Raw genomic sequence first — 72,089 nt, 5'->3', positions numbered from 1 at the left:
CTCATCCCCTTCAGCAAATCAGTTTCTTTATTTCTCTTTGTGAATTTTAAAAATAAAAAGCAGGCCTTTCTTCCCCTCCCCACTATTAATTTTGTAGATAAGTAGAGCTGAGTTGGAGCAGGCTGCAGTTGACTGGGCACTGAGCCAGCCTTTATCGAGCACTTTGTTTGAAAAGAGAAACCAAACTTGTAGCTCAGTTGCAGTTATGTAGCAGAACAGATTTAATTCAGTTCTGTTCATCCCACTCCAAGTCTGGCCCCTTCAGTATTTGTTCAGTACGTGTTTCCTAAAAGAGATGCCAGTGATGCTGCTTTGACTGTTATACAATTGAAGTAGTGTAGAGTTGGTGGAGGATAGGAACTGAGGAGGAAGGGCTGCTATGGAAAAAAGAATTAAATATATTTACACAAGGCAACGTTTTCAATTCCTCTCCTGATTTGACTTTTTCCCTTCCCAGGCTAGTGACCAATGCATTAATGGCATCCTTCTGGATCTAGTGGGGCGGAAGGCACTTTGCCACCGATGACTTCAGGCTGGCAAACTGGCCCATACAGGAAAGCCTGAGTGCAGTTGGAAGAGGAGCTGAATGACTTACCTGTTTGAAAGTTCCATATTGGCAACATGTCATTAAAAGGATGTTTTTTTTTACTATTTTGAATGGTCCTGATAAAGCAAATAACCAAAAATTATTTCCATTGGTCAATGAGTCAATACACAAGTGCAAACATTGGATAGAGCTAATCCCCAACATAATTAAAGGGAACTAAGAAAATGTTTCATTGCCCAGGAGGATGGTTTGAATTTGGAATTCTCTGCCACAAACTGTTGTTGAAACAGACCCCATTAAAAACTTTCAAAAGGAAAGTATCTAATTGCTTGACAAGAGGGATATAAGGAGTGAGCTGGAGAATGGAAATAGACCGGATGGCTCTTACAGAAATCACCAGTATAGTCTTAACGGGCTCTGTTTCTGCGCTATAGCATTCTAGGATTCCACCAGACCACAACAAATCAACATTGCTTTAATGTGATAATTTGAAACTGACTGCAGGAGGATTTTTGCAGTGCAGAGTTTACAAGTTGACAATTTAATACCACTTAGTAACTTTTCTTAATGTGTAACATGGCTACCGAAAATGATGATGAAAACATTTCTGATTTTAAACAAGACCCCAGCCTGCTCTTCTTCTTTTGAAAAATAAAGATGTATTTTCTCCTCTTTATTAAACATCCTATTGCATGCAACAATCTCAGAAAATAACACGGATTTCCTCCAAAGATTTTCTGTTCTGGCTGCCAGGAGCTCTGGCAGAGCAACAACTTAGGAGGAGGGTAAGAGAGCTCAGTACAGTAGTGGATAGACATTACTGGGAAGAGGGAGGACACAATGAACATACAAAAATTTGCACCTATAGAGAGGCTTCTGAAGATGCTTCACACATGGCCACTCAAAGTACAGAGAATTACTACATTGGTAAATGCAGTAGCCATTTCCCATACAAACAAGAAGCTGCAAAGAATGCCATAAAGTACCAATTCAACTGTTCTCAGCAGTTAAAAGAAAGATGTTGGCCCAATCCCTACTCTACCTTGAAAATTGCTATGGGGTCTTTAGGTTGCACATGAACAACCACATGAGGCTACAGAGCCATGTCTCCTCCATGGCTAACAATTTCTCAGGCAGCATTGTCGAAGACCATATGCAGTGCAGAATTGAATGCTATGCTGTGAATTGTAACAGTGGAGAGATTGGCTCAATGGGCCAAGTGGCCTTTTTCATAGGCTGTTTGAATTTAACTGATAGCACAAGGGTGCTTGAACACTGTTGCCAAATCAAAATGAAAACAAGTTGGTAGAGGATCAAGGATGAAATCAGAGGTGGGAACTGGCAGCATGTGAAGTAAGACAGAAGGGGACTGCTAACAAATAGGACCAGGATAGTGAGCAGACTGAAAAGCTTCAAATGAAAATTGAACAATTATATTATTTCATATTATCGCATTACTATAATTAATTGAGCTATTATGCAAAAATAACTTTAAATTTAATTGATATTTGAATGTGGGAATGACTTTAATTCAGAGAAGATTTGATTTGTACATGAACTTGTTCAATGAGTGGTGTGGCTAGTAATAGATGGTGTGTAACTGGTGAAATTAGCACTGTAAAGTCTAAGATGTTTGATTATTTAGCTGTTTAAAGACTTCAGTAATCCCATACCAATCTCCCCTACAGGGGAAAAAAGAGTGACAGAAAAGCTGGTGCCGTTATTATGTCTGTCATCAATGCCGTGAATGTATTTCTGTTTGCTATTTGTATTTATCTAATAAATTAAAGCATATTTAAAAATGTAAATGTAACAATATTCACAATCTTCCCATATTTTGTTGTGATGGCTGGGGCACAATGGTTGCTATAATTGGGGATGTATTGAGAAACAGAAGCGATATCATTAAGAGTATAGCAGCTTTCTTTTAGCATCAGAAACTCTGTGAGGCCACTGCTGCTGAAGCATTCACTGGCCTCCCTTTCCAATTTCCTACATTTGTTGACGGCAATATTTATATTAAATCATAAAGTAATAAAATAAGCTGAATCAGCAAAAACTGTACAGAGCTCCAGGTGTGATACCATTCTTCTGACATACGATCTGTATGATTTAGGAGTTTATTCATCCCCTCCCTGACTATTCTTTTTAAAAAAAGAGGGTGTTTCTACAACAATAGTGTAAAAAGATAATTATTTTTGAGATTTATAAGCTGGTGGGGAAAAATATTGGAAAATTGCACCATGTAGAACATAATGAGCAAAGACAGCAAAACCCTTCTCAACTTCACGGTTCAGGGAACACAATGATAGCACTTTTCAAACATGAGCAATGACCTGGAGTAGACATTAGAGTGAGAGACAAAGATAGTTTATATTACATTCTAACTCCACAGTAGGAATGCTTTCACTACAGCTCAGATTTCTGCAATTAAAATGTTTAACATTAGCAATTGTTCAAATAATAATGTTTACTGTAAATTTTTGAATCGTTTTCGATCTCCTCCTGGCATTATTGTCTATTCACAGTTAGAACCGTATGTTTTCGGTCAACTGGAATTACTACCTTGCAAAGAGAAAATACCTGTTGATACAGCAAGTGTTAATTGCTATTGATCAAACTGTTGGAAAGTAAATCATTTCCTGCAAGTGCTGCCTGAGGCATCAGTGCCACTAGGTGGTGTACAAGGAGCAACCTCAGGGTTTATAAACAGAAACCCCAGGCTATGTTCTGGCAACATTCGTCCCATATACTGAAAATTACCTCCACAACTGGCAAACCATCCTCCGAGTATAAAGATCAGCTTCTCGGAGGAAAATTCCAATGACTGTGATTTAATGTAATTATCCATTATCTCACTAAAGGCTCTGTGTTAGAGGAGGAGTTTTGTACTAGCAAGTCAGAAATTCTTGTGGGTAAGCAGTCATGTGAATTTACTGCTGTTCAAGCCAGTGACATAAAATGTTGGTGGCCACAAAGGGATCCCAATGACCCATGGATTTTGCTTAATTCTCCTGTGTCCTGAACTGGCCAGGTTTTGTCCCTCAATAAAATTGACCATGTTTCAAAGTATGCCCTAAAATTATAAGTTTTGAACTCCAGTTCAGGCTAACGTACTGGTCCATATTTGTCAATGAATTTTATTGGAAGCATTGAGTGTTATCATAGGGAGGCATACATATGTCTCTGCATATGTTCCTAAATGGGAACTTAAAAGTTTAGGATGCACACATTGAAAAGGAACAAGTTCAATAATCTTCTCATCACACATTGATGTCTTTATGCCATCCATCGGTAAATAGATTTTAAAAATCCGATACAAAGTAAAGTTAAAAATCACACAACACCAGGTTATAGTCCAACAGGTTTAATTGGAAGCACACTAGCTTTCGGAGTGACACTCCTTCATCAGGTGGTAGTGGAGGGCTCAATCCTACAAAGTAGGTACTCATAAAACAGAACCTGAAAAAATATGAAGCCGCTGAAGGTAAATCTTGATCCATTTCATACTAATTTAAAAGAAGCTATTTAGCAACAGGTTAACATGTTAAAACATCTGCTTATTCTTAATATCATTTATCTGCACACCAGTTTATAACATGCTACACCATCACAAATAACTTCAACAAAACAATAGTTTTTAGAATATAAAACTAATTTATTTGTTTATGTGATTATTATAACAGCACTCTCTTGTGGCCAATTTTATACATGCATATACCAGAATAAACTGGCTTTTGCTCTCAGATCACTATTCCCGCGTCGAACAGTTTTTCATCTGTTCTACAAATATATTCATTCAGCAACAGAGTAGGACTGCAAATGTTACTAGTCAGATAAATTTGCATTGGTTAAACATCCAGCAAATCAGTAGAGGAATTTAAAGTTTTTTTTTGCTGAGAAATAATTTCACACACCTGGTCTTTATGAAAAAGCTGTTTCTTCATGACTTTTGAATATGGACTGACTTTTTAAGATGGCTGTATCGTTGGGAGACTGGGAGAGTACAATAAGAGTCTTTTAGTGCATTTGTGGAGCAGGTTGAGATGTTTCTCACTGCTAGTAATATCCTGGGTATTCCTGATAATCAGTTGGTGGAAGGAAAGGATGACAATTCTGACGGTAGCAGACCAGAATTTTACATGATTAGTTTATTCCTGCTAAATGAAAAAGCACTTTTAGGCATTTGGAGTAAATTTGAGCTGCAAAAGATTGGACATTTTAATATGTATTCAATTCAGAACACTGAATTAGTTACACAATGAAGATGTTGGAGAGTTTATTGTGGATTTATAAAAGCTGTTCATATATTGTAATTTTGGAGGATTGCAAGAGAATACATTATAGCACAGATTTGTGTGACATTGCCAAAGTTAGTCTTTAACAAAGCTTCCAACAACATTCTCCATGGATGAGATGGAACATGGTGTCAGAGAAGTCAGAATTAACAACTGCCAATCATCTGCTTAAGTAAATAAGCTACAGCTGGATTACATCCTACCCAGAATAAGGCACAAACTGTAAGAAATGGGCTACACCCTCAGAATATTTCTGAGCTCAGTATTTTTTGAGTTGGGTGAATTAAAACAGTAAATTCATAACAAGTTTGACAACTTTATTGCATTCATTGAATGGAGTCAAGAAGGGTGTTCCATGGATTTGGACAAAGGAGTGTGACAAAGCATTCAGGTTGTGTAAAACTAAGCTGGTAGATGGTACAATGCTTGTAATTACAACAAGCCTGACAAAATTAAGATAGCATGAGGTGCCTCTCCATTTGGAGTAGGTACTGTGATCTCTCATATGTTAGATAATGGTGAGGAGAGATTCAATGTATATGCTTCATACACCCTCAGTACTAGGGCATGAATTTATGCTCAGTTAGTGAAAAATTGCCTTTGATTTTTGGAGGAAGAAGATTTCATAAATACTTGTATGGCAGTTGTTTCACAATCAGGACAGATTGTAACCCATTTTGTATCCAGTATGCTCTCGCCCCATTGCAGACATGGGTTCTGATTTTGTCTGCGATAAGTATGGCATGAAGTTCATGTGATCAGAATGCTGAGACAATATGTAGGTTGCCATTCTTATCTGGTATGGAACCCGACAGAGAGGATGTATTATTCTTTCCTCAATCCACACTGAGGGATGAGTTTGATAATTGTAGGAAGCAATTTCTGGCCAGTGTCAGATAAGAACATAGAAGACGAGGTGAAACCGTGAAGGGTACGTCAAGCTCTGTAGAGAAGAAGCCACCATTGGTATATTTGCAACTATGGAAGTTGCCAGCCACGGTGAGGCAGAGGCTTTACAATGGTTTTGCAGAATTTGAAGGCAAAAGCTATTTATTGTGATAGATGATTGTTCCATGTGTGCTGAGGTGTTTCCAATGAATTGAACAATAGTCACCCCAACGTGAGAGATTTTGCAGTTTGATTGATGCTTATAGGTTTGCAGAGGAAATTGTGTCTGACAATGGACCTTAGTTTTATTCAGAAGAGTTTTCAAATTTCATGAGAATGAACAGAGCAAAGTACACTAGAGTTTCAACATATCGTCCTATTTTGATTGGAATAGGAGAGTGAAATAACTGCACAGAAGCCAATATCCCATCACCAAGTCACCCTTTATTTACATGTGGACAGTCCTTGACCTTGATCCAGCTTCCTCAGAGCTGGCTTTCAGAGTGAACAGAACCGTTGACATTCCTGTTCTTATCTGTCAGCCAGGGCTCCCTAATGTGACAAGATTAACAGCCCCAATCAGGGAATTCATACTGCATGAGGTCCACCTGGCTGATCTCGTTACAATCACTACAGCGGGGACACAATGCAAACTGGTAAATGTGCTTCTGTTAAACAAATGCTAAATGCAGACTACTGGAAGAAATATCAGATGCCATTGAATCAGAAACTGGTGCTTTTTTTGCTTAGTTTTTGTAATGCTCCTCCTACCACTTTTAGTAGAAGGCCAGCTGAATTGCTTATTTGAAGCCATGTAGTGGAAGTGCCGGTGATGGACTAGGCTAGGTAAAGTTGAAAATCACACAAGATTACAGCTTTTTTGAATCCAGCTTACAAATGAAACCACATTTAGTAAAGTCAGCAGAAGAAAAACAATCCAAGCAGAAATAGAGTCATCAAAAGGGTAGAGTGAGGGAAAGAAGGCTGAAGTTGAATGAAAAGGTTAATGTGAAAGAACTTCATTAGAAGTGGTTGAAGTGCCTACCAGGGTGAGTTGAAACAATGAACAGTCCTCATACATATTTAGTCAAGATGTTTAGTCATGGAAAGCTTAGATGTCCTTGTGTAAATCATATTTTACCTTCAGATATTCATAGTAAAGAAAAGAGTTGGAAAAGAAACAAATGACTCTGATGGATTGAATGGTCGGAATATTGGAAGATTAACAAAGTTTACTCCAAAACAGGTGGTGGCTGAAACTAGTTCAGATCAGAGTCCAATGGACATGTCTATGAAGGGGAAGATTCAACTGAAAGTGAAAGAAAAATCAATCCTTTTCTGTCTCAGGCCAAAACAGCCAAAATTCTTTCCAAAGTTCCAAACATTTGAGTCAAGAAAAGAGATATTGTCTCAGGAATAGGAAATCTGTGGTTAAATCAGATGTGCAATTAAATCAAAAAGAGTTGTTTGGAATTTTGAACATTGTGTAACATTTATTAAGGAAAGAGGAGTCTAATAGCGCCCATTGTGACTATTGGAATATATGTATATACCAGAACAAACTGGTTTTAGCTTGGCACTAACTCTTCATGTGCTGTAGTGTGTTTTAATCTGTCCTGCAAAGATATTTCCATTACTTTGACTGATGTACATTAGTTTGGCAAACTGTGTATGAGATATTCATGCCCAACCCATTTTTTACTTACTGATGTCATTTATATTCCAAGGTTCATTGCTTTTTTAAACTTAAAACTGACAATATAAAACTTTCCCCGTTGCTCATTGATGGTGTGGTGAGGAGTATGGCCATCATACCTTAGAAATTACATTTCCATAGGCATGTGTTAGGTTTTTCACTTCTTTCGATGCTGTATCTCACTTGTTCTCTTATTGTGTGATCAACCAGCAGATGGATGTTTAGTTTACTTTGGGTCAGCATCAGTGTCTCCTGTAGTCAAGTAACAGGTAGCAGTAGCTCTGACTATGATTCAGATTGGAAGCCACATGATGCAGATTTAAACCAGTGTCTGTTCACACTCTCAGTATTAGGGCAGTAAATGTTCAGCTCCAGTGCACTTTCTGAGCTAGTGAAAAGTTTCAGCCAAGGTGGCAATATTGGTCCTTGCCAATAATCTGCTTTCCTAAGCTCAGCAGCATGGTGGCACAGTGGTTAGCACTGCTGCCTCACAGCGCCAGAGACCCGGGTTCAATTCTCTGCCTCAGGTGACTCTCTGTGTGGAGTTTGCACATTCTCCCCGTGTCTGCGTGGGTTTCCTCTGGGTGCTCCGGTTTCCTCCCACACTCCAAAGATGTGCAGGTCAGGTGAATTGGCCATGCTAAATTGCCCGTAGTGTTAGGTAATAGGTAGATGTAAAGGTATGGGTGGGTTGCGATTCGGCGGGGCGGTGTGGACTTGTTGGGCCGAAGGGCCTGTTTCCACATTGTAAGTAATCTAATCTAAAAAAAAAATGGCCTCACCACAGAAATAAGTTAATCTACAAAGACTTCCTTGAACCAATAGCTTGCCACCAATCATAGCAATAAATGTTGGTTGGATGAGTTGTTTTTAGAACAATATTTGGGAAAAGAATGCTAAGCAGAATGACTCTGCATCATTCTCTGTCTGAGAGACTCTTATATAGTTATGTTCCCAATTATCTCTTTGCATCATCAGCGAATCCACTGAAAAGTGGGCAGGTTATTTGGGGAAACTCTCCCTTTGTTTCTCCGGGGAATCACTTTGTCTTTTTTTAATATTTCCTGAGCACTCATTGGAAATGTGGGATAGAGAGAGAAACATTTTGGGGTTGGGATGGGGACAGTGGTTGGATGTCATGCTTTAAGAAATAGGGATTATAGCATCTCAATAAATAATTGTTTAATTTGGGACCGGGTGTAGAATACAATTAGTGTGCAGTTGTGTAACACTGCACAGCATGTGTCCTGAGAGATTCAGAGCAAATATACCAGTCCCTCAAAAAGCTAACAAAATATTGACTTGCTAACTAAGTTAAAAACTCTACCTTGCTACTGGTGTGCACTGCCTATTTCCACTAGTTTGAGATAATTTTTTTCCATCAAACTGTAGTTACTCAGTGTCAATGCAATGCCCTGTCATTCTCTGTACAATCAGCATCTTTAGAAATGAAGGCCCAGGTCTTAAGGTCACTTTCTCTTCTTCACAGTAAAAAGGTGAAGGATCTATTTTTTTTTAACATTGGCAGGTTTCAAATGCACTCAGTTAATCTTTCTCTGACCTGAGGCAAAGTCACCCTTGGGTCAGTGCTCAGGTGTCTGTCCCCAATGCCCCATCTACCTAAATCAAGGGTTCAACCCACTCTTATTTCCCAATGCCCACAGGGGCTTGTGGGAATGCAACTGAGGGAGTGTTCTAACTGAGGACAAATGGCTATTATTTTGACTGCTCAACTAAATCATACTTCAGCTCTGACACAAAACCCTCTCTGAGGAGTGTTTACTTATTGCACCTTCAAATCAAAGTGCTATATGTACAGATATTTATTGTGCTTAGTGAAGGTGGGTCTATTACTCAGAGAGGCACTGTAATGTATCCTTTTAACTCTTATGAGGATTATGTCTAAAATATTGTTAACATTTGATATTCCAGAGTTCAAATTTTGTCCCATTTCTTAAGCTGAGACAAAGATGCAATTTCATCTGACCCATTCTCTATCCTCAGTAGCTGTCAGAGTATCATTTAAAGAAATGTCCAGTTGGAAGTGTTATAGGGCACCGTATGCTGTGGAGATTTCCATCTCTGGGGACCAATAAAAAGAAATTATAGATAATTGCTACAATTGGAGATAAAGATCCACGCACCACTGGTTTCAGTGAACATTCGTAGGCTCTTTTTCAGTCAGGTTCATCATATCTACTCTCAGGAATCTGTTAAAAGAACTTATGTGAACTTTGTGACACAAGAATGTATGAATTCTTACTAACACCCGGCTGCAGCATTTAATCTTTTTGCAGTGGCTTTTTCTAACTTAGCTTAACTTTCATTCTGATACAAAATATATTCCTATTTGACTCTAGAAAGTGTTACTGAACTCCTGTGGGACTGATTGGTGTCCTCTAGAATGGCAAATCTTTATCTCTGTGATTGGTGATTAATCCAATGTTCAGAATGATGGGCTAGAAATAAAGCAATGGCCTGTGGATATAAACCCTAAGGCTGTGTCTCCTGCACCACCTAGTGGCGCTACTGCCTTAGGAAACACTCCCAGTCTTCTTTTTCTGAAAATATCGACAGCAATGAGCACTTTCCAAAGCTCAAGAGCAAAAATGTTTCCCATTTCACAATTAAAATAAATGCATGGACAAAACTACTTGTATCTTATTTGAGTGTGATGATCCAATTGTATGGAAAATGGAGTTTTCAGTTGCTTGGTAATGTCTCTGTCTACAGTGAGTGTCTGCAGGCCAGCGCTTCTCATCTACCTGCAGAAAGGGTGATGTTAGCAGCTTGTCTCCCCTTGTGCTGTCCATCTGCAATATTCCATCAGATAACTAAGACTTCCATAATGCAGCAGCAAGATTTCGGCCATTGCTCTTTTTGATATAATTAATAACTTGGATGTGGCATCACTGTAAATATTGAAGATGATACAGCAAATAATGAGGAATAGAGATAGACTTCAGGAGGAGACAGACTTGGTAAAATGAGCAGACATGAAGCAGATTACATTAGCGCAGAGATCTCTGAGTCCATATGTACTTCTCCCTTTTGAACCAGCTCCCTCCACCATCCAGCATGAAAATTAGGTAGATAGGCACTTCCACAACTGAGATGGGATCGAGGAGTCAGAAACATCTTTCAACTCCAGAGATCCATCCCAATGACAGATCTCTGGCCTTGTGCATCTTGTTGGTATCTGACTGGGATAATGCTCTTAAACCGAGGTTAATAAACATCCCTCATTCTGAACCCCAGTACACTGCCCAGTCTATGCGATAGATCAGAATGGATGTAGTATCACGTGTGGTATAATCTGTCTGATTTTTAAAATATCATTTATTTTAAGCTTGGTTTAGAGGTATGTGGGGTTTATATGAGTCTGAAGTTAATAATTCAACCTGTGTTTCTGTAGCCATGGTGATTTATTTTAATCTGGTTTGTGAGAGCTGCGTGTACAGCACTAATTGTTTTTTGTCTTTCTTAGGATATTTTATGACTTAGTAAATTAAGGCATTACATTTTAATAACTATTTGAAATGTATAGATTCAAGGATTTTTAAGTTTTGGGAAAACTCACATAGCTTAGAGGCAGAGAATTTTAAGAAAAGTTTTAGATTAGATTCCCTACAGTCTTGAAACAGACCCTTCAGCCCAACTAGTCCACTCTGACCCTCCGAAGAGCAACCCACCCTCTGACTGATGCATCTAACACGATGGGCAATTTAGCATGGCCAATTCACCTGGCCTGCAGGAGGAAAACAGAGCACCTGGAGGAAACCCACGCAGACACGGGGAGAATGGGCAAACTCCACACAGACAGTCACCCAAGGCTGGAATTGAACCCTTCTGCTGTGAGGTAGCAGTGCTAACCATTGAGCCACTGTGCCACCCTTTGATTTGAACACTTCTGTGAAATCCTTAGATGGAGATACTTGTGTAGAGCAGTATTCCTCAGAATGAAGAAAATAGTAAAACTAGATTATCTTCAAGTAAAGAGTTAGTGACCAGAAGCTTTGGGATAAAATCAGAAGTGATTATTTGAAGCTGACTGTATTTAAACTTAAGTGCATGATAGCTCCAGGCAGAAGCTATTGGTGTTTCCAGTTTAGGAGTTAAAATCTCAGTTACTTAAGCCTATAAAGGCACCAGGGTATTTTATTTTTCTCTTTGCTGTGCTTACTGTACTAGGGATGTTGGTTTTACTTTTGGAAAGGAGTGTTTTGTGATTAATAGGATGGTACATTTATTGTGCGTGTAAAAATCTTTGAATTTGTTTTAAGTAAATAGTCTGGTTTAATTTATTTTTCATCATTTCTTTTGATTAATAAACTTTATTTCTTTTTGTGAATTTATTGTTCAAACAGAATCTACAGCATTGCATTATTATGTTTCAGTGAGAGACTATTTGATTAAAACCCAAACTAAAAGAAATATAATCAGGTTTCAGTCTGAGATTGGACTTCTCCAGTAATAACATCATCTGGGAGAATGACACATCAAAGTAACTTTCAGAACATTAGCAGTCTGTGCACATGAGGAAAGATGCATGTATCTCAATACTGGAAAGCATCTATATAAAGCTATCAGAGCCTAGGAGAGGAGGTGCACACTGTGCTCATCACAGGGAACAATTATTGTTCTAAATGTTATTATGTACTTGGCAAAAAAAAAGCCCGGTCTGTAAAGTCCTTGGGTGAATATGGTTGGGTGGGAGAGATGGTAGGACTGACTAGATTTCTCTTCAAAAGAACTACTGCAGACTTGATGGGCTGAATGGCCTCTTTTTGCATTGCACTACACTGTTCTACAGGATCCAAGATGTATTGCATCTGCGCAGGACAGTAGCTGTTGATAGTTCAAAGAAGGGTCAGGATAAGGAGACTGGAAAGAGAAACAGCACCAGGGCTCATGGTTTCTCTCCGTGGCCTTGGAAATTGTTACAATCGTGATAATGCTGATGATTTTTAAAAATTGCATCTAATAGCTGCTTGAGAGACCTCAAGGGATCAAGGTTGGAATTAAAAAAAGAGTAAAGCCACCCCCATTTTTTTCATCTATTAACTCAGTCTCACCATCACAATTAGCCTTTCAAACCTAGAATTGCCGAGCTGCTAATTACTGAAACACCCCTGTGTAAGCAAGCTGTTGTTCACCTTCAGAATGTGCCTCTCTGGCTAACTCTCCACAGTGAACTCTTGACTGGGACATGCCCAGTAAGAAAGGGACAGACTCGATTAATCGCGATTCAACTGGTAGCTGAAATTCAACATTACATCCTATTCTAGTGGCCAGATTGCTCATTAGTGCTACTCCAGAGATAACATCATTACAGAATTCTACTCACTTTACTGATCTGGATTTTCGCTATAAATAAGACCCTCTTCCAACCTGCTCAGGCTTTGTGAAAGTGACCTGTATAATATTGAACTTCCATAATAGTTTTGGTAACTGTGTTTTGAGAAGGTTTAATGGCTGAAATGTTGTTATTTCTAAAATTGTTCAACTCTAGGATGCTCATCTGGTGACAATACAATCTGCTTTCAGTGCATGGTAGATGCTTGGGTGATTTTCAAGAATATTGTGTGCTCCACTGCTCTTGAGCTCATCTCCTACTTTCAATTAGTAACAAGATTATTTTCATTGCACCAGTGAGGTGACCTACTAACTACTGGAAGAGGAACATTGCCTCTATAGGATTTACCACAATACATCAAAACTATCTAAGCACAATGCCTGTTGAAACATATGGAAATTTACCTAATGCAAGCTCAGGGCAATGTAAGATACCTGACTGAAACATATAGCAGATGAACATCAGCGTAATGCTGATAGCAGAGATTGGAAGTTACTCTATAATGCTCTGAAATCTGTTTATGGGCCTCACAAAGAAAGGAAGGGGCAACACTTTATTTTCAAAATGTTATTTTGTTATTTTGTTATTTATTTTGTTCATATTGTTATTTAGATAAGCTTTTTCAATCCGTCAGTGAAGAAACAATGAACAAACTGCCCCAGGTTGCAATAAAGCATTCTTTTGGTGACCTTCTCTCACTGCCAAATGACAAAAGTTATCAAAAGCTATCCACTACTTTCATAGAGGTCATTGAAACACTTGGTTGTTCTAAACATTCAGCGTAATGGTTCAACAGTTCCACACCAGTATGCTCACATGGGTTTGAGGTGTCAGTGTGTCTTCTACCCCATTCCCTGTCATTAATGATGTGAAGCAGGGCTGTATGTTCTGTTCGTTCTCTCCTCCATGTTCTCCACATATTCCATAATGATGATCATGGCATTGGAATCAGATACTGTATGGATGGGAAGCAGCTTAATCAGGGACGACTCCGGGTAAAGACCTATTTTGTGGTTTCCTGTTTGCTGATGACTATGCACTAGTTTCCATAGAATGAAGTTATACTCTAATACTTGTGACAACTGCAGCCTTAATGATCAGCAGGAAGAAAACTTAAGTAACCGAACAACCTGCTTCAGTAAAGTTTCCTCTTGAGCGCACAGTTTCAGCCTGGGGTTGAAGAGGAATACGTCTGCCTCCCAAAGTGAAAGTCAATAAAGCAGTAGTCCAGTTCACTCTGCACTGCACATGTGAGACTTGATCAATGTGTCAGCCTCATGCCAAGAAACTCAACCACTTTCACTTGAGCTATCTTCAGAAGACCAATTTGCAGGACAAAGCAGCAGACACTAAGGTGCTCACTGAAACATACCCCAACCACCCAGACCACAGCCACAACTGGGTTGTACTGGTCGTGTGGTCAGAATGCCTGGTATTCACTTACTAAAGTAGTTATCTGTGGTGTTCAAGTCTGGGATGGACTTTTATGGCAGTCAAAGGGAACTCTGATAGTCTCATTGAGATGTTTGAATATTGACTCTGCATCATGGGAGAAGCTAGCCCAGGATAACTGCACCTGATACAACCAAACAGCAAAAAAAAAATGATTTTCTTTGAAAGCAAGTGCACTTCAGAGGCAGAAAGAAACACCAAGGAGAGGACATCACTGGCTAGCAACAGATCCAAACTTCAATAATTTGCAGTGCCCTGTCCTGTTTGCAGCAGAACCTTGCAGCTGCAGATCAGCCTTTGAAGTTACCAAAATATCCATCAAGGCCACACCAAACAAACCTAATCATGGATATGGTCACCTTCAACTTGAAGGATGAGGAACATTGAGTGATGGGTTGTTCAGGATGGTTGACAGATACTCATTTTTACCAGCAGTGATCACATCCCAGGAATGAATTTTAAAAAAGAGAAAATTAACTGCTGGTGAGATCTGCAAAGCACAACAGCAAGTCTGTTATTATCTCCATTGTGCATTGTGAAAATAAATGTATTAATTTAGTGGCCAGGGGCAGGATGATGTGTGCAGATAAGACTCAGATTTGCATTCTGAACAGAACATAACACAACACATTCATCCCTGGAAGTGCTTGATACTATCCTAATTTGTGAAAGTGGATACATGTTCATCCCCTCAGGCCCATCATTTCTCTCCTCAATGAGCACAAGTGTGCCAACAGATAAAAGTTTTGCTCCTGCCATTTATCCATGTTGAGAACTGAAGACATTCAGGCTGCTTCTGGTGCTACTCATCCCTCTGTTGTTTCACTGTCTGAACAGTTGTTTCCATGCACTTTGAGTGATCACTATCCAGTGACTAATGCAGGGATCCCTTCTGGATGGGAAATGAAAATCAGGCGCATTTATACTGTCAGAGATCCTGTAACCCAGTCAATTTTCCTTAAAAAGTAGTTCTGGAACGTCGTGTGTTCAAAAGCTGCATTGTTTGGAAAGTTGTTCTTTAATATTTACAGGGCAGTTGGGAACATTTTGGGTGCAACATATTTCACAAGATGAGGGGGAGCTCAATTTTAATTGGAACTATTCCAGAAACAGACATTGAACTAGAATTTGTTATATTAAGGTATCAAATGGCATCTCCCATTACCTAGACTTGTCCTAGACAGGTTTAGGTTTCAAAAAAATTGTGCAGCAAGTTCCAGAAACTTGCCATCCAAGACCAGGTGTGAACCAGGTGTGATGATGCTGTCACTTTAAGAGATTATTTTGTCCTTTTTTTGAAGAGAGGTTGTAAAGCAGAGGTGACGAGCTGGCTACTGAAGACCACTTGAGTAAACAGATTCATTTTATGAATCCTCAGTCTCCATCATATTTTAAACGTCAGTCACACCAAACAACAATCTTCCTATGTCACAGGCAAGTTGAAAAAACAGTTTCATAATATTGTTACTTATAATATTTGTGTTTAGTAGCACTTAAGAATAAGCTTTTAGTTTAAAAATTACATTAACAATGTAGCCACTGTAATTACATCTTTTCTGAATGGGTAAAATAATTTTAGTTTAGTGTGTTTTCATTGGGCATGCAATTTTTTGGTAAGACATTTAGCTATTCTAGATGAAGGCTAGATAGAAACATCTGATTAAGAATGTAAGTATAAATCAAACTATTGCTTTTATGAATCACTGGCTCTCAAAGGGTTAATATTTCTCTCTTTTCCCACCAATTGGAGCCCATTCTCTGGAATCCATCACGTATGACACTTGCCATCCATGCTACCACTTAGCTGAAGAATCTAACTTAAAGGCCGGCTCATCTTCAGACCATATTTTGAATGGTGAATTCCCAAGACTATTGCGGATATGAAAGGATTAGGGAGACTCACTCTGTCAAAGGGCAGGATGGAAATATTTCAGAAAGGAAGGAATAACATCAAGCACATGCAGCTGGACAAAGAATGTCTTGGCATGATCTAATAGCAGAAACTTTTCTGAAAATACCACAAGAACGTGACTGGGCACAAGATTGTCAAAGCCAGCTTGTTTCTCAAGGTTACCTTTATAGTCCCTTCACCTTGAACATCTGGAATTTCTGCAGGTCCGAACAATAAGCCAGGACCTGTTCTCAATATATGATCGACACCGCAGTCTCAAGCAGGACCACTCAACATTCTCACCTTTCATCTGTTATTGAACAACATTCTCATACAGACTTCTTTCAGGCAATAGTATTCGTCTCGCCACCTAAGTATTATTCCTGCGCTATGAGGACATGAGCATACTTGCTCCACTGAGAAATATTTCAGACACTAAGGAAAGACAGAAAGCCCCTGTTGGGAGACAGTCACAATATTTTTACCAAAATAAATAGCTCTCATATTGACGGGAAGTCAGTAGCTGATATGATCAGAGTACAGAAGTTTTAAATTAAGCTCCTGCGTCCAGTTGAAAGGATGTGTCATACCTTGACTCTCAGCACGATTGGTGAATTCGGGCCAGAGGCCATGTTGCGTGTCTGTATGACAGGTGTTTGTGCTCCGAGATGTTTCCATGGTTACTACAGCCGCTTCTCTGAAGAAATCATTATGAGCATTTGCTTCGCTCACAGATTTACACAGCAATATTCAAATATTTTCTTTTGTGGGAACAGCTAGAAATTATGGAAGAACTTATCAGCACAGAAATAGCATTTTGATCATTACCTCAACAGAAACCAGCATTTGTTCCCCAATTTCCATCAAAGTTAACAGTAGAAAGACAAAACCAAAATAACATTAACATTGCTGTTAGCACTTCATTAATATTAAATTCATTTAAATCTATTTAATATCGATTTGGAACAATGGTCAGGGGAAAAAGGAGTTTTTACTAACAACAGATTAGAAACCCCAAATTGTGAACCGCATTTAACATACAGGGCAGAATTGTATCCTTTTTGGATGTGGTGATAGAAATGGTGTGTAGTGGGAATAATTGGGAGAGTTGGCACTGGAGAGATTATTGTCCCCTTCTCACCAGCTCACTAATGACATCTTGGTGGGAACCTCTTTGGGGATTTTCCGGAATGCTAGTGTTGAGGCCTGCAATAGGCATGAACCTCACATAAGGTCTGCTTTTCAGTCCTTACCGAGCTGATTTGTGCATGATAGGTCAAATTACCTCATTAGTCAATGGGAATGTCATGATCACAGACTCTTTTCACATCTATAGCTAGGCCACTTTGGATTTGTAGGAATATTGATCCACTCACCTTATTCTCCATACTGTGGATATTTAGTGAGATGTTCACATCATTCAGTCTCACTGCAAATAGGAATTTGGGAGCACAGCAGCCACCTCATGCAATTTGCTAAAGTGAGTCATGGACTACTGAACCTTTATAGTTTTTGTCACCCTGCAGGAGTCCAGATTCAACATGTGCGAGAGGTTGAAGTCCTATTTCCTTATTGAAGCTTCTGGTTGCACTTTAGTTGATCAATGGCTAGTCATAGTGGAGGGGAGCAGGTAGGCTTGGAGGGGCCAGGACACTGATCCATGACTTGGCCAATGTGACCATCAGCTGATACGGACAGTTACCATTCAAGGGAAGCACTTGGCCAACTGCCTGAATTAGCATCTCCTTCACCCTGGAGATGAGTATATGATGTCCACTGCCTCCTGCTTTTTGCAACTAATAGGCAATGAGAACTCTGGAGTGCATCATCCCCCTGGGAGTGTCTGTTTAATCTCATTACCTAAGCTTCCTCTACTGATAGCTAGGTCTTTTCTTACCATTTATTAGTGATGCCCATTTCAGAAAGACCACACAAGTTTCTATGTATAGTTAACTTTCTGCTTGGTTGGCATAAATAGTCAGAGTGATGCTATTGCTGCTGGGTTAGGAGGTGCATCTTTGTAATGTAAATAAATACTTACAAAAGCATGACAAAAATGATCATCTTTCACTTCCAGGATCAAAGATCTGATTCAGTTTTATATTTTCAGTGATAATTGGAACTAATCTTAGGGTTTAAAGATGCACTTTTCCATATAATTTGTATAGTACCCAACACTATCCTTGTTTACAATAAATTTGAACAATAGGAACATCACAAGACCATTTCATGTAGAGCAAGGATTTTGAAAATATCCCACAGAGTTGTAAATGTTTAGAGAATCAGAAAAAAGGTCAGATATAAAACAGATTCTCAAATATGCTTTCAATTTTAATACTGGCAGAATAGATCAAAGGAAAGTTTGCAATGCAATGATAGTTCCAAATAAGTCTGCAGTGAATGTTTAGTAATTTCAGATCAATTGTGACATGCACTTGCTTTGAATTGCAATGGTGTACAAATATCAGCACTTCTTTTTGACTCCTTGAGGAAATGGAGGCTATGCTGGCTGGGCCAGCATATATTGTCCATCCCTAGTTGCCCTTGAGATGGTGTTAAGCTGCATTTTTGAATTGCTGAAGTCCAATTGGCATGAGTACAATCACAGTGCCGTCAAGGAGGGAATTCTAAGATTTTGACCCAGCAACAGTGTAGGAACGGTGATATATTTCTGAGTCAGGATGGTGAGTGGCTTGGATGGGAACTTGCAGGTGGCGATGTTCCCCTATAACTGCTACTCTTGTCCTTCTAGATGAAAATGGTTGTGGGTTTGGAGTACTCTGTTGAGGAACCTTCACGCATTACCACAATGCATGCTGTAGACAGCACACACCTATTGTTGCTGGTGGTGGAGGTAATGAATGTTTGTGAATGTGGTGCAAATCAAGTGGACTGCTTTGCCCCGGATGGTGCCAAGCTTACTGAGTGTTGGTGGAGCTGCACTTATCCAGGTATCCGAACCTTGTTACTTTGAACAGACAATAGTCTATCACCATTATGAATAAGGACATGTGACTGGCCTGCTCCATTTTGTATTTTCACCATGGTAAAAGGTTAGTTGATAACTTTTAACTAATATTCAGCTACTCAAAACATTCAGTGATCCATCACTCCTGTGCTTTCTGATTCACCTCCAATTTAAAATCTTCAATCTAATGTTTAAAATTCCTTAATAAAAACTGAAAGAGCTGTGGATGCTGTAAAACAGAAACAAAAGCAGAAATTGCTGGCAAAGCTCAGCACGTCTGTGGAGAGAAATCAGAGTTAATGTTTTGGGTTGAGTGACCCTTCTTCAGCTGAGTTTTTCCAGCAATTACTGTTTTTGTTTAAAATCTCTTCATGATTTCATCCCTACTTTTTACTGCAGCATCCCTCACTCCAGTTACATCTCTCCCCCTCCACTCACGCACCCAGCTCTCCAGTCTCTCTTGTAGCCTGCACCACAATTGGCAGCTGTGCCTTCAGCCATCAAGGTCCCAAACTGTGGATGCCTCTCTCTAAATGTCTATAGCTCTCCTCCTCTAAGGCCCACCTTAGAACCTACTAAGCAATGTGGCCATGGGATGGTTTCTACATCAAAAGCTGCTATATTCATGCACAGTTTTAATGAACACCATAAAAAGCCAAGATATGCTTGTTGATTTTAATTTGAAGGGCACCAGACCTCAGCAGATCCTTCCCGTCTCATTTCATGAAGCATTTTCTAGTGCTGCCATCTGATCACAAAGGCTTTAATAACAATCAGGAAATGTATCAAATCTGATCAGACTTGAATCCAAACAGCTTTTTCCTCCTTTTACTATCGCTTTATTCCTCCAAGGATAAGTAAATAGTCACTAATTTGACTGTCACACTGCACTTTATTTTCTGTCAGAAGGAGGCTATTTGGATTCATTGATATTAGCCAATTGCATTGATTAAGTTAACCTCTCCTAAAGGGAGAAAACCAGCTCCTTAACAATAGACCTGACACACATTAGACATTCCGGTTTAGCAATCATAGCAGTTTAAGTTCATGAACAACTCAACAGAACCATCTTAATTGATTCTGTTCTCTTTTCATGTGTTAAACATATTTGCAACATGATTATAAATACACAATGAAACCAAATTGAAATAATCAGTCTTAGTAACACTCTTTGAAGTGATTTGCATACACTGTGATACTACATAAACTGTAATGTACTGTTTTAAATTGTTCAATAAAGCTTTTAGTTGTTCAGTGAAATTTAACTGCTTTCAAGCTTTTAAATTACTTTTCCTTGCATTACTGTATCTCTGTAGTACCTACTGAATTTTCCTGTCTTTTTAAATTATCAAATGGTAGATTCTTGTCTTTTTCAGGGGTTCCCACCCTCAGCTGAAGTTTTCTCACTTTCTTCCACATAAAATGGACATTTTTCCCACCGTTCATAATCCAAAATACAATGCTCTTTTTTATGTACTCAATTTTAAATATAGAAAATGACCTTTATAAACTTTCCCACCAAAATTATGATTTAATTTGTGAGCTCTAGTCCTTTTAACTCTTAAGTTTCTCTTATTGCCTAATGACAAGACTCTAAGATATTTATTCTTTTGTTAGCTGTATCTTGAGTTGCAGCAATGCTAGTTTTTGAGAGGGGAGACCCTTTTATCTTACTTGCTTATGTTATGTTCCTTAGCCATGCACTGTTTCCATGATTCGGAGGTGCTGGTGTTGGACTGGGGTGTACAAAGTTTAAAATCACACAACACCAGGTTATAGTCCAACAGGTTTATTTGGAAGCACTACCTTTTGGAGCACTGCTCCTTCATCAGGTGGTTGCAACCTGATGAAGGAGCAGTGCTCTGAAAGCTAGTGCTTCCAAATAAACCTGTTGGACTATAATCTGGTGTTGTGTAATTTTTAACTATTTTCATGAGGTTTTTCTCCTTTTCTCTCAGGAATACTCTTGGGGCTCTTACTCACTTCCGACAGATCCTCTGTCATTTTCTTATTGTGGACAGTTCTTTTGTCTTTCCCTGTCCTACACTGTTCTCCAGCCCTCTAACCAATTTCTTGGTGAAGGTTTATCTTAGGAGTGCTAAACTCACACGCTGCTGTTCCCAGTATTGGGCTTCTGTTGACTGCTTGTTAGTTTTCACATTTCAACTATTGATTGATTTAGCCTACTTGAAGCAATAATGTTTTTAAAGTGACAAATTCACTTTTCTTCATAAATACTTCCCTGTTTCTTCAGGGTCAAATGGATATCAGTGCCACCAGCATGTGGTATTTTGGTTTGTTTAGATCACTGCTGCCCTTTTCTGTAAGAAACATCTTTAGGGCTGCTTTAAGTACCAGTGGTAGAGGACAAATCCTGGTGAATCTAAACTGAAGAGATACTTGTCTTACATAACGTTATAGTTTATTGCATGATAGTGATAGGTACAGTTTGCAATAATAATCAGGCAAAATTAATCAGATTTCTCACGAGCTGTAGAGAATACATCTGTTCTCTTCAGGTAATTGGGTATTCAACGGCCTCCACCCAAAGACAGTGCAACATCTTTAGTGTGGGTGGAGCTTAATGCAATATGAGCAATGGCAGATCAGCTGTGATCCTGTTAAATGGCAAAGCAGGCTTGAGGGTTGGAATAGTCTACTCCTGTTCCTACTTCTCTGGTCTCATTAACATTAACTTCTTCAAGAACCATCACCCTAAACATCGTCTCCTTTAGCATTGACAGTATCAGTTTCACATGATATTTAACGATAAATAAATTTAGTCAGCAGTCCCTAAATCACCTATATCTTAAGACCCACACAAGTTCAAATTCCCTGTAATAATATTTAACTTTTGTGTGTCATGTAGTGTCTTTTGCAGTAACCACTCAAGAATAATAGCAACATTTTGTATCTGAAAACAAAACATTTTAAACGAAGCCCATGATGGAGCTGTCAGACGGTACTATAAATAAAGGCATTTAAATAATTTAAGAAGCCTGCTGGATCACTCGTAGGATTTCTCACAGTAATCCAGAGGATGCATTACTTCCCCACATTCATCTTTTGATTGTGTTGTTTTTTTCTCTCTCATTCCCCTCTCATTTGTCTCTGACTGCCAAATGTCTCTTTTAAATCAAGTTTTACCTCAATTCCTGTTTTGTTTTTCATTACTGTCTCCCTTTGGTATTCTGATCTTATTTACTCTCCCTTTGTACACTTCTGCAGGACTTGTTGATCATATTGGGAGTGAATTGACAGTGACAGGTCCCACATAATGGCAGTGAATGCAGAAAGTACAGTTTGTGGATTTACTATGTCCCTCCTGCTTCCAAGAAATAACCTTTCTACATTTTTTGTTGCTTTACTGTTTCCCATCCATGAGAGCCCTTTTCCTGTAAACAATGGTCTTGTGTCACCCATCTGTTTCCCTTCCAAATGTTCTTTTACACATTGTACATTCCATTTGATTTTGACCCTTTGTTTCCTCTTTGCCAGCTCACCACACTGTCCTCATAATCTTTTCGATAAACATTATCTAATGTTCCTTCAAATTCTACTTCCCTTACACTATCTTGATGCAGGGCTGGAGGGGGCAGTGACCTGAATCTTCTGAGAGCTTCAATCATTGTTAATTCAGGAAATAAAATGGCGATGATAATTAAACAGAACCAATTGAACGAAAGAGGCTTCATGGGACTACGAATAAGCTTTTGTGTAAAGCTTTGTTCTGCTTTCTTGTTTGCAAAATGAGCTAGATTTATTTCAAAGTGTTGGACAGGGCAAAACAACTTGACCACTGTGTTTATTACTTATTAAAAGCCACAGAAGCAGGTATTACTCTTGATATTATGTTCCCAAAGCATAGCAATTGATGTAGGTGTGATAGAAGAAACATCCAGAATTTCAACTTCTTATAACAAGATTAAAGAACATAACGTAACTAATTAAAGGCATTATTCTATTGTTTACAATGTTTAGAATCTTTTGAAGTAATTTTATTTTTTGAGTAAGTACACTTTGGGTAGCAGAGTTTTTGCTGGGTTGGATGATCATGTTTGATTTCCTCTGGCCTTGTTTCTGTACACTATGCTGTACTGAAAAAGAAAATTGTTGTATTAGTGTTTTATAATTGAAAAATCTAACTTTCCTAAGAGTTAGATGCTGATAACTTTGCGTATACACAATTCTCTTGAACTTAGTGCATAATGTCTCCACTGAACCCATCCTTCACATTAGCAATTAGAGAGGGGTTGACATCCTCAGATGACTATGTGCTGTGTGTATTGTTTGGTTCAGGAAAAACTGTTATGACTGAGCTTTCCTCCTAGTAGGTCTTTTGGGGGAGGTTCACTTACATTACACACAAGGGAGAGATTTAATTACTTTTGAATCCTGGATGCAGCAAACTGGTTAATTTGGCCTCAGGAAATTTCTGGAGACACCAAATGCAGTGTCAACAAAACGTGGCATCATCAGGGTTTCACACACAGAGCTGTTGTTGCAGTCCCCAGAGACAGAAAAAAACTACAAAAAAAATCAATTTCCCAGGGCCAATGGAAGAACTTCATATTTTAAGACATTTACTGTAACAAAAAAATTAAAATCAACATTGACTAATCATTACTTAGAAGGAAACCACATGAAATTAATCTTTCTCCATTAAATAATTAATACATCAAAAACCCCATACCACTTCTATACACTATACTGCATTCTCAGCAGTTATGTAGCTTTGAGGATAAAGTCTCAAAGTATTCACAGCTATAATTTCACAACACTGTGATTTTCGGAAAGACAAGCAGGAAGGGAAAGGTGGCGGGGCAACTTTGTTAGTAAAAGATTAAACAAGTACAATAGCAAGAAATTATCTAGGCTTAGAAAATCTAGAAAAACACAAAGTAATCAAAGTACACATCTTCATGAAGCAGAAGTTATGCCTCAAAATTTTAGTACAGTTCTTTGAGGAGGTAACAAGTAGGGTGGATAAAGGTTTCATGAAGAGATGAAAGCCAATGGTGTTGGAGTATTAGATTACCATTGATAGAAGATTAGCAAACTAATAGAAGATGGAGAATTGAGATAGATAGAGCATTTTTGGAATGGCAAGCTGTCAGAGAAATTTGCCCAATAGATTGGAGATCACAAAACACAGCTTGAAGTGAAATTGACAAACAGTTTATTGCAAGCAATATTGCTGGAAGAGAAACCAGACCAGCTGACACAGAACTGACAGTCTGTACAGTTGTTGAGATTTCTCTTCCCAGAGCTGAGGGTGAGACCAGTTTTATAGTAATGCTGCACAATGACACTGATTAAGAAACAGGAAACGTATCTGGAAATGGAGTAATCTAGTTACAGTGATGCTCATTGGAAACAAATATCGGACGAATGTCCTGTTTCTTCACACAATGCAACATCCTGACCATATCAACGGCTCCATTCCTCTTTACAGGTAGGTGTTAATGTCTCTTCTGAAGTGGTGAGGTGCTCCCATTGTCCTGTTCTGGGAGCATGTCCTTGTTGGTGCCTCTCTGTCTGACCTGCTCTTTGTCTGGCTTTGGTATTGCTAGGTTGTGAAACTGCCCTTGGGACTTTGAGATAACTGTGGTGCTCTGTCATTGTCTGTGGGAACTTAAGGTGTGTTCTCTTGTCTGCATGCTGTCTGATTCAGCTTGTGAGTTGCTTGGGAATTCTAGGCGTTCTGGTACAGTTTGGCCAATTTTGCTTTTGTGGCCTATCATCAGTTAGCAAATCTTTTCTCACACAAGCCAAAACTAGTAGAGTGCCACAGGGATCTGTTCTGGGTCTACAATTACTAACAATATATATTAATGACTTAGATGCCAGAAGCGAATGTTCTATCACCAAGTATGCAGATGATACAAACATAGGTGGGAAGGCAAGTAGTGAAGATGATGCAAACAGTTTATGGAGGGGAAAAGACAGACTGACTGATTGTACAAAAACATGGCGGATCGACAAGAACATGCAAAAATGTGAAGTGATGCATTTTGGCAGGAAGAATATAAGAGCTAAATAGGGAAAGATTTTGGAAAGGTGTAGCACTGTAAGATTTGGGAGTCCTAGTGTAAGAATTACACAGGGCCAGCATCCACGTTCAGGGAAGAAAAATAAACTGTCAGCCTTTATTTCAAAAGGAATGAAGTATTAAATTGCTCAAACTATACAAGGCTACCAATCAGACCAGGCCTGCGAACAGTTTTTGTCCCCTTATCTAAAGAATGATATATGAGTTTGGCTGGCAGTCGCTTGATTCTGAATATGAAGGGATTTCCTCATGACAAGATTCCCAAATGCAGTACTCAGTCTCTGCTATGTTACCCAAACCATGGTTTATTTTAAGAACAATGAGAGGTGACTTTATCGAAACATATAAAATTCTTAACGTCCTTGACATATACAGATATAGAGAGGTTGTTACCCTTTGTCGGAGAGACTGGGAGCAGGGAGTATAATCTCAGAGTAAATTGTTGTCCACTTAACTCAGAAATGAGGAAGAATGTCTTCTCTCAAAGGGTGGTGAATCTTTCCCAAAGAGGGTTGTAGAAGCTAGATCACGAAGTATATTACAAATCATTTCAAAACTCGCTGGTATATTCAAAGCTAAGATGGACTGAGATGATAGATTTTTAATGAGTAAGGGAATCAAGGGTTTTGGGAAAAGGGCAGAAAAATTGAACTGAGGAATTTTTGGACCAGCCATTTGGCTCATCAAATGGCAGAGCAGACTCAGAGAGCCATATGGTCCACTTCTGCTCCTTTGTCTCATGGTCTAATGGTTCAGCTTCAACTGTTCATATTTATTTTAGACAAATGTTTGCCTGTCTCTGCCATGTTAAAATGTGCAAGTGTGAATGAGTGATGCAGATGTTCACTGCAGAGAATTTAAATTATTGTGTGGGATATGTACAAACATTTATCCTTAATTAATTTCTTACAACTTGCTTAGAATAGATATGAATATAATATGATTATGAATCTATAGCCACTATTTACCTCTCCATTGGTGCCATGATAAGTGATTAGCATCACATTGCAGTTTGTGGAACCTTACTGTCATGTTTCTTACATTATAACAGTAATGACAATTCAAAATTCCTAAATGACTATAACAAGCTCAGGAAAGTGTTATGTAAAGTGTTTTTTTTCTTTTGAATTTGGATCTCTGCATGTTTTCATCTTCCACCAATGTTCTGATGACATGATATTCTATCAGCTGTTTGAAATAAAAATGAACTTGTCAAATGTCAGGTCACCAACCATAAGAAGTCATAGAGTTTCCAATCAACACAAATGACAAAATTCTCAAATGCAGTACTCAGTGGTACCATTGCCTCAGTTTATTTGAATGCTTTTGCTAAGTTTTTGTTTAATCTTTGAGAAAAAGAAAGAACTCATACATATTTCCAAAATTCTTTCTGGTAGGTGGTAGTAAATTTTCTGTCTGGAGTTTTGTGGTCACAGTACTTATTCCCTCTGGTAAATTTTAACTACTTGTCTGCTACATCTTAATGATCTTAATCAGTTGACTGAATTTTAACAGCAGCCAGAATCATAGTATCGTAATCAAACATTTTGTGTAAACTTTATAGACCATTGGTAGTTCAAACTGAGTTTGTGGAGAATTAATTTCTATTGGTTTTGAATCAAAGTCACAGATTTTATGGTTGTTTGTATAAGCATTTCAACATTGCTTATCTTTTGTGGCTTTTAAGCCTTTAATGTTCTGCATTGAAATTTCTGTCCTTGGCTTTCTATGGTTTCCAATGATTCACATCCACTGTTTACCCATTGTGAGACTCCAGATGGGAACACTGAACACTTGAACACATTCAAGATGCTGTTGGGGTCATCATAGGTCGTAGTTCAATAATAAATGGGCTCCTGCTACATGGTTCTTTATGCAAAGTCACTTTCTTATGGCTATCTGAAGATGTAGTTCTTCACATTTCTGTGAAGAAATCCAGTGTGGAAAAGTCAGTGCCAAGTTCTCCATTTGTGGTACACAAATGCCAGGCAATGGTCTTCACCAATAAGAAACAATCTAACCACCACCCAATGACATTCAATGGTGTTACCATCACACAATACCCCACTTTCTACATCCATGGGGGTTACCATTGATCAGAAACTCAACTGGACTTGGCACATAAATCTAGTGGCTACAAAAGCAGGTCAGAAACTAAGAATGCAGCAGCAAGTATCTCACCTCCTGACTCCCCAAAACCTGTCCATCCAAGGCACAAGTCAGGCATGTGATGGAATACTTCACACTTGCCTCAATGAGTGCAGCTCAAACAACACTCAAGAAGTTTGACGCCATCCAAAACAAAGCAGATTTGTACCACATCCACAAGCATCCATTTCCACCACCACTGACGCTCAGTTGCAGCAGTCTGTACCAATTATAAAAACAGTAGAAATTCACCAAAGATGCTCAGACAGCAAATTTTGAACCCAATATCACTTCCATCTAGAAGGACAAGGGCAGCAGATACATGAGAACACCACCACCCACAAGTTCCCCTCCAAGACACTCACCATCCTGATTTAGAAATATATTGCTGTTCCTTCATTGTCTCTGTGTCAAAATCCTGAAACTTCCTCACTAACAACATGGTGGGGAACCTACAACACAGAAGGCAGCTCAACATCATCTTCTCAAGGGCAACTGGGGTTGGGCAATAAATGCTAGCTAGCCAGCAACACCTACATCCTACAAATTAATTTTTAAAAAGTCATGAACACACTGTTCCCATATGTTGAATTAAATCTGGCATGAAATAGGACTTGCTTGCATGAATACTTATCTTTTAATATTTCCTACTCACCTTTAGCTCCCTATAACATATAGCCTGTGGTAGGTGACTATTACCTATTCTAAAGAGTCATGGAGTCATAGAGACGTTAAGCATGGAAACAGATTCTTCAGTCCAACTTGTCCATGCTGACCAGATATCCTAAATTAATCTAGTCCCAGTTGCCAGCATTTGGCCATATACCTCTAAACCCTTTGATTCATATGCCCATCCAGATACCTTTTAAACTTGTAACTGTACCAGCTTTCACCACTTCCTCTGGCAGCTCATTCTGTACATGCACCACACTTGGTGAAAAATTTGTCCCTCAGGTCCTTTTTAAATCTTTCATCTCTCATCTTAAATATATGCCCTCTAGTTTTGGACTCGTCAACTCTGGGGGAAAGACCTTGCCTATTTACCCAATCCATGCCCCTCCATGATTTTATAAACCTCTATAAGGTCACTCGTCAGCTTCTGATGCTCAAGGGAAAAAAAACATTCCAGCCTATTTAGCCTCTCAATATAGTTCCAAACCGCCAACATGATAAGGACACAAAGATCTTCTTTTTCCAATATTCCAAAACATTGGCATAGTTTCTATCATCGCTTGGGCTCAGATCTTCTGACAGGAAGACCGTTGGTGCAGAAAGTTAGACAGGAGCTATACATCAGGCCCATGTGGAAATCCAGATGCAGCTGCCACAGGAACTGCCGAGGAAGTTTGAACTTCTAAAAGGAAAATACACAATCTCTGGAACTCGCCAAAAATGTCCATGACTCTGCTCAGGGTTGGATGGTTCTGATTCACTGATGCAAATAGTAAGCCAGGAAAAGTTAGAGGAATTAAAATGCCTCTCAAACTTGGATAACTATGAAACTGAACACCACTAATTCATTAGTATCATTGCCCCTCCTCACCATAATCTCTCTCCTGAACCTCTTCTGTTGACTTGATCACTTACTCCCCATAGAACCCCTGGACCCTCCACTCCTCAAACCTATTCTACCCTCATACATCCCCCATTCTCAAACCATGAATCCAGGTGTATCATTTGGACCTGACACATCCCCCCTAACCTGACCTGGACTTTGGCTGCCACGGACCCTCCATATATTTAAATTTTTAAATCATGTCTCTTCTGATATGCTTGTTGCTTATCTTAGTATCTGTCATCCTAACTTCTTGCAATTTCAATATAAATGGGAGCCAATGGCCGAGCAATATTATTACTAGACTAATAATAGGTCTATTAATCCACAGACCCAGGAATTGTTCCGGGAACCTGGGTTTGAATCCTGCCATGGCAGGTGGTGGAATTTGAATTCAATAAAAAAAAATCTGGAATTAAAAGTTGAATGATGAGGATGAAACTATTGCTGATTTTTGGGGAAAAACCATTCTGGTTCACTAATGCCCTTTAGGGAAGGGAACTGTTGGCCTTGCCTGGTCTGGTCTACATGTGACTCCAGGTTGACAGCAATGTGGTTGATTCTTAATTGCCCTCAGGGTAATTAGGGAGAGGCAATGCATGCTGGCCTAGCCAGTAAAGCCCTCATCCCATGAATTGAATTGTTGTATAACTTTGGTAGGAACAACATAGTTAGGGAAAAGGTTAAGGCTTTGCAGAGTGAATACAGGAGGTTGGGTAGAAGATTAAAAAGCAAGACCTAAAAGGCAATAACTTTTGGTTTACTCCCAGTGTCACGTTCAAGTGAGAGTAGGAATAAAAAATTAAGGCAGATAACTCAATGGCTGAAGAGATGATGCAACATACAATGATTCCGATTTTTGGATCATTGGGATCTCTTCTAGAGCAGAAGAGATTTGTTTAAAAGGGATGGGTTTGACCTGAACTGGAATGGACTGACATTGTGGTGTGGAGATTTGCTGGTTCTCTCTTCAGAGTCTTTAAACTAGTCGAGAGAGGCACTGGGGTTTCTAAGTAGCAGTGAAAATAGAAAGGCAAATGAGGATGGTTCTGAATCAAAAAAGAGCAAGTTAATTAGAAAAGGCAGAAAAGAGCAAGTCAGAGAACGAGATAACTTCGAAAAATTAAACGGCATTTATTTCAATGTCAGGGATCTTACAGCTAAGGCTGATGAACTCATGGGAACATGAGACTGGGATGTCATAGCTATGGCTGAAGGAAGCCATAACTCGACTGAGGGAAGGACAGGATAGGCAATGTTCCAGCTGTTGGATGCTATAGGAAGAATAGAAAAGGAGGTAAGACAGGAGCAGGGGTGGGGTTTTTGATGAAGGAAAACATTACTACAAAACATCCTACTATTTAGGATATTTCTGCAGGATCATCCAGCTTTATGGGTAGAATGTAGAAATAAGAAAGAGATAATTGCCTTGATGGGATTACACTATGGACCCCCAAACGTCAGAGGGAAATTGAGGAACAAATATGTAGAATGATCTCAGATGTATGTAAGAATAATAAGATTATAATAGTAGGGGGTTTTAATTTTCCAGACTGTGGACTGCCATAATTTGGATGGTGAGGAATTTGTTAAATGTGTCAAAATAATTTTCTTTATCAATTTGTAAATGTACCTACTAGAGAAGGAGCAAAACTTGATCTTCTCTTTGGAAATAAGGCAGGGCAAGTGATTAAGGAGTTAGTAGAGAACACTTTATTAAGTCATAACTTTATTAGTTTAAAAATATTTATGAGAAAGGATAGGTCTTCCATCAAAGTTAAAGTTCTTAATTGGAGTAAGGAAAATTTTAATGGTATAAAACAGGAACAATCAAAAGTTGACTGGAATAGACTGTTTACTGGAAAAGGGATAACTGACAAGTGAGAGGCTTTCAAAAGTGTGACAATGAGAGTTCGGAGACAGTATGTTCCTGTTAACATGAAGGGTAAGACTACTTAGAGTAGGGAACAATGGATGAATAAACATATTGAGGTTCTGGTCAAAAATAAGAAAAAGTTATGTATTAGATATAGACTACTGGGATCAAATGAATCTCTTAAAGAGTACAAAGGATGGAGAGGAATTCTTGAGAGGGAAATCAGGAGGGCCAAAAAGTGAAATGAGATACTCTTGGCAGATAAGGTTAAGGATAATCCAAAGAGAATCTACAAATACATTAAGAGCAAAACAGCAACTAGGGAGAGGATATAGTCCCTTAAAGATCAATGAGGTCATCTATATGTTGAAATTCAAGAGATGGGAAAAATACTAAATGAATATTTTACATCAGTTTTTACCGTGGAGAATCAAATGGAAGATAGAGAATTTGAAGAAATAAATATTGAGGTTTTGAAAACAGCTCACGTTACAGAAGTGGAAGTGCTGGAGGTCTTTTGAAAACATAAAGGTGGATAAATCTCTGGTACTTGGTCAAATATATCCCAGGACATTGTGGGAAGTTCGAGAGGAAATTGCTGAGCACCTAGCAGAGATATTAGTATTATCTATAACCATGGATGAAGTGCTGGAAGACTGGAGGACTGTAGGGTCACTAATGTTGTGCCTTTATTTAAGACAGACTGTAAGGAGAAATGTGGAAACGATAGATCTGTGAGTCTAACATCGGTCATTGATAATTTATTGGAGGTGATTCTGAAAGATAGGATCTACGTATATTTGGAGAGACAAGGACTGATTAGGGATAGTCAGCATGGCTATGTGTGAGGGGAATTGTGTTTCCAAACTTAATTGAGTTTTTTTAAGGAAGTAACCAAAAAGATTGATGAGGACAGAGTGGTAGATGCTGTTTACATGGACTTTAGGAAAGCCTTTGGAAATTTCTGCTTAGTAGATTAATTAGTACAGTTAGAACTCATGGGATTCAGGGTGAGCTTGCCAATTGGATACAAAATTGGCTTTATGATAGGAGACAGGGGGTGGTGGTGGAGGGTTGTTTTTCAGATTGGAGGCCCGTGACCAGCAGTGTTCCACATTTATTGGAACTGGGTCAACTTTTGTTTGTCATTTATATGAACAATTTGGATGAGAATTTAGGAGGCATGGTTAGTAAGTTTGTGCATGACACCAAAATTGGTGGTGCAGTGGATGGTGAAAAAGGTTATCTAAGATGACAAAGTTGGGTCAGATTGGTTGAGCCAATGGGCTGAGGAAATGCAGATGGGGTTTCATTTGGATAACTGTGAGGTATTGCATTTTGTTAAAACCCATTGCTTCAGTATAGGATTTGGAAAGTCATGTTGAGAATATACAGGGCCTGTTCTTGAGTACTGTGGACAGTTCTAGCTGCCCGGCTATTGGAAGGATATTATTAAATTAAAGAGGGTTCAGAAAAGCTTTACCAGGATGTTGCTGGGAATGGAGGATTTGAGTTGTAAAGATAGACTGGATAGGCTGAGACTTTTTTTCCCCTGAAACATGGGAGTTTGAGGGTTGAACTTATAGAGGTTTTTAAAATCATGAGAAGCATAAATAAGGTGAACGACAAGGGTCTTTTCACTCGAGTGGGGGGAGTCCCCTTGAGTGGGGGCATATTTTTAAGGTGAGAGGAGAAAGATTTAAAAAAGACACGAGGGGCAACTCTTTTATGCAGAGAGTGGTTTGTGTGTGGAATGAGCTGCCAGAGGGAGTGGTAGCTGCAAGTACAGTTATAGTGTCTAAAAGATATCTGGATTAATACACGAATAGAAAACAATTTGGAGATGCCAGTGTTGGACTGGGGTGTACAACGACCAGATGAAGGAGCAGCGCTCCAAAAGCTGGTGCTTCCAAATAAACCTGTTGCACTATAACCTGGTGTTGTGTGATTTTTAAGTATGAATAGAAAAGATTTAGAAGAATATGGGCCAAATGCAGGCAGGTGGGAATAGTTTAGTTTGGGAACATGATTGGTGTGGACTAATTTGATCAAAAGGTCTGTTTCCATGGTGTGTGACTCTATGACTCTACAGCTCTCTTTACTCAGGAGAATGAGGATTAAGGTATATAATTCAAGAAGATGGAATGTGAAGTAGTTTAGCACATTGAAAGAAGAAGCGAAGAGGTATTGGAAGTTTTGTCAGAATTCAAAATTAGTGGCCATATTTCGAAGGGGAGAGGAGAATGATTTGAAAAGGACATGGGAAGCAACCTTGCTATACAGAGAGTGGTTCATTTGAGGAATGAGCTGCCAGGTGAAGTGGGTACAATAACAACATTTCAAAAACATTCAGATAAGTACGTGAATAACAACGGTTTGTAGGGATAAGGGCCAAATGTAGGCAGGTGAGACTAGTTTGATTTGAGAACATGATTGGTGTGGACTAGTTGGATGAAAGAGTTGGTTTCTGTGCTGTAAGACTGTAGCTCATGAGAACAGATCCAAAATTATAGGCCTTACCTAACCTCACCCAACTTGTTCCAAGTAAGTGGCAAAACAATAGCAGAGGGAGTTTACTGTAGGCAGGTATGTGGTCATTGACTTTGGAGCTCAGAAAGATAAATTATAATGTTTTAACTGATGGGAAATTCAGACTGAGCTATCGCCTTAATTAATGACTTCTCAGACTCGGTGATGTTGATGTCTAGTGAAAAGCTTTGTTTACAAGTCGGACAGGCAAATCATAGTAAGCAAGGACATATGGATCATAGGGTGCTTAGATAGGGCAAGGAATACAGGGTACAACTGCACAGGAGGTTCGCAAAGCAAGATCGACATTAGTTGAAGTTGGAGAGTTCATTCATTGCCTAATAACAACAGGGATGAAGCTGTTCTTGAACCTGTGGTGCATGTGTTCAAGCTCCTGTATCTTCTTCCTGATGGAAAAGGTTGTAGGAGACAATTACTGGAGTAGGAGGGGTCTTTAATGATGTTGACAGCCTTTCCATGAGAAGTGTAAATGGAGCCCATGGATGGAAGTTTGGTTTCCATGATGGTCTGGGGTGTGCACACAAGCCTTCTATAGTTTCTTACACTCCATGGCAGAGCAGTTGCTGTCCCAGGCCAATATGTACCTGGATAGCATGCTTTCTATGTTGCATCTGTAAAGGTTAGTGAATGTCCTTAAGGACTTGCTGAATTTCCCATGCCATCTGAGGAAGAAGAGGTGTTGTTGTGGCTTCTTGACTGTCACATGTACGTGGGAAGTTCAGAACAGATTATCGGTTATCGTCACTCCTCAGAACTTGACGCTCGCAACCGTCTCCACCTCTACTCCATTGATATAGATCCGGGCATGTCTTCCTCCTTTCTTTCTAAAGTCAATGATCAGTTCTGTTGTTTTGCTGAGAGAGAGGTTGTTATCATTGCGCTATCACATCAAGCTCTCCATCTCCTTGCTATATTCTGACTAATTATTGTTTGACATTTGTCCTACCATGTTGGTGTCACCAGCAAACTTGTAGATGGCTTACATTCTGGAAGTTGGCTACAGAGTTGTGGGTGTAACAGGGAAGTACAGTAAGGGGCTGAGAACACATCCTTGGGGGGGCTCCAGTGTTGAGGGTTGCTGTGGAGGAGGTGCTATTGTCTATCTTCACTGATTGCAGTCTGTGGATCATGAAGCTGAGGATCCAGTTGCAGAGGATGGAGCTGAGACCTAAGTCTTAGAGTTTTGAAATCATTCTGGAAGAGATAATGGTGTTGAAGGTGGAGCTGTGGTCTGAGAGAAAGCGGGAGAATGGGGTTGAGAAACTTATCAGCCATGACTGAATGGTGAAGCAGACTCAATGGGCTGAATGGCCTAATTTCACCTCCTGTGTCTTATGGTATTATAGTCTAACCTAGATAATCTGGAATAGCAATAGAAATTTATCATAGAAAAGTGTAAAATTTTTGTTGGAATAATGAGGAGAGTCAATATAAACTAAAGAGTATGTTACATAAGGCAGTAGACCGAAAGAGAAAATGTTGACGCTGCATTAAATGCCATTCAATTCAATGATACCATAAAGTCTTTTGGTGAAGACATGGGCAGGGAGAGATCCAATTATAATCATCCACATTTGTACTAATAACATTGATTGGATGAGAAAGCAGGTTTTACTGAAACATTTTGAACAGTTAAGAGTTAAAATAAAAAAACAGAACCTCCAAGGTAATAGGTTCTGGATTACTACCTGAAACCATGGGCAGATGGTGAATAAGTTCAAAGAATTAAATGTGTGACTCAAACATTGATATATGTGAAATAGTCAGTTCATGGGGCACTGGCACCTGTACTAGAGTTAAAGGAATGGGCCTCATGAACTGTGCTGGGACCACTGTCCTTGTGAATCAAATAACTAGAGCTTTGGATAGTGGTTTCATCTAATTAGTGGAAGGAGGGTTTGGGAAAGGGACGATATAGACTTACCAAGGAAAAGGATGATGGCACCATTACAGGACAGCTATTTGGATAATGACATCCAGAGTGGAACAGGAAAGGACAGAGTGTACAAACATAGAAAAACAACAATAAATAGGGTCAAAGACGGTTAAAAATGGTAAAAAAGCAAAATTACTGGCTCTTTACATGAATGCACACAACATTCAGAATAAATTCATTAACAGCAAATATAGCGATCATGTTATAGCCATTGTGGAGACATGGTTATAAGGAGATCGAAGCTGGGAATTCAATTTTCAGGGGCATGTAACATTTCAAAAGGACAGGCAAGAAGGAAAGAGTGGTGAGGCAGCTTTGTTAGTTCAGGATGGAATGAATACTATAGCAAGAAATGATCTTTAATTGGAAGATATAGAATTCATATCCATGGAGGTAGAAAATTAAATGGGAGAAGGCAATGGTAGGAATAGCCTATAGGCCACACACTCTAAAACAATCAGAACATGAATCTGGGCGGATGTGCAGAAATCATTGAAGGTGGCAGGGCATTTTAAATAAATGCCATATTGGATCCTATGTGTTATATTTAAAGCCATAGAGTGTGAAAGCAAGAAGATTCTGATGTCCTTGTTTAAAATCAGTAACTCAGTGTTGACAATTCTAGTTTAGAAAGGATGTGAAGATTTCCAAAACAACATAGAAGAAGGTCTAGGAATAATGCAATTAATTATGTAGATCAATTGGAGAAACCTGGTTTGTTTTCTTTACTGAACAGAAATTTGAAAGGAGATTTTATAGAGATCAACATCATGAGGGTCTACACAGACAGATAGAGAGAAATTGCTCGCATTGGTGGAAGGATTGAGAATTAGAAGACACATATTTAAGGACATTATCAACAGAAACAATGGCAATTCAAGAAAAACATTTTTACCTCAGTGTGTGGTTAGTATCTGGAATGTACCTGCAGATGGAGGCAGATTCAATCATGGTTTTTAAAAGGTAACTGAATTAGAACTTGAAGAGAGAAAGTATCAGGTGAAAAGACAACTGAACTAAAGTAAGTGCTCCTACATGGAGCTGGTTTGACTTTGAAGGGCCAAATGGCCTCCTCTGTGCCTTAATCTTGCTATGATTCCATGTTACTTGGTGTGATATCTTACTTGAGAATGCCCTTGCATGGTGCCTCCAGATGGTATGTTAAAGGGACTGTGGAAATACAAGTTGCTGTTGATGAACATATCTTCTGTTTACAATGATAATGATTCACAATTCGTGATTCACTTTGAAAGCCTGAAGTGGAGCTCTATGGCTCATTCACAGTGTCACAAGGCCATATACAATGAAAATCTTTCAAATGAAAAACATGTCACTTTCTGCATGACATCAATGAACTAGTCAATAAACTCGACTGAAAGTAGGAAATACTCAATTCCATTTAAGAGGCATCAATTCTGTCAGTTCATTGTGAGGTCACAAGCATTGACCAGAGACCCATTTTCATCATTAATTTCCCATTGTACGAAGTTGGTATTTCACCTTGGGATTGTTTTCAGATCTTTTCGAAAGAGATTGAGTTGCTGAACAAACAGTCAACTGGGTTTTGCTGTTCAGACAATTAGCCGTTCCTCCCCACGAGTGATTCAAGTCAGTCTAAACCCAGTCTAAACTATTCCCATTGTTCAAGGCACAAAGCCCACCAATGAATGAAACTGGAGTTGACACAAGGAAGACCCTTTTTAAGCAGTGAGTGTTTCAAGTGTAGAACCCAGCAGTGTATTCAACACAAGGTCCAGATTGGAATCAATTTAAGATATTTGCCTCAAGTGTGTAAGCCTTATAGGAAAGGTTGCTAACTTAGAAAGGAATTTGCATTTCAATCCAAATTTCCTTCTTTTATTATGAGGAGGAAAACTTAAGGTGTACGTTGTCATGTACATCTTGAGTTACCCAAGTTACCAAACATATACAAGACTGCCTTCATGCATTAGCAACTCTTTGTTACACCACTGGAACCACTTTTTTCCATTTATTTCCATGCATAACATACATGAGCTTTCAAGTGTTTGTACCTGGTGACATACACAATAGGAATGTCAACTTTTTCTCCAACGTTTGAGGGTTAGAATGATGTCCTTTTTGATTTGCCTTCAAAAATGTCTCACATGTCTCTACTGTTCCAACTGCCGCCGAGACATTTACCGCCTCAACCTGTACACCCCCCTCCTCCACTCCAACCTCTCACCCTCACAATGCGCAGCCCTCCAATCCCTCTGCTCCAACCCCAACCTCACCGTCAAACTAGCGGACAAGGTGGTGGGGGGGGGGGGGGGCAGTGTTCATTTGGCACACTGACCTCTACACCACCAAAGCCAACTTGAAGACATTCCCACCTACTGCCCCATCGACCACGACCTCACCTCCCAACACCAAACCATCATCTCCCAGATCATACACAACCTCATCGCCTCAGGGAATCTCCCATCTACAGCTTCCAACCTCATAGGTCGGAAACCCTGCACCGCCCGGTTCTATCTCCCACCCAGGATCCACAAGCCTGACTACTCCAGCCGACCCATCATCTCAGCCTGCTCCTGCCCCAACAAATTCATCTCCACATACCTCGATACTATCCTATCCCACCTGGTCCAGGAACACCCCACATACATTCAGGACCCCACCACCCCATGGCCGAATACTTCAACTCCCTCTCCCACTCTGCCAAGGACAAGCAGGTCCTGGGCCTCCTCCACCGCCAAACCCTAACCACTTGATGCCTGGAGGAAGAACAGCTCATCTTCCACCTCGGGACCCTCCAACCCCACAGCATCAGTGTGGATTTCACCAGTTTCCTAATTTGATGGGCTGAATGGCCTGCTTCCACACTGTATGGATTCTCTTTTTTGAGAGTAGGATTCTTTCCTTAGCACTTACACTGACCTGGTAGGATCTATTATACCTGAGATGATTCTACTTTTAATTAAGTCATTTTTTTAGTTGCATAATTTCACAGGTTTCTATAAACTGAGTTAATGGCATTACACACTGATCAATAGACTCCTTTTCTGTTGGCCTACAATATTCAATACGTACTGTTCATAATTAACATTCACTTGGGGTTGAAAATGTGCTTTCAAAACTTTTAAAATCTCTGCCATATGTTTTTAAGGCTCTTCAAAGAGATTAGGTTTAATATACTTTGAAACAGTTTCTTCTAAACAATGGTGAAAGTTTAGTAATTTGAAACAGTTCTGGCTTGCTAAACAAGCCTGTTGCTATTACATAATTCTGCCACTGCGGAAGGAAGAAATTCCAATTTAGCTTCAAATCCTTTGTCATTTGAACAATAGGGGGAGAAGTGCAGCCATTTTCTCTTAACCAATGTTTTAAATGTTGGCTTTTTTGTTTTCTTTTTTTTTGTATGGCAGGTTACAGCTCCGTACATACCTGAGTCTCCAAATCAGTAGCTATGACTTCTTAGAGCTTTGCAATAGTCACCTCATTCTCACTTGTGACAGCACATTTCAAGTGTACTACAGCAGGATGTTCAATAAAATTGAAGTGAACTTAAAATGTCTGCCTACTGTATGGGCACCTCATCATTGAGGTCACATGGTTACAACACTATTTCAGTTTAATTCAAACAGAGAATGTATAAGATCTGAAATGTGTAAGATCTAGAATGTACTGTCTAAGAGTGTGGTAAAAGTAGATCTAATCATGACTTTCAAACGACAATAGAATAATTGACTGAAGAGAAAAAAATGCAGGACGAGAAGCAAAGGGCAATGGAGTGGAACCTGTTCAAAAGCTCATCAAGAGTACCAGCACAGAAATCATGAACTAAATGGATTCTTTCTATGCTGAAATCATTCTATGATTTTAAACATAAAAGCTCCTGAATATTAGCAAAATACAGCAACATCACAAGGGGTCACTTTCACAACCTTTCAACTTTGTGTTATATATCAGTTTTCTTACTGGACATCTGTAGCCATTCAACTCTGACTTCTCATATCAGTTTAATATCCTTGGTGTCTTTGTAATTCCTTACTCCAATAAAATGGGCCACTGAAAAATTGAAACAGGAGAATGAACAATTCAGGCTATTCCGAAAGGAATATTCACTGAAAAGATTTTGAATAGAGCTGAGCTTATGCTTCTGTTGTTTTCTTGCTATTCTCCATATTGCAAGATCATGCACGCATCGTCTGTAGATTGGCAAGTTGTAATATCCTGACCATATTGTCTCGTTAAGTGTGTCAGACTCCATCAGCTTCCAGGTACACTAACATTCTCAATTTAAAAAGTACCTTCAAGTGCTCAGAACTTATGAAATCAGCCACTTGCATGCATTCATTAATGTACCAAAAGTGCTAAGAATAAAAGGGGAATGAAAGCAGAAGAATGAAGGACAGTGTCTGTCCGTGGATACATTGCAAGCATTTTGTGCAGTGACTACATGGGTTCTGTTCCACAAACACAGTCATGAGGCATCTTTTGACAAATACATAGCACATGTGCTATTACAGTAAAAACATTGAAAACATTACAAAGTTTAAATATTTGTAACATATTTACAAGAGCAACTACTTTCTTGGAACATGGCCCTCGTGAATCAGACATGTAACGAGATGAATAATGAATGATTTAGGTATTTAGTTTAAAGACACAGCATATGCAAAGTACAGGGAGACCAATCAGCAACTGTAAACAGAAAAAAATGCATTTGAGGCATGATCCTTTATGAAAACTTAACTTTGCATAATGATTCTCGCTGCTTTGGAGATAATGATGATATTATGAAGAAGCTGCACAATGAGAACAGTGCAACATTAATTGAACTAGCATTTTAATACTGAACAACATATTTAGGTTTAGTTAAAAAAAAGCATCTTCAGTATGCAGATCACAGTTTAAGATTTGAAGGTTCACCAAATTTGTCCCTGGGATTGGGGGTGGGGATGGCGAGGGTGGGCGCAGTGGTGGTGGGGTTTTCCTCTGATGAAAGACTAAGTAAGTTGAATTTCTATTCTCTGGAGTTTAGAAGGAGGAGAGACAATTTCATTGAAACCTAAGATTCTGAAGGGGTTGATGCAGTAGATCTATTGGTCGGGGCTGTTTCTTAGTCAGAGGCTGATCATTTAGGATGGGCTAGGAGGGAAATTGCCTCACAAAAACGGTAGGGCTTTTTTTGAATCCTCTACTCCAGAGGGCTGTGAATGTTCTGTCATTGAATACATTAAAATTTCACTTTTTCAGGTGTTTGATTCCTCCAGGAATTGAGAGATATGGGAGCAGGGAGGAAAGAAGGGTCAAAGTCCAGGAACACCTATAATCACATTGAATAGCAGGGCAGTGCAACAGGCCTTACTTTATACTTCTGTTTTCTTCTTGTGCTCTTGTTAAGCGAACAAGTGTAATGCATTATTAACAAACTCAGTTACAAAATCAGGTGCCAGGACAATCTGAAGGAGTTGCAGTGGATTATGAACAGGTTAAGTGACTAATAGGAAAGCAGGATGTATTTCAAGTGATAATTGACTACAAAATGACAGCAGAGAGTTTAATCTTGTGTATCAGTTACAGAAAGTTAACTGCAGCAAGCAATTTGGAAAGCAACTGGGATGTTGGACTTTATTACAAAAGGATTGAAATAAAAACTGATGAGTCAAATTATGTTAGACCTCAGTGAGACAACACCTGAGAAGCTGTGAAATTTTGGTCACCTTACCTTAGGAAAGAAGTATTTACCTTAGAGGGAGTGCAATGAGCATTTACTACACTGATTCTGAGATTATAAGATTGTTTGATGAAGCACGATTGAATTGATTCAGCTGATACTCCCTTTGATTGAGATGAATGAGAATTGGCCTATAAAATTCTTAAGATAGAATTTACGGCATTAATGGTAGCTCCTAGAAAGAGTGTTCCTCTGATGGACAGTATAGATTTAGGGATCACAGTCACAGAGTAGGGGATTGACTATTTAAAACTGAGCTGAGAAGAAATTTCTGAATTCAAAGGAATATGGATATTTAGATTTCTTTACCCCAGAGAGCTGAGGATACCTGTTGAGAGTGTGTTGCTGGAAAAGCACAGCAGGCCAGACAGCATCCAAGAAAGAGGAGGAGAATCGACATTTCGGGCAAAAGCCCTTCATCAGAAATGTGGCTCGGAGCCTCGGGGATGGAGAGGTAAATGGGAGGGGATAGGGCTGGGGGGAAGGTAGCTGACAGTGCAATAGGTAGATGGAGGTGGGGTAAAGATGATAGGTCGGAGGGGAGGGTGGAGCAGATAGATGGGAAGGAAGATTGACAGGTCAGACAGGTCATGAGGGCGGTGCTGAGCTGGAAGGTTGGAACTGGGGTAAGGTGGGGGGAGGGGAAATGAGGAAACTGGTGAAGTCCACATTGAGGTCCTGAGGCGGAAGATAAGGTGTTTTTCCTCCAGGCATCGTAAGGCACAATACACATGGACTTTGGACCACATTCAGACCAACCCAGTTTGGACCTGAACAGGATACCCAGTACCCGCTATAAACTCCACCCCGAGGCTTCCAGCCTCATTCCTGATGAAGGGATCTGGCCTGAAATGTTGATTTTCCTGCTCCTCGGATGCTGCCTGACCTGCTGTGCTTTTCCAACAATACACTCTCGACTCTGATCTCAAGCATCTGCAGACCTCACTGTCTCCTAACTGAGGATACTCGATTGCTGGAATATCCTAAAGGGACTATTCAAAAGTTTCTCTCTGAGGAAATATAGGACAAGGTGGGAAAGTAAGCAGATCACCCCGATTGCATGAAACAACAATTTAGGCCTACAATTGCTCTTTTTTTGTTCTTCAGCAGGGGCTCCAAGGAATGAGAAGTACTGAGTGGGAAGGGTATAGGGAAAGAATTCCAGAATTTAGGGCCAAAATAGCTGAAAGCACTACTTATTCTATGACATAGATTAGTGCTCTGACACTGGCTGTTGATTGCACTCAGTAACTTTAAACTAACAACTGTAAATCTTTTAATGTTCATTAGCCCATATATACCAATATGAAGCACATACAAGTAAATCACCTTTATCCAGTGGTTTGCATTTAAACCCTTTGCTGGGATACATAATAGTTTTATAATTTGACTGTAATTGGAATTTGGTCAAATTGAGATAATGTAATAGATCAGTCTTCTTGAATCAATTCAAACTTTGAAAATAAATTATTGTCCATTCTTTACAGGTTTGTACAGATAATTCCAGAGACCAGCTTTTGAACAATTCATTATCTGTACTATCTGCTTTAGTGGGCAGAAGTTAAGCTGTATTTTAAAACTTTTATTCATAAAATGTTGAAAACAGAGGGAAGTAAGATAATCAACATGCTCCATTTTTCTGCCTTTATATTCTATGTTTTGGTTTATTTTTTTCTGTGTTTTAAGATAGCACCAATGAGTGGAGACATTATACAACGGTTTTCACTGTATTTTGTAACAAGATGACACATAACAATAAATAAATCAAATCAACATGTTCATTGATGGAACAAATACCAAATAGCATACTGTCTAGCTGGTCTAATTGCTGCATTATCAACCAGTGGGACTGAAGTCAAATACAAACTTTGATAAGTATTTCTTACTTGGCAACTCTTACAACAAGTTTTGTTTTTTGCCTGGACTACTTCTCAAACACTGGACAGATTAATTTTAAAGGAGAGAGAAATAATTGCCAAGACTAATTCAAAACATGAGAGGTGCACCTCTAGTGATGGTGAAAGGATTGACATTATAGCATCACAATTCTGTTGATTATTCTAGTCAAAAAGTGTGGCGCTGGAAAAGCACAGCAGGTCAGGCAACATCCGAGGAGCAGGAGAGTCGACATTTTGAGCATGAGCCCTTCATCAGGAATGTGGGCAGGGAAGGGGGCTGAGAGATAAATAGGAGGGTGGAGGTGGGGCTGGGGAAAGGTAACTGGGAAGGCGATAGGTGGGGGGTGACGGTGATGGGTTGGAGGGGAGGGTGGGATGGAGTGGTGGGAAGGAAGACGGACAGGTGGGACAGTTCAAGAGGTCAGTGCTGAGTTGGAGGGTTGGATCTGGGATGACATGGTGGGACAGGAGATGAGGAAACTGGTGAAATCAACATTGATGCCATGTGGTTGGAGGGTCCCAAGGCAGAGGTTGAAGCATTCTTCCTCCAGGCATCAGGCAGCTTGGATTTGGTGATGGAAGAGGCCCAGGACCTGCATGTCCTTGGCAGAGTGAGAGGGGGAGTTGAAGTGGTCAGCCATGGGATGGTGGGGTTGTTTGGTGCGTGTGTCCCAGGGGTGTTCTCTGAATCATTCCATAAGTTGGCATCCTGTCTCCCCAACGTAGAGGAGACCATATTGAGAGCAATGGACACAGTAGCAGAGGTGTTTGTGCATGAAAATCTCTGCCGGATATGAAAGGATCCTTTGGGCCCTTGGACAGAGGTGGGTGGGGGGAGGAGAGGTGAGGAGGAAGGTGTGGATGCTGCTTTTATAACTTTTCCCACAGTGAGGGAAGATGCCAGGAGTGGACGGTGGGTTGGTGGAGGATGTGGACCCAATGAAGCAGGTGTGGAGGAATGGTCTGAGGAATGCTGATTGGGGCAAGGAGGGAAATATATCTCTGGTGGTGGGTGGCAGAAGTGGCAGAGGATGATGCAATGTATCCGGATATTGTGGGGTGGAAGTTCAGGACCAGGGAGTTTCTAGCCTTGTTGCAGTTGGTGGTGTGGGGTTCCAGGGCGGAGGTGCAGGAAGGGGAGGAGATGCGCCAGAGCGCATCGTTGATCATGTGGGAGGGGAAATTGCAGTCCTTGAAATAGGTCGCCTGGTCAGGTCCACATTATGATGGTCTGAATGTAGTCTTGAGTCCATACGGGATAAGTTGGTTGTTAGGCAGATGCTGAGGAAGGAGATGTGGCTATGTTTGCGAGTCTGCTTCAGCACGTGGCCGAAGAGCTTCAGGGCAGAGGAGACAACCTGGGGGGAGCAGTGAGAGACAGACTCGTTGAGATCCTTGTAGAGAGAGGAGAACTTCTTCAAGGTGGGCATCCTTGGAAGAGGCTTCACAGCAAGTTTACCGCAACTAAGAGAAAGTGAGGACTGCAGGGGCTGGAGATCAGAGTTTAGATTAGATTACTTACAGTGTGGAAACAGGCCCTTCGGCCCAACAAGTCCACACCGCCCCGCCGAAGCGCAACCCACCCATACCCCTACATCTACCCCTTACCTACACTACGGGCAATTTAGGATGTCCAATTCACCTGACCTGCACATCTTTGGATTGTGGGAGGAAACCGGAGCACCCGGAGAAAACCCATGCAGACACGGGGAGAACGTGCAAACTCCACACAGTCAGTCGCCTGAGGCAGGAATTGAACCCAGGTCTCTGGCGCTGTGAGGCAGCAGTGATAAGCACTGTGCCACCATGCCGCCCATGTTGAAACATGTGGCACTGGAAAAGCACAGCAGGTCAGGCAGCATCCGAGGAGCAGGAGAATTGATGTTTTTGGGCATGAGCCCTTCATCAGGAAGGGGGAGTGGGGGGGACTGGGATGGTGGTTGAGACAAAAAGAAGAGGGTGGGGCTGGGGGTGAAGGTAGCTGGGAAGGCCTCAAAGGATCCTTCAACATCTGCAGAGATTTTCCTGCACATCCAAACACCTCATCTACTGTGTCCGTTGCTCTCGATATGGTCTCCTGTACATTGGGGAGACAGGACGCCAACTCACGGAATGTTTCAGAGAACATGACTGGGATCCACATACTAAATAACCCCACTGCCCTGTGGCCGATCACTTCAACTCACCTTCCCACTCTGCAAAGGACATGCACGTCCTGGGCCTCCTCCACCGCCAAATCCAAACCACCTGATGCCTGGAGGAAGAATGCCTCATCTTCTTGGGACCCTCCAATCACATGGTAATGTTGATTTCACCAGTTTCCTCATCTCGCCCCTCCCCCCACCTCATCCCAGATCCAACCCGGCACTGACCTCTTGAACTGGCCGACCTGTCCATTTTCCTTCTCACCTATCCACTCCACCCACCTCTCCAACATACCACCATCATCCCCCACCTGCATCTACCTATCACCTTGCCAGCTACCTTCCCATCCCCAGCCCCAGACCCACCTCCACTCTCCTCTTTATCTCTCAGCCACCTTCTCCGTTCCCATCCCCATTCCTGATGAAGGGCAGATTCTCCTACTCCTCTCATACTGCCTGACCTGCTGTGCTTTTCCAGCACCACACTTTCCGGCTCTGATCTCCAGTATCTGCAGTTCTCACTTTCTCCCTATTGATTATCCCAGCCCATTCTGAAGACTGGACTATTAAAGAATAGTGAGAATGGGTGATACAAAAAGATGGAGCATGTTATTATTTTAAAAAATAGGACTTTACATCAATAAAGGCTTTTTCTTCAATTTACAAAGTCATTCCTTTGCCTTTTGCCATCCACTCACATGTTCAGCTAAGTTTTGCAAGCAACAGGTTAACTGAAAAAAAACATCAGTTTAATTGTTTGCAAATTATTTTGTAGATGTTTGGAATAGTTTTAAATTTTGTAACAATTAAACAGTAAAATATTGCTGGTGTCACATTTAATATTTCCAATGATATGGATCCAAGACAACTCTTTCAATAAAGTTTGTGATTCCAATTTTTAAAATAATTGGCAACTGCATTATAATGTTACCATATTTCATCAAAATCTGTCATGGTATCCTTGATATTAACAAATTCCTTCTGGGTTAATTAAAATACTGGAGACTAATTTTAATAAATAACTGATTTATTTTAAATACTGACAAATTTCGAGCAAAATGTCATTTTGGTTGGTGCTCGACATTGATTTTTTTGATTTTATATGTATGTGTACATATATACAAACAGATATATGTTGTTGCAGTACATAAAAATGGACCATGCTGCATTTTTATCATATTACAAATTGCACCTCAGGAATTTTGATTAAACACATGATCTCAGTGATAAGTGTCAGGAAAACATTTACAATTAAATTTCTGCAAATATTTGTTAACAAAGCTTTATATTGAAAAAAATTGGTAATACAGAATTGTTTTTCCTCTCAGGTTGTTTATAATAAGCATGGTCCTCGCTATTTTACAGAGTAGCCATGTCTACATGATTTGTACAAATACTTTAAACAAGCCAAAAGAAAAGTTCCAAGTTTGCAAAGGGCCAGGGCAGCCCAATTCCTGCTGTGTGAAAGAAGGCTGCCACAATTTCAGCAATTAATATTCAACCAGTAGTACAGCTTGTGCGGGCCATTTTCAGTACACTGAGCTCTCTTATAAAAACGTACATGACAATCTCAAATTTAAAAAAAAAGTGAACTGGAGAAACTCAGCAGGTCTGGCAGCATCTTTGGAGACAAAAACAGAGTTAGTGTTTTAAGTCTGAACTGACTCTTCCTGAGAACTCTCTTTCTTTCTCCCCAGAAACTGCCAGACCTACTGGCTTTCTCCGGCACTTTCCGTTTTTAATTCAGATTTCTAGTATCTGCAGTGTTTTGCTTTTAGATGATGTATTGTTCACTTTAGCTGCCCTGTGTAATGAGTCAGCCAATACTGTTTGTGTTGTACAGCACAGTCAATTTACAATTTCACTCTGAATAATGGATCTCATGAAACACTTGAGATGCAGCAGTACTTCCATATGTTAATTTTGAAATACAGTGCTATCATTTTTGTCAGAAGTCGAGAATTTGAATGTGTTTTCTTGAAGGCTGAGGTGCAGTCATTTGAACAGAGTGCTATTTATTTGCATAAACATATAAATCTTAAATGAAGGCTATTAGAAGTTCTGCATCAAAAAAAAAGTTTGATTTATTTCAGCCTAAATAGATAATATGGACAAAGAAATACTTTATACATCAGCACATTTTTCTTTAATTCCGTTTAATGACAATCTATATTTTTAAAAAAATGTTTAACTAATAAAAAGTATCTCTATATTTTAGACACAAAAGATATTGAGCACAGATATGGTTTTATAAATATAAGTTGTATCTAAATCTAATAATCTGGTTAATAAAGTCAACGAGAACTGTTTAGAGCCAGGATTCATAGCAGGGTCTCGCATGCCAATATCAGACATCAGTCAACACCCATACTTCCTTGTATGATCCCCCTATTATTCTCATAGAGCAAAGAACATTTCTTATGTACATTTCTAATTTCTAATTTATTAAATTAGCCACTTCAGCTTGTTAAATGTATTCTATGTCAAACTTAGCAGAAACGAATACCTGTCACTTTGGGTTAATACTTGAAACGGAAAAATCTAAAATAATATACTATAATTGAACAATGTTGTCACATGGTAAAACAAACAGAACTTTCCTGACCAGAGTTGATTACACAAGAAAGAAACAAAATGACTCTCAGTGTAAGGAAATGACTAATCTCAATATAGACCAAGTGATGACCATAACACATTATTTTATTGCATGTGATGGGTAACAAAATTAATCCTTTATCTTCACATTAAAATGATTTCATTTTGCCTTCTCAGATACAATCATCCTCAGAATTAGTGGGTGCAGTGGGGATAGGAGTTTGCTGGCAGTTAAAAAAAAACTGCAAGAAAGTAGAGAAGGAATCTATCCATTGCTCACTGTCAAAAACAAAATTTAAAAAGTGCTTCTAATCTTAAATATCCACATTTTGAAGATATATTAATATTGTGCTTTGAAGCACATCAGCAAAGTTTGGCTTACTATTAAATCTGATCAGCAATTGGTGTACCTACAATGAAAAATGGAAATGGCATTTTCTGATGCATTTATAGACATAAGTTGCTGCTTTCCAATTTTTTGTCTCACCCAAAATGTTGAGTTTGGCACATCAAATTCTCCGATGCTATGGCGAGATGACGCCTTGCTTAATGAATTTGAGCAGTTCCTTGCGGTTGTTCAAGATGGTGTCGTAACTCTCCTGCAGCCGGTTTTGATGGTCCATTACTTTCTGCTGAAGATTGCGGATCCAACGCAGCAGGGCCAGCCGTCGGTACATGATCACCTGGGTCTGATGCTTTTCTTTCTCTTGCTCTTTGAACCTTTGCTTCTCTTGAAGACTCTGGACTGCCTCAAGTATTGAGGGCAGTAGGGAATCAGCAGCTGAAATTCCTGACACATTTTCATTCTCGGTTGGTGCAGCTTGCTGCCATAGATCAAGGTTATCACTGTTTACTGTTCCACTGGCCTCCCAGATGCTTCCTTCGACACTGTCTGGACTTTCAATACTCAGGCAGCTGCTGGAATAGCCATTGTCATCTGAAGGAGAAATAGCAAAGTCTTCACAATCCTTAACTGTGCCTGACCTGCTGGTATGGCCCATCTCAGCTCCTTCTGGTGGAACTCGGACATTTTCTATAGTGATTGGTCTTCTGCTCAATTCTAAATTTGGAGATCCTTTCATGGGAAAACAATTGCTCATCTCTTTCTCCACTTGTAAAACTGGTTCACCTTTTAGGTTGAGGCTGAATGTGGTCCCATCAGAGTGAAGCTGGCCAAGGTTTTCATTTGTGTCATATACCTCGTCCATAATGTTACAATTCTTGTCTGGTTTGACTTCTGTAGCACAAATGGCTTGGTTTCTGATTTGATGGTCCAGTGTCCCATTGCAAAACAGAGAGTTTGAAGAAATTTCATGCGTGTTCAACTGCTCAACTGCAAACATTCTGATTTACGAAAGGTGAAAAATAATAATGACGGAAAGAACAATAAAAATGTTACATAACAAACTTACTTCAATTTACAGTAATATTTTGTAACATAGCAAGCTATTGAAAATAAGACCAATTTTCCCTACAAAATAGGAATAAATGTAGGCCATTTGACCCCTCAAGCCTGCTCTGCCATTCAATTAGTATCATGGCTGATCTGATATTCCTTACGTTCGCTTACCTGCCCTTTTCCCGTAACCCTTGATTCCCCTAATGATCCAGTATCAATCCATCTCAGCCTTAAAATATACACGGGGACTCTGCCCACAGCTATCTCTGGCAAGGTGTTCCAAAGACTCAAACCCCTCAGAGTAGAAATTGCTCCTCATCTCAATCTTTAATTGATGCCCCTTTATTTTGAGACTACGCCCTCTTGTCCTCGACTCTCCCATGAGGGGAAACATCCTTTCAGCATTTACCGCCAGCCCCTTAAGAATTCTATTTGTTTCAATGAGATTGCCTCTCATTCTTCTAAATACCAATTAGTAAAGTCCCAACCTGTTTAGCCTTTGCTTGTAAATTAATCCCTCTCCACCAGGGATCATCCTAGTGAATCTTCTCTGAACTGCCTTCAATGAACTGATATCCTTCTTTAAATAAGGCGACCAAAACTGCTCACAGTGCTCCAGATATGGTCTCACCAATACTTTGGGTAGTTGCAGTAAAATTTCCCTACTTGTATACTCTAACCCCCTTAAATTAAAGGCCAATATTCCATTATCCTTCTGATTATCTGCTGAATCTGTGTGCTATGGCCTTCTGTATTTCATGCATAACTACTCCTAAGTCCCTTTGTCTTGCAACTTTCTGCAATTTTTCTCTATTTAATATTCTAAAATGAGTAATTTCACATTTGCTCACATTATAATGCATTTGCTAATATTTTGCCCACTTAACTGGTTAATCTCTCTCTTAATTGCTGTTTGCATCCTTCGGACAACTTGCCTTTCCACCTGTTTTTGTCACCATTTTGGCTACATTATGTTAACTTCCTTCTTCCAAGTCATTCATAGATATTGTAGACAGTTGTAGTCCCAACATTGATCCCTGTGGAACTATGTTGGTCGTGGATGGCCAACCTGAGAAAGAACCCCCTTATCCCCACTATTTCCTGTCCATGAGCCAATTCTCTATCCGTGCCAAGATACGACCTCCAACATGGTGGGCTCTTACCTTATGACAATTTTTTTGTGAGGTAACTTGTGTGCCTTTTGGAAGTCCAAATATAACACATCTACTGGCTCTCACCGTCACTCTAGTTGAGTCAGTCCCAATTTCCCTTTAACGCAGCCATTCTTACTCAGTTTGACTTTCCAAATGTTCCACTATTGCATCCTGTATAATTGATTCCAATACTTTTTCAACAATAGATGTCAAGCTAAATGACATATAGTTATCCACTGTTTGTCTCCCTCCCTTTTTGAAATAGGGGTGTCACATTCATAGTTTTCCAATCCTCTGGGATTTCTCCTGAATCTAACAAATTTTGGAAAATTGTAACCAATACATCCAATTTCTCTGTAGCTCCTTATTTTATGATCCTAGGATGCAAGCCATCAAGGCTGGGAGCTAGGGGTGAGATATCTTATGCGCCTTCAACCCCATTAGTTTGTCTACAACAACTTCTCTAGAGATGGTAATGGCACTTAAATCCTACCCAGTATTCTTTAGTATTAATGGAATGTTCAAAGCATTTCCTACCGTAAAGACTGATGGAAAATATCTACTTAACTCCTCTGCCATTTGCATGTTCCCCGAAACCAGATTCATTTTCTATGGAATCTATATTCACTTTGACCGGTCTCTTTCTTTTTATATTTTTACAAAAAAGCGGTTACTGTCAGTTTTTATATTCGTCCATAGTTTGCTTCATAGTTATTTTCTATATTTTTATTATCTTTTTAATCCTCCTTTGCTGAATTCTAAACGTATCCCATTCTTCAGGGCTATTACTGAATTTGGCCTCCTTATATGCTTTTTCTTTCAACTTAATATTCTCTTTCACTTCTTTGGTTAGCCATGATTGGTTTAGTCCTCTCTTAGAATCTTACCTCCTTACTGGGATGTTAAAAGATTGTTGACTTAACAAAGAGGAACTAAAAGTCACATTAGAATAGCATACAGTATGACCATAAAATGTTCCGAAGCACTTTTAACCAATGAAATGTCCTTGTTTTGTGTTTCATATTGTCACGTAGAGGATCATGACTTAAAGTATTATATTTTCATTTGCGAGTTGGGTCACCTTAATAGCTCAGAACTCATCGCTGACCAGGACATATCCTATTTAAACCATATACGCGTGAACAAATAAATGTTCAAAAACTGCAGAGGCAAAATGAACTATCTAGTTCTTAACTGAGTGTGGCCTACTGAAGCAACTGACCTTTATTTTGTAATGTTGTAGGAGGACCCCACTGTCTAAATGAGAATAACACTACTGTTTGGCAAACCCTGGATGACCTGGACATGGTTTCCTCATCTACAAAAAAGTCTTTGACAAAATTCAGCAGAAATACACTAATTAGCATAAAGTAATTAGATTTTAGATGGAGATTTGACATTGGATAAGAAAAAGGATTAGACACAGCAAGTAGATGTTAGAGGAAGGGGTGGGGAAGGGAGTGCTGAGTGAAATGCACCAACGTTTAATGCTAAGACTCTCACTAGAGAGATTGTGGCCTAGCCAAAGTGCCATTCAAGTTAAGCCTGTCTTTCCTTAACTGTTTGGCTATTCTGGACTCAGATCCAAGCACACTGGACAAATTTACAGCCAATATGAAACTGCCAATATAGGACTCATCTGATGAAAGAGCAGCACTCTGAAAGCTTGTGATTTCAAATAAACCTGTTGGACTATAACCTGGTATCTTATGACTTCTGACCTTGAATATAAAACTGAGAAGTGCAACTAATCTCTGAAAGAAGCCTAGGAATTACAAAATTAATAAGGCAAACATGCAAGTGGGTGGACCAATGCCAATCACAACTTAAAATGAAGCACCTTAAAATGCTACACAGCAGAAAAAAAAAGGACAATAAAATTCAGCAGGCTGACCTGCTGAGTTTTTCCAGCAATTTCTGGTTTTGTTTCTAATGTCCTCGTGAAAGTTGGCTATCAGATATTCACACAATATTTCAAATATGGGCTTGGCATTGAATTATTTTAGATTAAAACACATCTCTATTGTTCTTTTATGGTGTTCAAAACTTCATCCCAGTGCTTGATTAATCTCGACAGTGTTACAATGATTATTCATTTTTATTATAAGTGGTCATTAATTATATTCAAATGTTCCTATACTGTCAACAACACCCATTTACTATGTAGATTTCAAACTTACTACAATTGACATTATATATAATAAACTAGGAGAAAGTGAGGACTACAGATGCTGGAGATCAGAGCCGATGAGTGTGGTGCTGGAAAATTACAGCCAGTCAGCCAGCACCTGAGGAGCAGGAGAATCAATGTTTCCGGTATATGCCCAAAACCTCAATTCTCCTGCTCCTCGGACACTGCCTGACTGGCTGTGCTTTTCCAGCACCACAGTCTTCGATTATGTACAACAAATTCCATTTAGAATTCTAAATCTGCATATTCATCTCAGGTTTGGCTCTGTATCATTGAATTCCATTAATATTCCCAGTGATGGTCACCCGACTGCAGTTTGATGTATCAGCAAATTTATGAATGTTATTGGAAGTGCCCTCTAACATATTATTAGCTGGGTAATCTGTAAGGAAGCAATAGCAGACTGTTCTTGCACTCCTAAGTACTCCAAGTGCCTTCTGTCTGTTGCAAGAGCAATGTTCAATTCAGCCAATTCATTTTTAATTTATTCCATGTGCATTGATAAAATCCTCAAATTAACCTTAGAAAATCCATGTGCACTCTCTTAATGGCCTCATCTTTTAATTTAATTATCTTAGAGAAAGGAAAAGTCAGACTTCAAACACTGTTTTAAATGAACACTGATCCCATCCTCTTAATGTGTTGGAGGTTTTCCATATTACTCCTTTTGACTAACTGGATTATAATTTCTTGATTTTCATGGCTCTCCTTTTAGAATGAGTTCGCCAGCTCCACCTGTGCCCCAGCCAGGTTACAATCTGGACAAGAATACAAAATTCTGCCATTTATATTATCTTGTTCTAAATAGCTGGAATCTAAAATGGAATTATTGTTAGATACAAGAGTGGAAGACAGACATGAGAAAGGAAAACATTCTTAGATAAAGCTACTTTAATTCTGGGTAGTACTCCAAAAACATTAGTGGATGTGGGATTTTGTCAAGTGGACATGCAATTTCTGTAAACGTGCCATAATAAAAAGCACCTTCTTTTCAATATATAACAGCTACTAACCATTATTCTATTGGGTGAAAACTAACAGTCCACTTTTTGCTTGCTTTGATATTTCAAAAGAAATTCCAATGCATAAATGAAGTTCCGCAATTCTTTCAGTCTTCAGTTTTGTTCAAGCTCCATGTCACATGTGACTCACATTCCTAGATGAAAATTCGTCTTTTGAAAGACTGACAGTGTATCAAGGACAAAAGATGTGGTTGATTTGTCCAAAATGAACAGTTACCCTACAGGGAGCTGTAAAAAAATAAACGTTTGGAAAAGGAGTATATTGACGTATTTGTGGGATGGTCTAGCGTTCTCAGAAGAGAGATCTCAGCAAACTACTCTTCCATAGGTCACTTATTTGTAAGTGAGCATGTCTGGAATTCATTTAAAATGTGTCAGTATGCAGAGATTCTGTTTAATGTCTCAGATAATCACAGCATCCCAAGATTATAGTCGAAGCAAAATAGGTTAGTTCTCTTGATGTACTGGTCAACATTTAATATTAACAACTGCACAATAAACAAATTTCTAGGTCATTCATCTTGTATACCATTTGGGGACCATGTAAAAATAGTAGATGCTGTGTTTCCTTAGATTGTAAAAGGTAGTACATTTATTTTGTCTGACTGGTTTTAAAACAGCTGAATACATCCTGAGTTTGTGAAAGGAAGTATATCAATGAAAGATCTTTCTTTTGGTTTGATTACAGTTTTGCCTCTGTACAATGTAATGATGCACCCCACTCTCCCAAAGTGGTAGACGACAATGTGTGGTTCACATGATGACCATATTCAGGGTTTTTTACTTGGTTGTACCTAGCTGGTTTAAATCTACATCAGGCAGAGAATAAAATGCAGACTTCAGCTCCTGTTGAACTCTACCCATGAAAGTAAAAACAAGTGAGTTATACAAGTAAAGGCATTGGAAAGGAGTGCAGTTATTAAGACTTTCAAAAATAATAAACAGTTCATTCAGTTAGAGAATTTATTACGAAATAGAACTCTCATTATTTTTAAGTGTCATGAAATATTTTAATAGAAGTGTCATTTAATTCCTTGTACAAGCATTGCCAGCACGCACCTGCACACTATGACGATCAAATTATTGCCCAAAGATATGACCTGCCTTTCAGGTAATTCAAGCCACTGCTTTCAGCTCGGAGGGTAGTATAGAATGAGCTTTCACTGATCCGTCAACTGATGTATTTTCTGCTTCCAATAGACAAAGGAAAATACAGTTAAAAAAATGTTAAATAAGATCCATTGAGCACAACATGACATTAGGTTCCTTGTGGCCTGATATACCATGTAAGAGTGTTTGTTTTACTTAAGGCCCAGTGACACACCATAGTAATAGGATGTTTCAGTAGGCATCAGCACACACTGCTTTTAAAGCCAATTCAACCTTAAGGATAAAATTAATATATCACTTGCAGAAACCTATAACAGTTGCGACAAGTTGGCCAAGGCTAAATGAAATACCACACATTTTTGGGATACTGAATACATGTCTTTTATTGTTCACAGGATATCCAAGCAGTTTGATTGTCAATATTTTTTATTTCTTGCCAGATGAGCACCAATTGGAAGACAACAAAATAGAAGATATAAAATAGTGGCGTCTGAATAAGTGATTAAAATTCTCACGTCGATTTTTGAATATTCTGTGTCTGCTCCTGAATTGGGACATTTAACTTGGGGTATGTCTGTGGTTTCAAAAGAAACATTTTTACATAGAAGAAATTAATGCAAATATCAGTTTTTAAATCAATATTTGTATAGTTTTAACAATTTTCTGAAAAAGCCATCCAAAGTGAAGGAGCATTACCAAATGACTTATGTTCTGTACTGCTAGGCTTCACTTAGGTCAGAACCATTCAATGTTTTATTTGTCTTCACTTTTATTAACTTGTTTCATGAACTAGCTACTGTAGTCTAGATTAAAATGGCTGGCAAACACTTTGACATGACTTTTTGTCACATTTCCCTCTACATAGAAAAAAATGGGTTAAATGTGCATTATTCATGGATGTTTACAATCAGTAAATAACTTCGTTGATGTTTGAAAGTTTATAATGGACAATGTCATGCAAAGTTGCTTTCACTGCAGGTTGCAATAGATCTTATCATGAAAAGATATGATGTGATACCTTTGACCTCGAGGAAAGGTCCGTAAAATGTGCTCAAGAGGCAGCTTGTTTGGCAATATAGCACAGACAATGTGGCCTCTGTGTTAGCTACTGTGAAATCTTGGAAGGAAATTCCTTAGTTCGTGAAAGAGCAACAAGGTAAGGCAACAATATTGTAAAGTAATACTACAGGATTGATATGGAAATTAAGGAAAGTTGGAGTTGCCAAGGCAGCTGATTTTCTTGCGATTCATCACTGCCTAGGGTAGTTTGTGTTATGAATGGTGCACTCCCCATGACCCCCGAGTCCCTGCCAACCTCCATAACCTGCACCATAAGATATGGTCACTGCACCCAGGCTCTGTGCCAGAAAACTCCTCGCAGCTGACTAATACCAGAAATGGAGTCAAATACTGAAACTTTTCATTTCTTTTAACAGATTTAATTTGGGCAGATTTATTTTCTGAATGAGCTTTAAGAACGCTTTATGGAAATATAAGAAAAGCTTCCTTTTTTGTCCCCACTTGCTAGTTTCAGATGGAAGCACTCCTGAAAGTCGTACTACAAACTGTTTTCATAAACATACATAAATATCAATGCATAAACTAACATATTGCTGAAGGTCTGTTCAAATATGCCAACAGAATTGTGACACTTTGTGAAACACTATCCTTCCAGGGAAAATAAATAGGATCACAGCATTAAAATGAACGCTATAAAATAAATTTCTCTGGTTTGATTAACCACATGTCCACTTACTATCTTTTGATCACACTAGTAACTCATTTGTAGTGTGCAGAACTGGAAAGGTTGGCAATACAATGGGAAATAGAAACGTCATGCTATATACCAGCATGTTGATTCACATATCCTTCCCCAACTCGAGCAACATAACCATTGTTGAGCTTTTGTAGTGACTTTTTGTTTAATCAAGCATTTCTTTTATAATCTAAGTGATGGAATTCTTGACAGCTTTAAGACAAGATCTTTCCAGGCCTGTGATCCTTTCATTCCAAGGGGGTCATTGTAACTAGAAAATGGTTGGATAAATCTTTTTAACTGTTGAAATTCAGCATGGAACAGTACAACCATTTCAATTACTTCCTTTATATGTCAAGTTCAGGAAGAGTAGAATGGAGTTTCTTGAGAGCACATTCATCTCTTCAGATATTTTTCATTTCAATAATCGAAAAGACAGTTCAAACGTTTGGCTCAGCATTGACATTTTTGGAATTTCAAGCCAAAATTTCTCACTATGTTTGACATCATGAACACCTCAATAAAAGTCACATTTTTAATTGTTACTTGAATTAAATTTCATTAGAAATAGAAACTTAGTTAGGTCTTACTACTTATTCAATATATTGCCTTTTGACTTCCTACTTTATATTTTCTGTCTCTTTTTGAATCACTGTGGAACAATTCATCATTTACAAGTTGCAAATTGCACCCAGATTACTCCCAGCAATCAGATTACTTGGAGCAATCATACAATGGGTAGTTTATGACTGCGCAGTGTAGAAACCTACCTAGGATAATATAGGATTTACTTCACAAAAATAAGATAATTTGGCCTAATCAAATCACCATGGCAATGTCTCTACCAATCAGGATCCATTTCCAACCAGTCAGCATACGTTTTCATACAGGTAGTTCTTTTGTAACAAGATGGTTATATTCTTGTGCCACCCCACATTATAGAAAAGTCGCCCTTTAGGAATAGCATTTAAAGTGTTAGCGACATAATCGCATTATGGCCAACATGTGTTTTAAAAGTTCATGCTTTAAAAACAATGTCCCCAGTTTGTCAGTCACGTTACAGTGAATTCATGTTAACAAAACACACATTATAGCAGAATGACCTGTACAGTATGAAATCTTAGTTTTTCCTTTCTTTTTGTATTTCTTGCAATTGCCCTGATGAATGCAAGATGAAAATTTTGGACAAAAATGTCTTCTTTTAGCAGCACCCAAGTCTGAACTCCAAGTGACAAAATGGATACATATTTTCTACTGAACTTGATGTATATTTTCAATCTATGTTACAAGCATTCCAGATATAATTTCACAAAGGCTATAGAAAATAAAAAATGTGGCGGGTTTAGCACAAAAGTAATGCATCGATTTTTGATGTCAGGATCTGTGATTGAAATCTAGTATCAGGATTCTCCTATGATAGAAGGTAGGATACCATCATATATTAGTATAGAAGCTGCTAGCTTTGTTGTTAATTTGAAAGCCATGAGGCATTAGTACAGTCAGATTTCTGGTCCCAAGACTATGGTATACCTTTGTCTATATACTATAAAGGGAGTAAGGCAAATAATGGAAAATTACAGGCTGATTAGCCTCTGTCATGGGTAAGATTTTGGAGTCTATTGTGAAGGATGAGACTTCTGAATACTTGGACGTGCATGGCAAAAATCGGTTAAAGTCCGCATGGTTTCCTCATGGGAGGTCATGCCCAATGTATCTGCTGGAATTCTTTGAGGAAGTAATGAGCAGGTTAGACCAAGGAGAGCCAATGGATGTTATGTACCTGCACTTCACGAAGGCTTTTGACAAAGTGGGGCCGCACAGGAAGCTGCTGAGTAGGATAAGGGCCCATGGTGTTAGAGGCAAGGTGCTAGCATGATGAAGATTGTCTGGCAGAAAGCAGAGTGGCGATAAATAGGACATTCTCAGGATGGCAGCTGGTGACAAGTGGTGTTCTACAAGGTTCACTTTTGGGACCACAGCTTTTCACTTTATACATTAATGGTATGGCTGAAGGAACTGAGGGCATCTTGGCTAAATTTGCAAATGATACAAAGATAGGTGGAGGGACAGGTAGTATTGAGGAGGTGGGGATGCTGCAGAAGGATTTGGACGGATTAAAAGAGTGGGCAAAGAAGTGGTGGATGGAGTAAAATGTGAGGTAGGAAGAATTGAAGCATGGACTATTTTCTCAGAAGGGAGAAAATTCAGAAGTCTGAAGTGCAAAGAGACTTGGGAGTTCAAGTCCAGGATTCCCTCAACAGCAGGATGAGTCAGTAGTTATGAAGGCAAATGCAATGTTGGCATTTTATTTGAGAGGACTTAAATATAAAAGCAGGGATGCACTTCTGAGGGTTTTTAAGACTCTGGTCAGACCACATTTAGAGTATTGTGCACAGTTTCAGACCCCATATCTCACGAAAGATGTATTGGTCCTGCAGCAGGCTCAGGGGAGGTTCACAAGAATGATCTCAGCAATGAAAAGCTTAACATATGAGGAACATTTGAGCTCTTTGGCCCTATACTCGATGGAGTTTAGAAGGATGAGGGGGATATAATTGAAACTTACAGAATTCTGAATGGCCTGGACCGAGTGGACGTTGGGAAGATGTTTCCACTGGTAGGAGAGATAAGGACCTGAGAGGAGACTTAGAGAAGATCTTTTAGAATGGAGATAAGGAGAAACTTCTTTAGCCAGAGAGTGGCAAATCTTTGGAATTCACTGCCACAGAAGGCTGTGGAGGCCAGGTCATTGAGTATATTTAAGATGGAGGTAGATAGGTTCTTAATTGGCAAATAGACCAAGGGTTACGGTGAAAGAGCAGGAGAATGGGGCTGAGAAACTTATCAACCATGATTGAACGGCGAAACAGACTCGATGGACTGAATGGCCTAATTTCTGCTCCAATGTCTTATAACATACCTCAGATGCTGCCCAGACAGGTAAAGCTTCTTCTTCGTTCAATTTTCACATACTTACTTACTAAAGATGTCTCCAAGCATAAATGTTTGTGCTCATCAAGATGAGGAATGAGATATCTGGGAAATGGAACAGACTTCCATTCTTTCACCTGCAATAGCAGCACCGTGCAGATCCATTTTGTCACCAGCTGCTGCTTTATCAAAACTAAATTTATTAAACATTTGTTGCAGTACACATTTTAACATTTTACATATAAAATGATAATTAAAAAAAAACTCACCCTGTTTTTTTCCCGAAGTTTAAGCAGGCAGCAGGTTGTATTGTACCTAAAGAGAGAAAGAACTGTATGTAAATGATGCCTCATGAATATTGTCTCATGGGACAACTTCCATTTCTCCATCAAAACCACAACTGCTTTGTGGTTATGATTATCAATACTTAATACAGTGTATCATTAAATATTTTTAAGAGGTTTCAATGCAGGAAAATAAATTAAAACAAAGCTCAAGAGAGACCAATCCCACTGAACCCAATGAGAAATAGGATTAACTAAAAACAATTAAAAACAAATAAAATTGCCTTAAAGAAAAGTTAAATAAACATGACTTGGTAGTACAGCTTACTACAAAAGATCACACACAGATTGTGTTCTAGTAGAGTCATAGAATCAGACAGCACGGAAGCAGACCGTTCCATCCAACTAGTCCATGCCGATCATGTTCCCAGATCAAACTAGTCTCAATTGCCTACACTTGGCCCACTTCCCTTCAAACCTTTCATGAACTTATCCAAATGTCTTTTAAAAAGTTGTAACTATATCTGCATTCATTTCCCTGGCAGCTCATTCCACACATGAGCCACTCTCTATGTAACAAAGTTCCACTCATGTCCTGTTTAAATCTTTCTCCTCTCACTTTAAACCATATGCCCTGTGGTTTTGAACTCCCCCCATTCTAGGGAAAAGACCCTTGTCGTCCACCTTATTGATCCTCCTCATGACTTTATAAACCTCAAAAAGATCACCCCTCGACCTCCAATGTTCCAGTGAACAATGTCCCAGCCTTTCCTGTCTATTTTTATGTCTCAAATCTTCCATTCACCAGCAACACCTTGGTGAATCTTTTCTGAACCTTCTCCAGTTTAATAATATCCTCCCTATAACAGGGTGACCAGAACTGCACACACTACTCCAGAAGAGGCCTTACCAATGTCCTGTGCAACATCAACATGACATTGCAACCCCAAATTCAAAGGTCTGAGTAGCGAAGGCAAGTGTGCAAAATGCCTTCTTAAACACCCTATCTACCTGTGACACAAATTTCAAAGAATTATGTACCTGAACCCCTAGGTCTCTCTGGTCTACACCATTATCCAGGGCCCTGCCATTAATTGTATAAGTCCTGTCTTTGTTTCTATTACCAAAATATAACACCTCACATTTATCCAAATTAAACTGCTCAATCCAATGACCCAGTTGAAGAATTGTAACCTTTGTAATCTTGGTTAACTTTCTTCACTGTGCACTATACCAGCAATTTTGGTGTCAGCCATAAACTTACTAATCATGTCTCCTATATCCTCATCCAAATAATTTATAAAAGTGACAAACAAAAGTGGATCACGTACCAATCCCTGTGGAACATCATTGGTCACAGGCCTCCTGTCTGAAAAACAACCCTCCATCACCACCTTCTGTCCCCTACCATAATATATCATAATATATTATTATAGAATGTAATACCATACTGGATAAAGTACTGAAAGGCATGTAACATCCACAATCTCTTCACACAATCTTTAGAGCGGCCAATGGAAACTAATGCAAATAGACCAGTACCAATACTGCCCATAGGAATATTTTGGCACACAACTCTAAAATAATTCAATATAAAAGAGCCATGGCCTCCCAAAAATTACTCTCTGTGCATGGTCCCATTATTCTAATGTTTTCATAATTTCCTTAAGAATGTGCTCAGATACTTAACATCAATGCTAAGTGCTGAAATGTTGGACAGCGACATTCTGTAAAACTGATTAACATCTTAACAGTGACACAAATGCTGTGTTTTGAAATATAGGTGTGCCTAAAAATAATCCCTTTAAGATAAAGTGAAACGGAGAACATTTTTAAAAGGAAGATGGTAATTTTGCAATAAACAGGACATAACAATTAAAAAACTACATTTTCATGGCCAATTCTGCAGCTCAACAAATTTTACTAGGGCGGTACCGTGGCTCAGTGGTTAGCACTGCTGCCTCACACCATCAGGGACCTTGGTTCGATTCTCGCCTCGGGCGACTGTCTGTGTGGAGTTTGCACATTCTCACTGTGTCTGCGTGCTTCTGCTCTGGTTTCCTCCCATAATCCAAAGATGTGCAGGTCAGGTGGATTTGCCATGCTAAATTGCCCATAGTGTCAGGTGCATTAGTCAGGGGTAAATATAGGGTTGGGGTCTGGGTGAGCTACTCTTCGGAGGGTTGGTGTGGACTTGTTGGGCCAAAGGGCCTGTTGCCACACTGTAGGGAATCTAATCATTAAGTCACATTCTTTTGTTTTAATAAAGTTTCTAATGGCAGTGAGATTTTCACCAATTTCAATAGTTTGATCGGGAGAGGACTATAGTGTAGCCAATGACTGAGCAGTGATATTGTGTATCTTCAGGATTAGTGATGATACTATAACTTCAAGGAGGTATATTTTGTCCTTTTTTGTAATAAAAATAGGTTGAGACAGAGATACTGAGCAGTCTGCTCAAAACTACAAGATTAAGCAGCTGTTGAGGGCTTGGTTTTTGTTAAGGTTGGTAAAATAGAAGCAGCCTGAACGGGTGGGGTCAAGCTCCCACAGAACCAGGATTTTTAGTTTTAGTTTTCTGCAGTAGCTGGGGTCTTGAAGCTTGATGTAAAAGTTCTTAATCCTCTGTTACAACTAAAAGCTTGGGTTCTCTTCCTGCTATTAGAATTGCATGTGAGAAGTTTTTACTGAATTTGCCTTTGCCAATGGTGTGATTATGGGATGTTACTATACTGGAACAGATAAGTAGTTAATATATATATTATTTTGTTAAGCATTTCATCAGAGCTACAGTTAAGAAAATTATTTTTTGTTTTTTGTCTGTATTTTAACTGTAGTGTAGAAATAAAGTGTTTTTCGCTTAAAATTGATAGCTTGACTAATTGAATTTCATCTTGAATGCAATGCCTTACATATATCTTTAAAACAAAAAAAAAGTTATGGTCTAGGTTATCTCCTTGACATGTTTGAGGGGGCTTGATCTAGTCCATAGCACTTCAACAATCTGTGCAATTGATATAGCCTGAAGTTGCCTTCAGTTCAGGCAGGAATGTGACTGTGAATACTGGCAGCTTACCATTAACTTCTTCAAAACCCAACCTAAACCTATTTGCCGTTCTTGTAACTAAAATAGATAACTTCACACTTCCCCACATTATACTCCAACATTTTGGTCCACTCATCCAACCAGCCTACACCCCATTAAAGCCTTTTTTGGCCTCTCCTCACAGCTTATTTTCCTACTTAGCTTTGCTTCAGTAGCTAACTTTGGTATGTTGCACATAGGTCCCTTCACCTAAACCATGGATATAGATTTCAATAATTGAGGTCCAAATTATGCTCACCGCAGCACTCCAATCCTGCCAACTCAATAATGATCCGTTTACCCAAACTCTCAAATTGCTGTCCATTAATCACTGTTCAATCACACTATATTATTGTCAATGCCCAAGCCCTCATATTTTGTATTTATTGAATGCATTCTTAAAATCTAAATATACTACATTCACTGATACTCGTTATGTACTCAGCCAGTTGTATTTTCAAACAAAAAACTTTACTTGGTTTGTGAAACATGATTTTCCATTTATCAAACCACACAGATTCAATCTAATCGTACTGATTTTCCAGGTGGTCTGTTAACATAACCTTGGACTCCCTCCTACTGACTTTAGGGTAACTGACCTTTAGTTGTCTGCTTTTTCTAACAGCAGTACAACATTCGTTAACCTTCTAATTCAGGGACAATTCTAGAGACTATGCCATTCTGGATGATCAGAGCCAATGCAAACATTATATCTTCAGCCACCTCTTTTAGAACACTTAGCCACAATTAAATCATGTCCTTGGGGCTTTTGCGAGCTTTTTATCCTATGTTTTTCTCTTCAAAATAATAATTCTTTCAGTACTTCAGTAAGGCATTTAACAAGGTTGCTTAAGGTAGACTGTTTAGCTAGGTTAGATCATATGGAATATAGGGAGAACAAGCCATTTGAATACAGAACTGGCTCAAAGGTAGAAGAAAGAGGGTTGTGGTGGAGGATTGCTTTTCAGACTCTGACCTGCAGTTTGCCACAAGGATCCGTACTCGGTGTACAGTTTTTTGTCATTTGTATAAATTATTTGGATGTGAATATAGGAGATATGGTTAGTAAGTTTGCAGATGACACCAAAATTGGAGGCATAGTGAACAGTGAAGGAGGTTACCTCAGAATACAATAGGATCTGGATTAGATGGACCAATAGGCTAAGGAGTGGCACATGGAGTTTAATTTAGATAAATGTGAGGTGCTATATTTTGGAAAGGCAAATCAGGGCAAGACTTATACACTTAGTGGTAAGGTCTTAGGGAGTGTTGCTGATCATGGTTCCTTGAAAGTGGAGTCACAGTCTATTTATCAATTACTTGGATATTATTTTATTATTTTTGAAATGCTCCCAATTTCTTGGCTTGTTGACAACATTGTAAACTTATTATTTTAATCTCTCATTAGCCATGGCAGTACTTGTGAAGTTTTAATTCCTCAAGGAAATGCTTAATTATTACAAACTTGATTTATATCCTCAAAGCTTGTCAATACATTATATGCCATCAGTATCTACTTATCTCAATCAGCATACCCGTAATTCTCTGTAATTTGTTTAAATCTAATAGTCAGACATAACCACATCACTTATCCAAATTAATTTGGAATGCTATCATGAACATTTTTCAGTAAAGGATCCTTTATTACAAAATTACTAAGGAATCTCATTTCATTACATAATACTTGACCTGTGTGATAGTTTGTATAGGCATGTTCCAATGAGAGGTCATGAATCGGAAATGTGAAACACGTTTTTCTCTCTCCATAGATGCTGAACATTTCCACTTTGTTCTTAGAAAATTACATTCCCTTAAACAAAGAAAATGGAGGTGGTGAATGGATCAAGTGTTTAAGATCATTAAGTGATTTGTTGGGCAGATAAAGAAAAACTACTTTCTGCAGTAGAAAGTCAACAGAGCATAATATTAAATTTTGAGCCAGGATTGAAGTGACAAATCAGTGTTTCAGATAAGGTGTGGTGAAAATTTGGAACTTTGCTCCGCCCTTCCCTTTGAAAAGCTCTTGAGGCTAGGCCAATTGAAAACGTTCAATATTTGTTCAGTAAGTTTATTAAATAATACAAAATCACAGCAAGTGCAAATAAAATGCTATGATCTAACTTGAATGGTGAAGAAGGATCAAGAGACTGAATGATCTCTATTCCCTTGTCACACCATTCTGTCATCAGAGTGACATTGTGATGAGTCAAATTCAGATGATAGAAGAATCATAGAATTCCTAGAGTGTGGCCCATCGAGTCCACACAGACTATCCAAAGAGCATCCATCCCAGACCCACCCCTTTACCCTATAACCCCGCATTTCCCATAGCTAACCCACCTAGCTTACACATTCCTACACTGTGGGCAAGTTAGCATGACCAATCCACCTAACCTGCACATCTTTGGACTGTGGGAGGAAACTCATGCAGACATGGGGAGAATGTGCAAATTCCACACAGTCACCAGAGAGTGGAATTGAACCTAGGAGCCTGGCACTGTGAGGCAGCTGTGCTAACCATTGTGCCATCCATGACATGAAACTCTGGTTGTTGAAAACTTGTCAGTCACTCCCAACAATAGAATAAGAAATCCAATAAAAGGATGCCGGTGATAAGCCAACATTCAAGCTGGTAACTCCAGAGCTGAAGTTATGCATCTTTGTCATATCGTGCACCAACCAGAATGGAGTGAGTCCATTTTAGACCAGGTAAGCCCTGAGTGACAGCTGCAAAATGGTCTCACCCACATCCTTGAGAATGTGCACCAATAGACATGCTTAACACAGATGAAAAATCACTATTTTACTGTCTTTTATCACATCAATCCTTAATCATTAAAGATGGAATGTCCAATGGTTGAAAGAAAAACAAGGAACATATCATTCTGTGCCAATGTAGATCTCAAGACACTACTATTGCTGTAAGTCACTAACTAATCTGTCAGGGTGACCTCTAGCATTGGGAATATGGATCAGGAAAGTGGATAAAATGTTCCAATGAAAGTAAAAGGAAAATTTTCCCTTACTGGAGCAGTAAAGACCATAGAGATGCTCTGGAATTTCCCACTGTGGAATGAAAAACACGGAAAACATGGTTGACTACAATGACAACATGGCAGGCTCCCTGAAGTCAGAACTCCATGCATCATTGAGTTTTTCCACAGCGAACTCCCAATGTTTTTTAACACCTTTTACTGTACACAGGATGGCCACTGTAAGGTGTGAACAAATGGAAAAATAAAGGCATTACTGCATCATGGTGTTTTTTTGTGCAAAGCACATTTACAGACAATTAGGGCTCCCTCAGCTACCTTGAAGTTTAGATTAATGTGAACTCATGGACAGATGCCCTGCATTTTGACTTATCACATCCTTACCCTATATCCTGCAAATCCATGAGTGTGGCCAGTGTTTCAGGTTACCAAACATGCACATTGGACTGATTTGAGCAAGAGCATTACCACCACCATGATTGGCAGCACAGCATCATGTGACATGAAGGGTGGGGGTTAAAAAGGTATAAGTACAATGTTTTATGGTCCCTGTTATATGAAGGCCACTGCAGACAGGCCTCTGCTGGCAATTTAAATGGATCAAGTAAAAAAATAGACACAGTGGTCAGGTTGGCTAAAGAGACATAGCACTGTCTAGCACAAAACCAGATATCTGAGCACCCTAAATCACATCCTCTACCCCAGCCACACAGCCACTTCCCATTCCCCCCCAACCAAAAAATGCCCCACTCTGCCATTCCTTCATTTAATTCTTTTTCGAACATACTTTCCATTCTCCCTCCCCGCTATCCAATGCACTCCACGACTTCTCAACGTCCCCCTCCCACCCCGGCCCCAACCTCCACCTGTAACACTTTTCTGCCTGTCAACATGATAAACCCTCGCTGTGACACCGCTCCCCCCTCTCCCTTATAAATCCTTCCCTCCCTGTAACATTTACCCACCCAGGGTAACAGTGTCCTCCTGCCTGGTACCTTTTCTCTCACTCCCCTCGCTGCTCCCAGAGGTTCCCCTCCCTCTGCCTCAGCTCCTGCTCCCAAACACTCTGTTCTCCCCCAAATTGCCCAGCGCCTCTGTTAGCTTTAGACAGTTCCTGAATAAACCGCACACAAGAACCGTCTCAGCCTTTCCAAAAGGAACAGTGTCTTTCAATAATTTAAAGCCGAGGATGATTTTTTTTTCTCTCTCGAAAGTAATAGAGGGAAGAATTAAAAATCCCCAAATCCGACCCTCCAGCCCCGCTCGGCTTGTAAACACCTTCTATCTGTGATGTTCAATCAGAGACCTGGATTTCGCCGCAATAATAAATAGAATCGCTCTGCAGGCTGAACTCTCCCCGTCAGCATAACCCCGGCAGCCCCACTCTAAACCCACATTGCTATTTGAGGATTGATATTCCATAAGATAGGGCTGACCTACCGTATCAGGAAAGGTGTGTTGCTGTTTATCGCTCAGGTCGGTCCGCAGCTTTGATTAGTTCCAAGGCAGCGGAAATGCATCACATCCCAACCTCACCCAGTGCCAGAGCGAAATACATCAGGTGCTCCACAGCGCCAGCTTCCTCGCTCAAGAGCATCCGCTCAACACCAGCATGATTCATCCGTCCAAAACCCCCCTTCAGCTCTCCAGAGGAACTGACTGGGGGAGAGGGGGACACCAGTTCGTTAGGATTGTCCTGGAATTAAAATATAATCTCCGGAGCCTGTTGCAAATTAACCCAGGTTGAAAAAAAAACATAGGGGCATTTTCTTCAATGTGTTTTAGACATTTTCTGGTTGTGAACTGTAAAAGGCTGTGATGTAGCTGGAAAAGCGCAGCAGGTCAGGCAGCATCCAAGGAGCAGGATTATCGACGTTTCAGGCAAAGGCCCTTCTTCAGGGCTGAAAAAGGGCTCCAAACCAGACAATGTCCTGATAAACCGTTTCTGTACCCTCTCCAAAGCCTCCACGTTTGTTAGCACTGCTGCCTCACAGCACCAGAGACTCGGTTTGATTCTAGCCTCGGGTGACTGTCTGTGTGGAGTTTGCATGTTCTCCATGTGTCTGTGTGGGTTTTTCCAGGTGCTCTGGTTTCCTCTCACAATTCAAAGATGTGCAGCCCAGGTGAATTGACCATGCTAAATTACCCATAGTGTTAAGTGCATGAGTCAGGAGTACATATGGGGAATGGGAGGGTTGGTATGGACTTGTTGGGCTGAAAGGCCTGTTTCCATACTGTAGGTAATCTAATCCTTCTGGTGGTGTGGCAACCAGACTATACACAATATTCCAAATGTGGCCTAACTAAAGTTCAATACAGCTGCAACATTATTTGCCAATTTGTATATTGAATGCCCTGACCAATGAAGGTGAACCTTCTTGACCACTTTATCCACTTGTGTTGCCACTTTCAGGAAACTGTGGACCTGTATGCCTCGATCCCTCTGTATGTTGATGCTATGTCTCCAGCCTATGTGTCCTCTTGTAATCCTCCTCACTATCTACAGCTCCCCCAATCTTTGTGTTGTCTGCAAACTTACTAATCAGGCTACCTATATTCTCTTCCTAAACATTTATATATATTACAAATAATAGGGTTCCCAGACACCACGAGTCACAGATCTCCCGTCAGAGAAACACCCTTCCATCGCTAATCTCTGTCTTTAATGACAAAGCCAATTCTGTATCTTCTTAACAGCTCAGTCTGGATCCCATGTGACTTCACCTTTTGCATCAGCCTGCATTACAGACCTTGTCAAAGATCTTGGTGAAAACTATGTAAACAACATCTACCACCCTGCTCTCATCAATCATCTTCGTCACTTCAATAAATTCAATCAAGTTTGTGAGACATGACCTTCCCCACACAAATCCACACTGCCTATCATTAATAAGTCCACATTTTTCCAAATGTGAGTAAAACCTATCCCTAAGTGTCTCCTCCAATAATTTGCCTACCATTGATGTAAGGCTCACCTGTGATTTCCTGGATTATCCCTGTTGCCATTTTAAACAAAAGAACAACATTGGTTATTCTCCAGTCCTCTGGAACCTCTCTTGAGACTAAAGAAGACACAAAGATTTTGCACAAGAGCCAGCAATTTCCTCAGCTGCCTTCCTCAACATTCTGGGACAGATCCCATCAGGTCCTGGGATTTGTCTACATTAATGCTTTTCAAAAATCCAATACCTTTTTTATATTGACATGCCTTAGAACATCAACATACCCCTCCTGAGACCATCCACCATGTCCTTCTCCTTTATGAATACCGATGTAAAATACTCGATAAGTACCTCACCTACTTCCTTTGGTTCCACACATAAACTCCCTTCTATGTCCTTGAATAGAACTACCCTTTCTATAGCCACCCTCTTGCTCCTTATAAATGTATAAATGCCTTGGGATTTTCCTTAATCCTGTTTGCCAAAGAGATCTCATGGCCCCTTTTAGCCCTTCTAATTCTTTGTCTGAGTTCTTTCCTGCAATGTTATATTCTTTGCAGGATCTTCAGTTTCCCAAAACCTTACATATGCCTCTTTTTTTTTCACTTTGATGAAGCTCTCAATTTCTCTTATTATCTCAGGTTCACAAATCTTTCGATCCTTATCCTTCATTTTCACAGGAACATCCCAGAGGATTGTGGGTAATCCAAGATGGAGGATTGGAAAAATTTCAGGCTGCAACAGCTGCTCCTTTTTTGAGGTATTTTAGGTACTGGAGGTGATTTCCTCAAATTCTAGGAGCAACAATTACTGTTTTATAGGCTGTTGCATTGTTTTGGAACTTTGGAAAAAAAAGGTCAAAACAATAGCAGTTTTAAAAGGGAGAAGAGCAGACAAAGGAAGCACATGGTGAGGACTGTGCAGGAGAGAGAGAGAGAGAACCTGCACATGTACTGCCTTAGCTGTCTGGAGTCATGTAGCGCTGGACATCGGGTACAGCTGGGAATGGCGTTTAATAGAGTGATATGTACGTCTTGTCAGGTATGGCAGTTTCAAGAGAGTTTAAGGGTTACTGCGGATGATATCTGCCATAAATGCTGTTGGCAGCGAATCTTATCAGATCGAATGGATCAGTTGGACAAACAGGTAGAAGCAATGAGGAATTTGCAACAGCAACAATATGTGATGGATGGCAGTTATAGGAAGGGAGAAAAGTCTCAGATACAGTCACATAGAAGGGTTAACTCCAAGAAGGGTAAGAGAAGTAGGCGGCTAGTGCCGGAGTCTTTTGTGGATATACCCATTTCAAACAGGTATGTTGTTTTGGAAAATGTAGGGGGTAATGGATTCTCAGGGGAACAGCACGAACAGCCAAGTTTCTGGTATTGAGACTGGCTCTAATGCAATGAGGGTTATGTTGGGTTCCAAGAGATCAGTTGTGTTAGTGGATTCTTTAGTCTGAGGTACAGACAGATGTTTCTGTGGCCAGCAGTGAAAAAGCAGAATGGTGTGTTGCTTCCCTGGTGCCAGGATCAAGGATGTCTCAGAGAGGGTGCAGAATGCTCTCATGGGGGAGAGGGGCCAGCAAGAGGTCATTGTCCACATTGGAATCAACGACATAGGAAGGGAAAAGGTTGAGATTCTGAAGGAAGATTACAGAGAGTTAGGCAGAAATTTAAAAAAGAGGTGCTCGAGACTAGTAATATCTGGATTACTCCTGGTGCTACGAGCTAGTGAGGGCAGGAATAGAAGGATAGAGCAGATGAATGCATGGCTGAGGAGCTGGTGTATGGGAGAAGGATTCACTTTTTTTGATCATTGGAATCTCTTTTGGGGTAGAAGTGACCTGTACAAGAAGGACGGATTGCACCTAAATTGGAAGGGGACTAATAAAGTGGCAGGGAAATTTGCTAGAACTGCTCGGGAGGATTTAAACTAGTAAGGTGGGGGGTGTGTGGGACCCAGGGAGGTAGTGAGGAAAGAGATCAATCTGAGACTGGTACAGTTGAGAACAGAAGTGAGCCAAACAGTCAGGGCAGGCAGGGACAAGGTAGGACAAATAAATTAAACTGCATTTATTTCAATGCAAGGGGCCTAATAGGGAAGGCAGATAAACTCAGGGCATGATTAGGAACATAGGACTGGGATACCATAGCAATTACAGAAACATGGCTCAGGAATGGGCAGGATTGGCAGGTTAATGTTCCAGGATACAAATGTTACAGGAAGAATAGAAGGGGAGGCAAGAGAGGAGGGGGGTTTTGGGATAGCCTTACAGTTGTACTGAGGGAGGATATTCCCGGAAATACATCCAGGGAAGTTATTTGGGTGGAACTGAGATATAACAAAGGGATGATAACCTTATTGGGATTGTATTATAGACCCCCTAATAGTCAGAGGGAAATTGAGAAACAAACTTGTAAGGAGATCTCAGCTACATATAAGAATAATAGGGTGGTTATGGAAGGGAATTTTAATTTTCCAAACATAGACTGGGACTGCCATAGTGTTAAGGGTTTAGATGGTGAGGAATTTGTTAAGTGTGTACAAGAGAAGTTTCTGATTCAGTATGTGGATGTACCTACTGGAGAAGGTGCAAAACTTGACCTAGTCTTGGGAAATAAGGCAGGGCAGGTGACTGAGGTGTCAGTGGGGGAGCACTTTGGGGCCAGCGACCATAATTCTATTTGATTTAAAATAATGATGGAAAAGGATAGACCAGATCTAAAAGTTGAAGTTCTACATTGGAGAAAGGCCAATTATGACGGTCATAGGCAAGAACTTTCAAAAGCTGATTGGGAGCCGATGTTCGCAGCTAGAAGAATGGCTGGAAAATGGGAAGCCTTCAGAAATGAGATAACTAGAGTCCAGAGAAAGAATATTCCTGTTAGGGTGAAAGGAAAGGCAGGTAGGTATAGGGAATGCTGGATGACTAAAGAAATTGAGAGTTTGGTTAAGAAAAAGAAGGAAGCATATGTAAGGTATAGACAGGATAGATTGAGTGAATCCTTAGACAGGTATAAAGGAAGTAGGAGTATACTTAAGAGGGAAATCAGGAGGGCAAAAAGGGGACATTTGGCAAATAGAATTAAGAAGAATCCAAAGAGTTTTTACAAATACATTAAGGACAAAAGGGTAACTAGGGAGAGAATAGGGCCCCTCAAAGATCAGCAAGGCAGCCTTTGTGTGGAGCCACAGAAAATGGGGGAGATACTAAATGAGTATTTTGCATCAGTATTTACTGTGGAAAAGGATATAGAAGATATAGACTGTAGGGAAATAGGTGGTGACATCTTGCAAAATGTCCATATTACAGAGGAGGAAGTGCTGGATGTCTTGAAATGGGTAAAGGTGGATAACTCCCCAGGACCTGATCAGGTGTACCCGAGAACTCTGTGGGTAGCTAGAGAAGTGATTGATGGGCCTCTTGCTGAGATAGATTAGAGTGGTGCTGGAAAAGCACAGCAGGTCAGGCAGTATCCGAGGAGCAGGAAAATCGACATTTCTGGCAAAAGCCCTTCACCAGGAATAGAGCTGAGGGCTTTTGCCCGAAACATCAATTTTCCTGCTCCTCCAATGCTGCCTGACCTGTTGTGCTTTTCCAGCACCACTCTAATCTAGACTCTGGTTTCCAGCATCTGCAGTCCTTGTTTTACCTCTTGCTGAGA

The 72,089-nt window shown here is 39.6% G+C and overlaps 1 protein-coding gene across 4 annotated transcripts; it reads right to left on the bottom strand.

The window, feature by feature from the left end:
• Positions 1-23,100: 23,100 nt before the first annotated feature.
• On the bottom strand, positions 23,101-67,190 carry LOC140453584 (UPF0500 protein C1orf216 homolog). Of its 4 annotated transcripts, none has more exons than XR_011952441.1 (4): positions 66,920-67,190; positions 59,387-59,432; positions 54,380-54,507; positions 23,101-23,193 (listed from the first exon to the last, which is right to left on the bottom strand). XR_011952441.1 is itself a non-coding variant. In XM_072548392.1 (4 exons), exon 4 carries the CDS (start codon positions 48,895-48,897, stop codon positions 48,079-48,081), a length of 819 nt encoding a protein of 272 aa, XP_072404493.1. In that variant the 5' UTR covers position 48,898; positions 54,380-54,507; positions 59,387-59,432; positions 66,920-67,189; the 3' UTR covers positions 46,009-48,078. The 4 variants fall into 4 exon arrangements, 2 of the variants coding, with proteins under 2 accessions (XP_072404493.1, XP_072404494.1); XR_011952442.1 differs by having other exon boundaries at positions 23,107-23,188; XM_072548392.1 differs by lacking the exon at positions 23,101-23,193 and adding an exon at positions 46,009-48,898 and having other exon boundaries at positions 66,920-67,189.
• Between the last annotated feature and the right edge of the window lie 4,899 nt (positions 67,191-72,089).

Source organism: Chiloscyllium punctatum, chromosome 27 (assembly GCF_047496795.1).
Source record: "Chiloscyllium punctatum isolate Juve2018m chromosome 27, sChiPun1.3, whole genome shotgun sequence".
NCBI classification, from domain to species: domain Eukaryota; kingdom Metazoa; phylum Chordata; class Chondrichthyes; order Orectolobiformes; family Hemiscylliidae; genus Chiloscyllium; species Chiloscyllium punctatum.
Note: the sequence above shows the minus strand (reverse complement) of the source record. Positions and strands in the feature narration are given on the sequence as shown.

Bases quoted from the DNA above. Each gene is read 5' to 3' on its own strand.
- LOC140453584 (XM_072548392.1), bottom strand. From the start codon at position 48,897: ATGTTTGCAGTTGAGCAGTTGAACACGCATGAAATTTCTTCAAACTCT.